The sequence below is a fragment of the Choloepus didactylus genome, chromosome 15 (assembly GCF_015220235.1).
Source record: "Choloepus didactylus isolate mChoDid1 chromosome 15, mChoDid1.pri, whole genome shotgun sequence".
NCBI lineage: Eukaryota > Metazoa > Chordata > Mammalia > Pilosa > Megalonychidae > Choloepus > Choloepus didactylus.
In genome coordinates this window covers 19,894,784-19,957,425 of record NC_051321.1, presented here as the reverse complement: position 1 = coordinate 19,957,425, position 62,642 = coordinate 19,894,784, and the positions used below count along the sequence as shown (strand labels likewise).

The 62,642-nt window shown below is 44.9% G+C and overlaps 1 protein-coding gene across 5 annotated transcripts; it reads left to right on the top strand.

Moving 5' to 3' along the window:
• The first annotated feature begins 6,323 nt into the window (after positions 1–6,323).
• On the top strand, positions 6,324–46,848 carry CASP7 (caspase 7). 5 transcript variants are annotated; one of them, XM_037805109.1, is made up of 7 exons: positions 6,324–6,393; positions 19,694–19,803; positions 38,211–38,353; positions 38,821–38,949; positions 41,286–41,461; positions 41,846–41,975; positions 45,272–46,848. In XM_037805109.1, exons 2-7 carry the CDS (start codon positions 19,694–19,696, stop codon positions 45,493–45,495), a joined length of 912 nt encoding a protein of 303 aa, XP_037661037.1. In that variant the 5' UTR covers positions 6,324–6,393; the 3' UTR covers positions 45,496–46,848. The 5 variants fall into 5 exon arrangements, with proteins under 5 accessions (XP_037661037.1, XP_037661036.1, XP_037661039.1 ...); XM_037805108.1 differs by lacking the exon at positions 6,324–6,393 and adding an exon at positions 6,981–7,048; XM_037805111.1 differs by lacking the exon at positions 6,324–6,393 and adding an exon at positions 7,165–7,206.
• The last annotated feature ends 15,794 nt before the right edge of the window (positions 46,849–62,642 follow it).

Here is a 62,642-nt window from a genome sequence, read left to right as displayed (position 1 = left end):
GGGAGGCCAGAGACAAGGTTGGGTTGTGGCCACGTGAAGGTGGCCTGTTGGGTTGTGGCCATGTGAAGGTGGCCTGTTGGGTGTGGCCATGTGAAGGTGGTCTGTTGGGTGTGGCCATGTGAAGATGGCCTGTTGGGTTGTGGCCATGTGGAGATGGCCTATTGGGTGTGGTCATGTGATGGTGGCCTGTTGGGTGTGGCCATGTGATGGTGGCCTGTTGGGTGTAGCTATGTGAAGGTGGCCTCTTGGGTTGAGGCCATGTGAAGGTGGCCTGTTGGGTGTGGCCATGTGAAGGTGGCCTGTTGGGTTGTGGCCATGTGAAGATGGCCTGTTGGGTGTGGCCATGTGATGGTGGCCTGTTGCGTGTGGCCATGTGATGGTGGACTGTTGGGTTGTGGCCAGAGCCCAAACAGAGCTAAGCACCACTGCAAAGGCGGGGCTGGAACCAGCAGGCAGAGGCCCTAAGACAAGTGAAGTCGAGCAGATCTAAAGTAGCCCCCGAGAGGTGCCCAATACACTGTCCCATCAGCAAGAGTCCAGGACTTGGGCTTGGCAGTGATGAGCCAGAGCCAGATCACGTAGAGGCTTCTTGTCCTTGATCTGGATGATTCCACCAACATAACCCCAGGTCACCTTGACTTATAAGGAGCTGGTCATCAGTGAAACACCCACAGCTTTTTGTCTCATATTAATGACTATCATATACGGTATATGGGTAATTAGTTTCCTTTTTGAACTTAAAGGTAGCATTCCTTATTTCATTCTTTAAAATTTCATCCCGTTGATGGTGACCCCATTACTTCAGCTGGCCAGATCTTTTTGTACCTTGGTTCTGTCATCCAGGTTATGAGCTAATGCTTCCCTGGTCTGAATCATTTCCAGTGCCTGCTAGGGCAGTGGATGTGAAGCAGTTTTGAAATAACATAGAGATGACAAATGACAAGTGAGAGAAAAGTTACTGATACTTCACTCTATCACTGTCACTCTGATTGATTTGGGGTTGTTCCTCCCGTGCTGGGGTTTTTGCCTACCTTAGTTTAGGTCCCCCCAAAGACAGAGCTTGCAAAAAGGACTTGAGTACAGGCACATTTTGGAGATACTGTGGGAATATGACAATAAAGCGAGTCACACGGATTTTTTTTTGGTTTCCCAGTTAATATAAAAGTTATGTTAACACTTAATATGTCTATTAAGTGTGTGTTCTAGTTTGCTAATGCTGCTGTGATGCAAAACACCAGAAATGGATTGGCTCCTATAAAGGGGGTCCATTTGGCCACACAGTTACAGTCTCAAGGCCACAAAGTGTCCAAGACAACACATCAGCAATTGGACACCTTCACTGGAGGATGGCCAGTGGTGTCCGGAAAACCTCCGTCAGCTGGGAAGGCACGTGGCTGGCGTTTGCTCCCAAGTTCTGGTTTCAAAATGGCTTTCTCCCAGGACGTTCCTTTCTAGGCTGCAGTTCCTCAAAAATGTCACTCCTAGTCGCACCTGGGGTATCCGTCCTTTCTTAGCTTCTCCGGAGCAAGAGTCTGCCCTCAAGGGCTGTCTCCAAACCGTCTCTCATCTGCGGCTCCTGTGCTTTCTTCAAAGTGTCCCCCCTGGCTATAGCTCCTCTTCAAAAGTTCACTCTCGGCTGCACTGAGTTCCTTCAGTTTGTCAGCTCATTTATATGGCTCCAGTGATGAATTTAGACCCACCCTGAATGGGTGGGGTTACACCTCCATGGAAATTATCCAATCAGAGACATCACCCACATGACTCAAAGAATTCCAATCTAACCAACACTGATAACATCTGCCCACACAAGATTACATCAAAGATAATGGCGTTTGGGGGACACAATATATTCAAACTGGCACAGTGTGCAATAGCATTATGTCCAAAAATACAAATTACACACCTTAATTAAAATGTGAAAAACAAAAACACGAAGCAAGCACATGGTGTTGGAAAATGGTTCCAATAGAATTGCTCGACGCAGGACTGTCGCAAACCTTCAATTTGTAAAAAGTACAATTTCTGCGAAGTGCAACAATAAAACGAGCTATGCCTGTACAGGTGGTTTACTTAGGAAGTGGTTCTAGAGGCAGCAGTGAGGGTTTGAGGCGAGTGAGTCAAGGAAAAAAGAAGCGTCATTAACAGGTATCTTCTGACCTAATTACTGCTGTGGGCAATTGGGGCTCAATCTTGCTGGGACCCTCTGAGGAATCACGTAGAATGTCCCACTGAAGGATGGGAGGTTGGGGCACTTGTCCACCCACTCCCCTCTGATGAGGGTTCCCCTCAGGGGCATCAACTCCCCTGCATGTGTAGGGTGCTCCTGGCTGCACAGGCTAAAGAGGCCTCTGCAGCTTTGGAGAAAGCCCAGAGATGGGGAAGGAGAGAAATACTACTGTGGGAGCTTGAGAAGGGAGTGGCGACATGCTTGGAGCTAAAATCATTCAGCCGAGGGGATGTGGCATGGGGTACCCCAAGAGTTGCTCAAAGAAACTGTGACCGTGACGATGGGGCAGGGTAAAGGAAAGTATTTGTATGAGACACACTATGACGGTATCAATCCTGTCCGATCGTCAGAGGCTCCTTCCCTCCCCCACTTTCACACATCTGGTCGGGAGACTTCACGAAGCAATGCTCCGTCTCTAGCTTTAGGCTTTCCTAGGTCAGATGGCCCCACTCGCCCTCAATCCCACTGCTTGGGGCTTGCAGGAATCCTGGGGGAAGGTTGTTGGGGAGTGTTTGCCTGGTGATGGGAAGGTCAGTGGCTTAGGGGTGAAGCTCCATGCAGCACTAAGGCCTAGATGCTGGCAATGGTTATTACACAAGTACCGACCCATCTTTCACTCCATGGAACCCCTGAATGTCGGTGAAGTTGCCTAATGCCCGCACCTCGCCCCGAGATGTTAAACAATCTGGGGATATAAATTGGGTCCAACAAGGACTCTGCCCACGAAAGTTGGAGAAATGTTTTGCCTCTCCTGAAATGGAAATCTGATTTGTGACCACCTTTTAGTTGAAAATTGCTGTTTTAGAGATGTCATTGTCCTTTTTGGCCGAAGATAGGAACTAGCAAACTTTTTCTGTAAATGGTCAGATAGCAAATACTTTAGGCTTTGCAGCCCACATACAGTCTCTGTCACACCTTATTTTTCTCTTTTTTTTTCTACCCTTTAAAAATGTAAAAACCATTCTTAGTGGGTGTTCTGTACAAAAAAAGACTCTGGGCAGATGAGCGTTTGCCCACCTCTAGTCTAAGGGATTGTTCACAGGAGCCAGAGGGATGTCCAGCCCTGGTAGATTCTTGGGGAAGGGGAAGAAAGACGGAGGCAGAGGAAAGGAATAGGAATTAGATCAGTCTGATCTAGCTGGGCTTCCACCGTCCAAAGGCGGCATTATTCAAGTCTGAATAGGTCAGAACTTGGGAGATGTAGTCTAATCACTGTGGTCGCCTTTTCCTGGGCCAGAGGACCACACCCTGTGGGTGGGATGGAGTTTTCCATCCAAGTTAAGGAATGGATATTCCCACTGCTGAAGGCCATCGAGTATGTAATGGCACGGCCTGTGGACTGGGGGTACACAGATGGACTGCATCCATCTGGGTACAGTCAGGAGAGAGAACCCACATAGGAATTTGAACAGGGAAAAGTTACTATGAAGAATTACAAACTGTTACAGGGGATTGGAATATCAAGAGATTGGCTAGTAAGAACTAAAGAGAAATCTAAAAAATACAGGAATTACAGATATATAATATAATCATAATATAGTATAATACAGCAGAGTATAATATAGCATAGTATAATATAATATAGTATAGTATAATATGGTATAGTATAATTAGTATAAGATTTGACATAATAATAGCTACTACCCCTAGAGCTGAGATAGAGGGCCCAAGGAAGACACCCCCACCCCCACCCCCGCCTGCTTGCCTGGATCTGGGCTGAGATCCAGACCTTGCTGTAGACGGCATGGCCACGTCTCACCTCATGTGATGGCTGAGAAGTCACTGTGGTGCTTTGTCAGTGGAACTTGCTACAAATCTGCCCTCTGGAACTTTCCAGATATTTGCCCTGCAGGTGCCAGAGAGAGCTATCCATGCAGAGGTGCCTCTCTGGAAGCACTCTGCTACAAAACCACCTGAGAGGGGTGCCCAGGGAAGTTGCTGGCTGCAGGGTGCTGCCAGCCACTAGGCGCAACAGGAGCTGGGCCCTGGGGAAGCCACTTGCCCTGCAGGAACTGGGCGCTGGAGAAGCCACCTGCTCTGCGTAAGCTCCATGCTGCAGGAGCAGACCGGGAAGGAAAACTCCTTCCTCCTGCAGTGTCTCTCCAGCGCCCTCTACTGATCAGGCACTGGTGAATGAAAACTCCTTAAAGGGCCCAGTTCAATTTACACAGAGCAGGCAAAAAGGATAGATTTGGAGCTGACAGGCAATAAGTAATAACAGGTACAACAGGAATTCCTCCTTTTGGGGAATAAGAGCATTCAGCCAGACCCTGAGTGGGGAAGATACCTCATTGGTGGGGCCTGAGCTTCCCATTCCCACATGGTATTACAGAGGCCTTCTGGTGACCCAACAGGGACCCAAGTTTGAATTTAGGAGTGGTATTTCTGTTGATCTTGGTGGAGTCCTGTATAAAGTAATAGTCTGGCTTGAACCGTCCTGTGGAGACTTTGCGAAGCAATCTCTGGTGGTGCCATTTGGGGGTGCTATGCCCATTAGGGCAGGGGTGAGGGGCTTACCAGGATTAAAAGCAACATCTTGGTGACCAAAAGAGATGAGGGCTGGCAGGAAGATCCAAAGGGACAGGCCCAGGAACCCCTGTGAAGCCAAGTCTTTGGAAGCCATCAGAATAGTGAGGGGAGGGGGTTTCCATGGTGAGGGAGAAGGTTTGTGCTACAATCATGTATAAAACCAAGTATAAAAAGAAAGGACAAAATAATTAATTGGTCTAAGGGCAGAGAGACACATGAGGTGCATTTAGAAGAGAATATCATTTGGATCCAAAGTTCTCAGTTCAATTATTATTAAAGGAAAAGTTCCAAATCATTTTTTCCCTTCCATGTTTCTATGATTTTACTTGATAAGGCTAAAATTCAGACTCAGAGCAATCACTTTGGAATTTCCCACCCCAGCCCACAATAAAAAACTGAAAATAGAAAGTTTTCCTTCCAACCACCTATCCATTTGAGCCAGTAATGAATTCCTGTGTACTAACACATTTTAACATTTGTATGATATAATTTATGGTACAGTCTTCTTGTGGATGGCAAATTCATTATTTTTTTTTTAAGGCAACCTGGTCCTGGTTCTGCCACTAACAAGCTGGTGACTTAGGCAACGTCTTTGAGCCTCCCTTCATTTCTTTATCTATAAAATAAGTAAGGAGATTAGTTGCTAGGGCTCCTTCCAGCTCTAACACTGTTTTTAACCATTTATCAGAAATAACCTGCAAAAAGTTAGATCTACAAATTGCATAAATTGGGAAGAAATTTATTTGCTTTATTAATAGCATTCTTCCTTTCTCAAATGATTCACAATCAAATTCCTTTGAAAAATCAAATTATCTTGGTGTCCAAAATGAATCCAAAATTTCAGGAACATGGGTATTAAATAAAAAGTAGTGCAACCTTCATTAGAAATAGCATTGCTATGTGTAAATATATTCAGGAATTTCAGGATTTTCACAGAAGTTAATTATAATTAATTATTCCCTTACAGTTGCCTAAGCCCAGTCTTTCTTTGAACCAAGAAAGTGCGCTTCACTGGTGAGATTTTAGAGACAACAGTGAAGTCTCAGGCCTAGGAGAAAGCAAGAAGAGACAAGATATGGTTTTTGCCTGATGTCACACCATGAAGGTTTCACTCCTTTGGTTCAAGGCACTGATAGTTCTTTAAAAACAAATCTCTTTGGTATGAATAAAACTATACTTTCTTCTCAGATAATTAAACCTCACTGCCTGAGTTAATTAGTTGTTTCCCTGAGGGCTCCTGGAGAGAAAGGCACTTGGAGGCCTCAGTTGAAAACCCAGGGGTGAAGAAAGACTGTGGGGGGGTGGGGGCGGGGGATGGGGGGGTTGTTGTGGGGTATAGGGGTAGGGGTGAAGTGGATTCGGTGGAAGCCACTGTCTCATTCTTGACTTACTCAGGGCCACATACCCAGTGCTTGACACATGGGGGCGCTAAATAAATATTTCGTGAATCATTCTGGCACTAGATCGCACCAAGCAGGCTGTGAAGCAAGTTTGGAACTTGCCTGGGAGAAAGCTGCGTTAACATCCTCATGCTCACGCACAAGGGAGGCACACCCGCGAGTGGAAGCAAAGTTTCGGAGGCCGGAGACCACAGCAGATTCCACGGCTGGCCGGAGGGGTCCCAGCCTTGGGCGAAAGTAAATCATGCAGATGTGGACGCGGAGCCTACCCCCTCCCCTCGGGGACAGGAGCCGCACAGGGTGGGGTCAAGGGTTTGGCTGGGGAAGAGCCTTCTGGCTACAAGAACTCCGTTCCCGAGCTGATGCAGAGGCTCAGGTAGAGGTCCTAGACAAGAGGCAGCCGTGGGAGGTGACGCTGTGTATGAGGAAGCGCGCGGCGAAGTCTGCAGGGCGTGCTCCCCAGTTTGCGTGTCCGGGGCCACTCTGCCCATGACCAGCTGTGCAGAGCGCGCTCTCCCGGGTCATTGAGCTCCGCCAGTTTTGCAGGAGGTGCTCTTCCGGGGACTCCCCGCGGCGGCGGGAACCCTGAAATCTTTGCAAACTTCGCCAGCACGGTCTCCAAGTGCGCGGCCACTTTGCAGAGCGCGCTCTTTGGGATCCGCGCCCGCGGCGGCCCGGGCGGCTTTGCGGGCGGCCAACTTTGCGGAGCGCATTCTCCCGAACCAGGGGCGGCGCCCGCAGTCCCGCCCGGTTCCTTGTCCTGCCCCGGGCGGCTCCTCCCCCTGCCGCGCCGGGGCTTTTACTTTCGTTTTTGATTAAGCGGCCCCAGACCCCTGCTCCGGAGCGACAGAGACGGCCGCGAGCTCCAGCCTCCCGGACCGCCGTGGGAACGGTAACTGCAGCCCCCGCCTCCGCCCGCGCCTCCCCGCCGCGCCCTTCCTCCCTTCCTTTCCCACCCTCCCTTCTTTCCCGCGCGGCTTCCACTTCCCCCGCCGCCCAGAGCGCGGTTATGGGGAGGGAGGCCCAGATGATAGTCGCTGAAGCTTTGGGGTAGGATTCTTCCCGCGCTCCGGCATCGCTTACTTTCTCGGTTTATCCTCCTTTCCCTCCTAGCGGGGGACTTGGCACACCCCGTGTGCTCGGGATTTGGAAGAGGAGTTCGTTATCTGTCAGGCAGGTTAACAGCAAGGGCCCCGGTGTCAGACACGCCTGGGTTCTAGTCCCCGTGTCCCTGCTTGGCAGTTGTGCGTCCTTGACCGTCTCTGTGCCTCGTCTCTAAGTAGGAGTACTGGTGATCCCGGGCTGTTACGGAAGCTGATTGTGGTGCGCCGCTAAGTACGCGCGAGCTACTGCCATTGTTGGGGTAACTTTCCTGCAAGGCTCAAGGAGGTGCCTTAAGGAGGTGAGAAAAGGCCGGCGATATGGCCCCCCAGACTGCAAGCGACCTCGCAACCCTTCACCATTGTACTCAGCAGTGCGATTTTATGAGGCAGTAAAATTGCTTCAAGTTGGTTTCCGGATAAGTCATTCCTACGCCTTTGCCTGGACTCATGAGCAGGCCATCCTGGCCCTGACCTCTGTTTACTAACGGGCGGTTTCCTCCTTCAGGGTCTCCTAGGCAGCGCAGGCCTGACCTTTGTTCTCTGTTCTTGGTGCCGCCACACCTAGGTTCATAATTCATCTTTGGGCGCCGGTGAACTGTGTGGCTTTGAGCAGGTGGCTTAACCTCTCTGAACCTCTGTGAAGAAACCTTGGGATAGAGGCTGCAGTCTCCTGGCCGAACTGAGGACCGGGTGAGACAGTGGAGCCCTTGAGTGCCCAGCAGACGCTCCCACAGTGCTCGAGGTGAGAGGTGGAGGTCTTCAGGGCCTCTATTCTCTGAGCCCTTTTAGGACGATTGCTTTCATTGTGATAGGAAACGGGTGGAGAACTGTATTATGTGACCTATCACGGGAAGCAGCTGAAATGAGCCCACCCCCCCTTCTCCATAAAAAAAATCCAACTCCAGGCAATGGCTGGGAAATGATTTCTTACCCACATGTATACCAGCTGCCCCAACATGTGGTCAATTGTTATGAAGCACGTTTAGAAATAAAGCTAGAGGAATTTCTTCCAGTCTCTACAAAAGCCATTTAAAATATGGATGTGGTTTTAAAATACTGGTGGAAGTCAACAGTCTTGAGTTCTGTGGGCGGTGGTGATAATACGGAATATTTATGGAACATTTGGAATGTTCCACAGTGTGCTTAGCATTTTACATGCATTGTTCCGTTCAGCTTCCCAGCTATCCAGGACTTCGGCACTGCTGTTTCCCCATTTTATGGATGAGGAAACTGAGGCTCAGAGAGGTTAAGTCCTTTGTCTAAAGCCCCAGATCTGACGCCCCCCCCCCCCCTTCCCCCGGGCTCTCAGCTGCCCTCCTGGGTCCCTTTAGGTCTGTTTTCTGCTCTGAGTTAGCAGTTTATTCAAGACATTGAAAGGTTTACAAAAACAACTCAGGTGTAAGATTTATAAGGCAGTATGTATTGAGAGCCTGCCGTGGATGTGGCACTTTTCTGTGACTGGGGTGGCGAGGGATGATTCAGCTAAGCTCTCAATCTGCAAATAGCTACAACCTGTGGACAAGAGTGGAGCTAATAATAGCAGCAATAACTGAGGGTCTCCTCTGTGCCTGCCACTGTTGGGGCTTTTATGGGCAATTAAATAAACAGTATTCCTCCAATGACTGCTCCTCTGGCATGGACCCTAAAGGGACAGGTACAGAAAATCACCCCAAGTGAGCCACCCTGCAACACAGTGGGGCTGAGATGGGCCTAGATTTTCTTTGTGTTTTGTGAGGAGGAACAGAAATAAGGGGTCGAAACCAGGCCATGCTTCTTGCAGCAACTTCCTTCTTGGCTTAAATGATGTGACCGAGATCAGGCACCCCACTCGGTCACCACCCTGGGCTTTGGACGTCCTTTGGATGTTTCCAGAAATCAAACCCAGTCTCATAGGAATGAGAAAGCAAATGCCAAGATTTACAAATTTAAAGGAGTAAAGTACCCCTACTGTTGACTTGTTTTAGAAATTCTCTCTGGCACGTTGTTAGAAGGAAAGCTTTCTGTCCCTCCAGACTGTGTTCAGCAGCAACCTAAAGAGAGTTGTAGGTTTGAAACAGAAGACCCTTGGGGCCTAGAGTTTGGATGGAAAGTTCTGGAAAGCCTCTTCCATTCGAGCCATAGCAATTGGCCTGAACTTTGCCTCTTTGTAGCCAAGTCCAAGTGGCTAGGAAGGATGCGTTTAAGGTGCACCCATCCTTTGATGGACTATTTCAGATGCTCAGCGTTTAATGAGCTGAGTCATGTGCAGTTCCCAGAGCCTGGAGCACCCTTTACCCTCCCCCCCCCAACCTCCCTCTGATTCTCCTTTACCCAGTGAACTTCTGTTGGTCCTTCAGATTTTAGATCGGACATTTCCCTGAGAACCTTCCCTAACTCCTCCAAGGCTCAGTCAGGTCCCCTGGTATGGCCAGGAACAGTTCTCTCATGTGGCACTCTCATAGTTGCAGTTAGACATTTACACCATCTTTTCCTCAACATCTGTCCCCCTACTTGGCTGGCCCAGATCAGTTTTGCTCACGGGTGTATCCCTACCTCCTAGCACAGGTCCTGGTACGTTAGACTTACAGTAAATATTCACTGATAGAATGAACAAATGGAGTCTCCAAAATTCTTTTGAGCCATCCCAAAATATTAAAACAAATGTTTGACTTTCTTAGGAGACCCTATGCTTAGAGGCGCCCCCCTCCCCCATTTTTTAAAAGTGGAAATCTTGTTTTATCATCATACATCCTAGATATCAGCCTTTATGACTGGCTTTAGCAAAAGGCTCAAGGCTTAAACACTACACAGTGAATGTGGTGCCTTTTTTCTGATGCTATTTGTATAACTTTAATTAGTTTGAAAACATTTAAATGAGTGCTTTGTTAATAACAGTTGGCATTGAAAGGTAACTAAGTCTACATAAAAAGGATAAAGAAAATTATTGAGCATTTCCTGAATGCCTGGTCTTCCTTATTCTTGGCTCCTCTACAGATGGGACTGTCTCTAATTTTGAGAAACATTTTGGGTCCTAATTTGAAAAATCTAACCATTTCCCTTTGGGAGTCACATTGGTAGTGATGGTGGGAAGGTTCCTTGTGTGTTGGGAAGGAAGACAGACATCTGACTTCTAGGGGTCCCTGTAGAGATCTGGCCGGGGGACTCTCCTTCCCTCCTGGTTCTACCCCACTGTGCAGCTCACCTCTCAGGTAAGCTGAAGGGTGACATGACAATACCACTTGGAGTTCAAGGCCACGAGGTCATGGCTTGGCTTCCTTGGACATCTTCCCCTCAAGCTGAATCCTTCTCCCTGCCTTGCCGGAAGCCGTCTACTTGTTTGCAGTTCTGAGGCATAAGATGTTCTGCAAAATAGGTGCCTGCATGTATTCCTTCTGAGTGAAAGCAACCTCAGCGAGTGCTCACAGGACTGCAGAACTGCGTGGAACTGGATCCGCCAACTGTGGCCGCACTCTGAAGTTGCTTGGAGGATGGGACCAGGCAGAAATTGGAGTCCCCAAAGTTTTCCCATTGCTGCCAAAAACTGATCCCTTCACAGGGAAGGAAATGGGACTTGATTTAGGAGAAATGGGCTTTCCTACTAGTTCTATTTCTGCCTGGCTGTGTCACCATTAGCTAATTCCTTTCCTTCTGGGCATGTATTTCTTTCAGCCTTTCATTCTATTAATGTTTATTTAGTAAACACCTTCTGCTTGCCAGGTATTTTGCTAAGTACTGGGAACATAGCCTCTGCCGTCAGGATCTTACATTCCCATATAGGAGCCAAGCAATGTGCTGTGAAGGGAATGGGTGTGGGGTGGGGAGGGGGGCGGGGAGGTGCCATTTAAGCTAACTTCTGAAGATTGACAAGAATTGGCCAGGTGGGCAAAGATGGCATGTCCAGCAAACATGGATGGTGACTTCCAGAAAGAGAGTGCATTGAGCCAAAACAGAGGCTGAAATGAGCATGGTTGTGCCCAGGGATGCCACGAGCTGGGTGGCTGAATGCTGTAATGGTGAGGAGTGGGCTCCGGAGTGCTCGTTGCTGGGTTCAGACTCAAACCCTACTCTTTACTAGTTATGGGGCCTGGAACAAGTTATTTAACCTTCTCTGACCTTAGCTCTCTCACCTGTCAGTGGGGTGGGGAGTCATAGAGTTGCTCTAATGTAGTAATTGGGAATATTATGAAAAATAATGCCTGTAGAACAGTAAGCACAGGAAAGGATAAGTGTGAGCTTCTATCCTTGTTATTTTTATCACATAAGACATAGGACAGTAGTTAGTCTAGCGCAGTAGTTGGCACACTTTTTTTAATACCTTAGGCTTTGTGTGTTATACAGTCCCTGTCGCAACTACTCAACTCTAATTGTAACAGGAAAGCAGACATAGTCAATTCATAAAAATGAATGGGCATGGCTGTGTTCCAATAAAACTTTACTTACCAGAACAGTCTTCAGGCCATAGTTTGCTGACTCTTGTGCTAGACTAGTGGTGCTGAACTCTTTCAGCTTTTGTTTATCTGGGAAGGGCTTAGTCTCTCCCTCCTTTTTGAAAGAAAATCTGCCGGACATAAAACTCTTGGTTGACAATTGTTTTCTTTCAGCATTTTAAATATTTTCTCTCACTGCCTTCTTGCCTCCCTGGTTTCTGATGAGAAATCGGAACTTAATCATATTGGAATTCCCTTGTACCTAACTCATTGCTTTTCTCTTGAAGCTTTCAGATCTTCTCGTTGTCCTTGGCATTGGGAAATTTGACTACTATGAGTCTGGGTGTAGTTCTTTGAGTTTATTCTGTTTGGGATTCATTGGGCTTCTTGAATGTATATATTCATATTTTCTGTTAAATTTTGGAAGTTTTTGGCCATTATTTCTTTGAGTATGCCTTCTGCCCTTTTCTTTCTTCTCCTTCTGGGACTCCCATAATACGTATTTCGTATGCTTGACGGTGTCCCACAGGTCTCTTGGGCTCTGTTCACTTTTTGTTATTGTTTTTCTTTTTCCTCCTCAGCCTGAATAATTTCAATTGTTTTGTCTTTGAGATCACTAATTCTTGCTTCTGCCAGCTCCAATCTGCCATTGAAACCCTCTAGGGAATTTTTTTTATTTCAGTAATTGGGATCTTCAACTCCAGTATTTCTATTTGGTTCCTTTTTAAAAATTCCTTTCTCTTTATTGAGATTCCCATATTGTTCATTCATTGTTTTCCTCATATCCTTTAGTTCTTTCTCTAGGTTTTCCTCTATCTCCTTGAGTGTATTGAGGGTCATTTTTTTAAAATTCAGTTTTATTGAGATATATTCACATACCATACAGTCATGCATGGTGTACAATCAGCTGTTCACAGTACCATCTTATAGGTGTACATTCATCACCCCAATCTATTTTTGAACACTTTCCTTATACCAGAAAGAATCAGATTCAGAATAAAAAATAAAAATAAAAAAGAACACCCAAATCACCCCCCCCCCATCCCACCCTATTTTTCGTTTAGGTTTTGTCCCCATTTTTCTACTCATCCATCCATACACTGGATAAAGAGAGTGTGATCTGCGGGGACTGAGCTTGTACCTCGGCTTGCCAGGCCTGGGCCAGGGGACCTGATCACCCCCTGGGGAGGGTAGTAGGTACGGGCGTGAGTGCCCTCTGCAGCCCCCCCGAGCCTGAGGAGCGAGGTCAAGGCAGCTCCCTTTTCCTCACCCAAAATGCCACTGGCAGGGGAGGCTTGCCGGAGGAAACCGCCTTTCTCCCAACTGCCCTTTCCCCACTTCCTTATCTTACCCACATACTCCCTTGTGCCAAGGCCACTTCTGCCACCGCCAGTGCGCATGCACCGTGGCCCAAACAACCCCCGCCCGCTGCAACGGCTCCTGAATCCTCTCAGAACCAATCCTAGCCCCTCTCCCTTCAATATTGCCATTTTAGGCTACTTCACCTCCTTTCCAGCCCTGCCCCTCTTACCAGCCTATATAACCTGTAATCACCCCTGAATAAATCTCTTTGGCGCATACTCCTACTGGATGAAGAATGTTTTTGTCCTTATCGCCGCCCTCCACACCTTGCACGCCTCTCGCCGAGGACTTTGGCCACGTCCTCCGCCTCGCCCTCGCCTCCGGGAAAGAGCCCCCGCCGCCGGTACCCTTTAAGCAGCCCCGAGAGCTGAGGGCTCGGCTACCGGCCGCCACTCCCCCTAGAAGCAGTAACCCCGACCGCAACTGGTGCCCCGTGTGAGGAACGTCTCCACACGACAGTTTGGCAGGTCACCCGCTCGCCCGGACGCCTCTCCAGCTTCCCGTTTCCTCGCCTGCAAGGTAGGGCCGCCTCTCCCTCGCCGCTTCCGGAGCCGTGGGAGGTTCCTTGCTCCGAAGCCGCTCCTCCCTTCCCCCACGCTCTCTTCATCCAGTAGGAACTCCTCCCTTCCCCCACGCTCTCTTCGTCCTCTTGTATGCGCACTTCTATGACCCCCGTTCTTCCTAACACTCTCCCTCTTCCCCTCCATTACTTTGCTGTAGTTCTTTGTATCTTTATTTCCTCATTTGGTGCCGTGTGCCTCTTTGCAACTGCCCCCCCTGACTGCTCTCGTTGCCAAAGGGCACTGCTTTCTGCTCTCGCCGTCTCCTTCGGCCTTGCAGCCACAGTTTATCTCATTCTCTCTGCTCAGTAAACTACTCCTCCTTCTCCTCCCTGCCAGCCGGCCGGCCCGGCTCGGGAACAACTCCCCCTCCTCTCCCCTCAGCTATGGGTAATCGTATATCTACATGTCAGGCACCTCAAGTTCGTGCTCTAGCGGGTCTCCTAGACACGCATCGCTGTAAAGTGTCTGTCCGGCAGCTGCAGATATACTGGGATCTCCTGCTGCCCTTTAACCCATGGCTCACCACTTGCCATCTTTGGGACCCTGTTACTTATGATCGCCTTATTGATCGAGTCACTAATGCCATGGAACATGAGAGCAAGCGTTTCCCTCCCGGCTTGCTCCCCACCTTAATAACCATCCGCTCCTGCCTTCAAGGCTCCCTCCCCCCTGATAGAGGCCCCGTTAAATCCAAAGAGGCCCTATCAACCCAGCCAACAGACTCAGATAGCGATACTAATTCAAATCATGACTCGGACACGGAGTCCTTAGTCGAGCAGATTAACAACGCGCTCGAGGTGACTCCCAAAAAGCAAAATAACACTGCGCCACGCCAAGATGGCGAACTTCCTCCTTCTTCTTCCATCCAGGGGAGGAAATGCTCCGGTGATGACATCAGCCCTAAGCTGGGCCGGAAACCGCATATGCTTTACCCCGCCCTTCCACAGGGCGGAGCTAGTCCACCATCTTATGCCTTGAACCCCACCCTTTCACAGGGCGGGGCTAATCCACCATCTTGTGTCTTAGCCACGCCTACCGCGCCGCCATCTTGCGACGCTTGGGGCCTCCCACTCCCGCCTCTCCCTTCGGCGAGCTCCCCCTCGGAGCCGCTACCGGCAGCTGCCGCCACTCCTTCCACCCTGCCGACTAACAACCCCTGGCTGCCTTCAGCACCTCAAGGCAACCCTTGGGGCAACGCTCCCCCTACCCCCACTCCCGCGCCAAGTCCTCTGCAAGCGTGTCCTCCTTTCTCTCGTGCTTTTCGCTGTTTTCCTCTTAACCTTGCCCCCACCCCACAGAGGCCGCATGACTGGTATCCCATTGACTTAGATACTATCAAGCAGCTTCGCAAGGCCGTCAAGGAGGACGGGTTAGGTAGCCCATATGCTTCCCAAATACTACAGGATCTCGCCATGAACTATTGCCTCCCCCAAGACTGGGCCTCGCTTGCCCGTTCAATTTTTAACCCCGGTCAGTTTGTTGACTGGCGTGCTCACTTCCAGGCAGAAGCAGCTAAGCAAAGTGAGCAAGATGCAGCCATTGGAGTCTATCACCCCCCCGAAGCCTATTTGGGCACTGGAGCATTTCTAAATGCGTCTGCTTATATTAATACACCTGCCACCTTTTGGCCTATCCTTTGGGGAATCGCCTTACGAGCATTTGCCAACTGCTCTACCTGTCGGCCTAATAAATTCACCAAGCTCTTCCAGGAGCCGAGTAAGCCTTTCACCACCTTTGTCTCCAGAGTCGAAGAAACCTGCGCTCAAAAGGTAAGTAACCCCCAGGCCCAATATTACATGTGCCCATCCTCAAATCCTGAAAAATCGTACTGTAATTCCCCCAACGAGTACTACTGTGCATACTGGGGGTATGAAACATTAGCCACTAATTGGAAGCCTCCTGTTCCTGATCATTACCTTACCCTAAAGTGGGCCCCTACAGGGTGCAAACTCCCTACTGTTAACTGGCTCGGCCAAGAAAGTAAGGGATCCTGCACACATCTTAATCTTACAGTGCAGCTCCCCACTAATCCCTCCTGGTTACTCGGTCAAACTTGAGGCTTCAGAATCTATGAAAAAGGAACCAACCGAGGATCACTTATTCTAATAAAAAAGGAGGCTGTAAACCAACCATACCAAAATACTGCATTAAGAACACCCTCTGGCATAGGTCCCAACCAAGTCATTAACCCCCTTTTTCCACAGCCTTCCAGCCGCACCTCAAGTACCAGCAGCGCATCCAAAAACTGTACCTCAGCTACAAATAACGCATCGCCAACCCCACCACCCCAGCTTCCTCTGCCCCCTTCTCGTTATTCCTCTCCCCTCCTCAGCCTCATCCAAGCCGCCTTTGCCTCAGTGAACTCCTCCAACCCCAATTTTACCTCCTCCTGCTGGCTCTGCCTCTCCACCTCTTCCTCACTGTACGAGCCCGTTGCCTCCAACCTCTCCTTTTCAGAAAGCACAGAAGACAGCCCCTCGGAATGCAGTTGGAATACCTCTGCCGTCCCCCTAACATTTCATTCAGTCTCCTATACAGGAAAGTGCGTCCGCCCTCACTCCAGTAACTCTCCCGACCTCACTGCCTGTGCCAGCTACTCATCTCCCAGCAGCTCGGCAAAATTTCTCATTCCTCATAACTCCTCCCAATGGCTCTGTTCCTCTACAGGACTTACCCCCTGTCTCAGCACGAATATCATCAGTGAATATAAAGAAACTTGCCTCCTAATTGTCCTTATCCCTAGGGTCTTATATCACAGCGAAGAAGACTTCTTCCTCCGTCTGGAAAGAACTGCAGCTCCTGCCCTTCTGCAAAAGCGAGAGCCCATCACCGTCCTTACAATTGCCTCCCTCCTAGGTCTTGCCGGCGCTGGCACCGGAATCGCTGCGTTAGCCAGTCAAGGCTCCGCCCTAACTCACCTCAGGGCGGCTGTTGACGAGGACATTCGTCACCTACAAAACGCTATTTACCATTTAAAAAATTCTGTCAATTCCCTCTCTGAAGTCGTGCTCCAAAACCGCCGAGGTCTTGACCTTCTCCTCCTCAAAGAAGGAAGCCTCTGCGCCGCCCTAGGAGAAGAGTGCTGTGTTTATGCCAATTCCACAGGTCTCGTCGAGGACAGCCTGAAAAGGGTCCGAGAGGGACTGGAAAAGCGTAAAAGAGATCGTGAAGCCACCAGTTATTGGTCCAGTTTTTTCACTCCCATCCTCCCATACATCCTTCCTTTTCTTGGCCCCCTATTAATAATTATTCTAGCTCTCATCTTAGGACCCTGCATCATACGCAAAATTGTCCAGCTTGTAAGAAAACAAACAGATGCCATTTTTTCCTCGTTCGTGCAAATCCAGTATCAGCGACTCGCCACCTCTGACGCCCCCCACTCCAAGATGACAGCCAACCCTCCGCGACCTCAACGCCACCGGTCAACCCGCCGACCGCGAGGCCCTTCTCAATCACCTGAACATCGCTCTCGCCTCGAGTTCCAGCTTCTCTGAACCCCTGAACTTTAAACCCCTGAACTTTAAACCCCTGAACTTTAAACCCCTCACCTTCGCCCAGCCCGCTGCAGCGAAGCCCTTGTCGAGCGCCCGGGCACCACACCAACACTGAGCTCCAGCCTCGCTGAGCCACCGTCAACCCCTTTTTCCCTTCCCTGACCTCCCCCTTCCCTCACCCTTAGCGGGCCTCTCCGGTAAAGCCTCTTCCTCTAATTAGAAAAGAATGGGGAATTGCGGGGACTGAGCTTGTACCTCGGCTTGCCAGGCCTGGGCCAGGGGACCTGATCACCCCCTGGGGAGGGTAGTAGGTACGGGCGTGAGTGCCCTCTGCAGCCCCCCCGAGCCTGAGGAGCGAGGTCAAGGCAGCTCCCTTTTCCTCACCCAAAATGCCACTGGCAGGGGAGGCTTGCCGGAGGAAACCGCCTTTCTCCCAACTGCCCTTTCCCCACTTCCTTATCTTACCCACATACTCCCTTGTGCCAAGGCCACTTCTGCCACCGCCAGTGCGCATGCACCGTGGCCCAAACAACCCCCGCCCGCTGCAACGGCTCCTGAATCCTCTCAGAACCAATCCTAGCCCCTCTCCCTTCAATATTGCCATTTTAGGCTACTTCACCTCCTTTCCAGCCCTGCCCCTCTTACCAGCCTATATAACCTGTAATCACCCCTGAATAAATCTCTTTGGCGCATACCCCTACTGGATGAAGAGTGTTTTTGTCCTTATCGCCGCCCTCCTTGCACGCCTCTCGCCGAGGACTTTGGCCACGTCCTCCGCCTCGCCCTCGCCTCCGGGAAAGAGCCCCCGCCGCCGGTACCCTTTAAGCAGCCCCGAGAGCTGAGGGCTCGGCTACCGGCCGCCACTCCCCCTAGAAGCAGTAACCCCGACCGCAGTGATCCACAGGGTTTTCACAATCACACTGTCACCTCTTGTAAGCTACATTGTTAAACAATTGTCTTTAAGTCAAGGCTACTGGGTAGGAGTTTGATAGTTTCAGGTATTTACTTCTAGCTATTCTGATATATTAAAACCTAAAAAGTGTTATCTATATAGTGCATAAGAATGTCCACCAGAGTGACCTCTCAACTCCACTTGAAATCTCTCAGCCACTGAAGCTTTATTTTGTTTCATTTTGCATCCCCCTTTTGGTTAAGAAAGTATTCTCAATCCCATGATGACAGGTCCAGATTCATCCCCGGGAGAGGGTCATTTTTTAAATTCTTTGTCTGGTATGTCCAAAGTCTGGTCCTCTTCATTGGTGGTTTCTGTATTTTTATCTTGTACATTTGGATGATCTGTCATTTCCCATTTCTTTGTCTTGTAATCTTTTGTTGCTACAGTGCATTTTAATATTTTAAAGTGTTAACTCTGGGATTTAGTCTCTGAGCTGTCTGTTCCTTAGGTCTGTATCCAGCTAATGATATGACAAGAGATGTCCTTGAGTGCCAGGAGGTAACAAAAACAAGCACACCAAAAACAAGCACCTTTCGCAGTCTGCAGATTGGCTTTGCTTTGACTGGTGGTCTTCTTCAGAGCTAAGTCCTTTTATCAAGATCAGCCCAAGGCAGATGTGAAGTGCAGGGTGCTCTGTCTTGTCTGAGCCTGGGTAGAACTCACTTCTTCTCCTGAGCTTGTGCTTGCTCTTGGCGTTAGGAATTCCCCCATTTACAGGAATTCAAATGCACCCTCTACTCCTTTGCAATAGACATTGACCCCTTCTGGGTGCTGTGTTGTCTGAAATAACGCAAGTAGTCCTTTGCCCCAGGCCGCTTACACTGCTGTAGCTATCTGGAAGCTGCTTCTCTGCCTTTCTGACAAATTCTTGGAGGGTAAGCCCAAAACAAGTTTCCTGATTTGATCTTTTAGGATTCTACCTGATAGATTGGCACTGACCTACAGGCACCCAGTGTGCACATAGGGGTTACTCTGTTCCCTCTGGATCAGGGCTAGGGACCCATGATGGGTGCACAGGGTGGCTCCACACTACACAGGGCATGGGTGGGAGAAGGGCTAGCATGAGCTTCACCTCCTGTTTTTCAAGTTGCTTTTTCTTGATTCAGCTCTTACCCAATTATTGCAACTCTGGAGTTTTGAGGAAGGTGCATCTGCCAGTTTTTGCTGATTGTGTAAAGATTCTGTGGGGAGACAGCACTGTGGAGCATTTTATACTGCCGTCTTGGTCGACCAGAAGGAGGTGCTGTTTTTGAACTGGATTTGGATGATGCAAGGCAAAGGATGAGACCTGATAACCTGCCAAGAATTGAGGGGGAGTGTCTTAACTGTTAGAGACCTTCCACAGTGCCTCATATACAGTGAGCATTTACCAAAATTGTGGATGCTAGATTATAAACTCCCTAAGGGCAAGAACTTTGCTTGCTTCCCTGCTAGGTATCCAGTCTCTGGAACGATGCCTGGAATATATATTTGTTGCTCAAACAGTGGAATGAGTTGATGCTGCAGGAACCCTGGGGCCTAAATATGCAACACTGTTCACCTCTCAGCTTAACTGAAAACTGTGTCACCTAATGAGTTTTATTTTAAAATATCACAATACTGAGGGCGCCACCTGATACCAATTTTCTGGGTTTTTTTTTTTTTCTACTCCAAGATGGCAGATGATCAGGGCTGTGTCATGGACCAGGGAGCTGGAGATTCCTCAGAGAATGACACAACCGATGCCAAGCCAGACCGGTCTTCCTTCATCTCATCAATCTGCAAGTGAGTTACCTTTGTGGCTGGGTTAGTCAGGGGCCACGGGCAACAGGCCTGCCAAGCCTCTGCCACCCCACCCTCAGGGAAGGGGATATTCAGGGAAGGAGGTGGATGCAATGTGATCTAAACAAATAAATTTTTCTAAATCATTCGTTTTCTTGATTAGCTATTATTAATCAAAATAATTGTTAAATAGAAATTGCATTAAACTTGCAACTTTTAATGGGATAGATGGCACTTTTAAAAAATTAATTCATGAATTCATGGACAAATGATACTGCTAGAATAAAAAGGCATTTAATATCACTACTTTTTCCTATTTTTCATTAAAGATATAAGCAGCAGAGAAACCGTGAATAAATATATAGAGATGGCAGGAGTTTTGTTTTAGTAATGCCATTCAATTCTTTTAATTCCTTCTGAGCTATGTGCCAAAAATGACAACTCAATTAGGTTCTTCTTCAATTGTATTGAAAATAAAGAATCGGAAATTACCTGACTTACAAAAGGAATTGTTACCCAGCTCTTAGAGACTTTTATTTTCTCAGTTTCTGGGAAGTACACCGGAAAGGCTTTATGAAAAGTTCTCAAACAACAGTTTAATTAAACTTGCTTGTCTTTTACTTAGAGGCAACTCGTTTAATCCAAAATACTCAAAAAAGAGATAAGGTAGTTAAAATAGTGTCAATACACATTTGCCAATATCATTTTTTTAATAGACCACATGCTTTTTTTATGTGTTTTCGTCAAGATCTTGGAACTGTAAATGTAGCTCATTCATATAGGAAAAATGTTTGCTGTATAATCTAATTGGCAAAGCCACCCCTCCTTGTCAAGCCAGTCAGCCTAACCAGACTTACTTTCTATCACTAAGGTCTGATACCTTTTTTCAATTCAGTAAATATATTATAAGGCATCTCTGTGATAATCGTCTTGTTTCTGAAACTTAATTCTAAGACAGATGGTTGGATGGGTGTATGGATAGACGGATGGAAAGAAGGAAGGAAAGAAGGAAAGCTGGGCACAAAGCTTAGCCCTTTGTTTACCTCCTGGATTCAGTATTCATCAGTTCTTTGCTTTGCTCACACAGGACTCTAGCTCAAAAGCATTATGGTTTTGGGGAATAATTGGGGGATGAAAGAGGCAAGATCACTAAACAAGATATATCATCATTCCCACCCCATTCTAGAATATAATTGAATTTGGAGCATCCCATTGAGGCCCTAAAAGCCATTTCTAATGCCATGCTCATCCTTATCCAACTCCTGTATGAGCAAGAAGCCCCACCAGAGTGGGGGACTCACGGAGACTCACGGAGACTGATCTTTCAATTGTTCCTTTGTTAGATGCCCAGGAGGTTTACACAGCATGTAAAGTTCAGGCTGGGTGCAAAGTCTGCCCCTCTTTAATGCAGTGGAAGATGAGAGACTGGGAAAGAGGAGGTGGAGTCTCAGGGAGATCAGTATTTGAAAAAAAATACAATAGAAGTTGAGGATCTGGCAGTTTATTCCCTTAAAACTGTCTGTGTTTGCACCCCTTGGAAAGTCTTTAGGTATCCCATGTGAAAACTTGTTCTTAAAGAGCCACTGATCTGCAAAAATATATGTATGTTCAGTGGTGTGATATTTCTGACCCTTGAGTTCCTTTTTTTTTAAAATTGTGAATTCCAGTATACATACATGTTGTGTGTATGTCAAAAGTGACAACTTTCAAAGTACGATCCCACAAGCAGTCAGAAAGCAAACCTTAAAGAACATCAAGGGTCACAGCTCCATAACCCCAGCCATTTCCATTACTGATGCACAGTTCAACAAGCAGTTATATAGGTAACTTAAACAATTCCTCTGGGTTACAGTTTCACAGTCTCAGTCCCTTCCCTATTATGCAGTACAAGGTAGATACAGAAAGGTGATGACTTTTAAAGCACAATCCAATGGGCAGCTATAGAGCAAATCCCCATAGGCTACAGTTCCACCATGTCATCTGTCTCCTTCCAGCCATTCCAACACTCTAGCATCCAAATATATATTTATAATTATATAAAATTTCAGCATTCATAGACCCCCGTCAAACCCCATCCTGTCCACTGCCACCACTTCCCCCACCCAATCCCCCTCTCCATCTTCAGGGGTATCTAGGTAGTGAGCACCCTACCTTGTTCATATTGAAAGGGGGTGTCAACACTGTGGAGAAGGGGGCTGCATCTGATTGTTGTTCTTAAAGAGGCTGTTGCCTCTGGGTTTTAGGACTTGTCTGACATAAGAACACTGTGGTGGATTTAAGTTTCTGAGAGAGAAAACAGTGAGTGAATCTTTTATAGAATCTCAGGTAGGGACCTAGGTATTAGGGGACTACTTTTGGTAAGGGCATGGCATACTGTGGCCATTTGGGATATCTAGCTGGAGCTTACGTTAGAGAAACCTCTCGGTTTCTCTTGACTCCATTTGGGATCGCTCAACCACTGTGACCTCAGCTTGTTACCTTTCTTTTTTACCACTTTTGGTCAAGAAGGCATTTTCAATCCCTCACTGCCAGGGCCAAGCTCATTCCTGGGAATCATGTCCCATGTCACCAGGGAGATTCATTCCCCTGGGAGTCATGTCCCTCTTGTGGGGGGGGTGGTTAATATATTTATTTGCCAAGTTGGGCTTAAAGAGAGAAAGGCCACATCTGAGCAACAAAAAGAGTTCTCTGGAGGTGCCTCTCAGACATAATTATAGGAGGGCTCAACCTCCTATTTACAACCCTAAATTTCACAAGAGAAAGTCTCAAGTCATGGGTTCCTAACTTCACTTAATATATATTCTATCTCAAGATAACCAGTTTCTTACATTATCTTCACTGAGTTGTACAGTCATCATCACTCTCAACTTAAACAATTATCATCATTTAATACACTCCAGAGCTCTTATCAGCTGCTAATTATTCATCCCTAGTATTAGTATAGAGTTGGTAAGATATTCCTATTAAATATAGTCTTTAATATATAATGGGTCATTTTTTCCATGTTGTACTCCCCACCCATGTAGCCATCTATCAGGGATGCATTCAATTTTACTAAAATTGAATTTGGATTTGTGGCATACCCTTCAAATTTAGAGTTTTCCTTCCATTTTTCACTTCAGTATGGTGGAAGGTTATTTTTTCTAGCGCAGTGTCACCAGATTTTAAATTGACCACTTGCGATGCCATTTTGGTCACTGATTTCATTTACAGAGCGACAGAGAGGTTCAGACCCTTGCACCAAGTCACACATTTGATGAGGGGCGGAGCCAGGATGTGAACCTGGACTCACCTGCCCCTCAAACCGAGCTCTCAGCCCACTGTCTCTGCAGCCACAGTTCTGTGCTGGAGCCTGCATCATACCGGGGGATGCAGTGGAGATCAAGGTCAACCTGGGCACTTCCATTCCTGCAGGGAAGGCACAGGACAGATCACTGCTGTGTGATGGTGTTAGAAACGGGCAGAACAGGGATCTGTAGATGCAAAATGAAAGAGGACCCAGCCTGGTCTTGGGGGTGAGAGAAGGTCCCCTGGAGACTTGCCATTTGTGCTGACACTGGAGAATGAGAAGGAGTCAGCGGTAGTGGGGTTTAGGAAGGCTTGTGGCAAAAGGGATCCCAGACCCTTCTTAGCTGACGGGAATTTGTGTGGAGGTGAGGCAGGAGAGGACATTGGGGAAATGAGCAGGGGCCTGATTATAGAAGGGCTTGACTACAGCTTACGTTGAAGATTCGGAATTTATCCCAAAGACAGTGGAAGTCACTTAAGGGTTTAAGTAGTAGAGTGACTTGAACAGTTATGCCTAAAATAAAAACATCTGCGCTGCAGCTGCAGAAAGGAGGACAATGGACCAGAGAGAGCCGTTGGAGTTCTCCAGATGAGGTGAGGTGGGTGGTTTAGGCCTGTGGGACCAGGGGCAGGGCAGGGCAGCAGCCAGGCTCCAGTGACGTCTGCGAGGTCAGAGCAGCAGGACTCAGTGACCTAATGGGATGAGAGGTGCAAGAAGAGAGAGACGGTGAGGCAAGGGGCAGCCCGCGGGGAACTGGGTTGACATCATCCAGTAACCACAGAGCACTTCTGCTAGAAAAAGGGGCAAGGAACCGATGTTCTGTCAGTAAGATTTATGTTGTCATAATGGCAAAGCTGTGCTAGTATTTGCTGCCTTTCATTGTTCTTTTGACCGTTCTTGCCACCAGAGTTTTATTGCCTGAGACCTCCTAAGAATTTGGATGGTGTCGGGGACTAACTGTATAATGGGGTGAGACTCTAAGGTGTGATTCAGAACAAAGCAAAGGGTGCCACATCTGGCCCAGCAACACCTTCACTTTAACCCCTGTGCCTCCAGGTTTCTAGCTGGGATGTTTCATTCTGCTAACATTTAACTAACTTGGGTGGCCTGGATATGGCACTGGGGAGGCTGGTCATAAAGGAGCATCCCTATTAATCGGGAAGGGGCTGCGGCCGTTCCGTGGCCCTCTGAGTTTGCAGGGGCACCTTGTGTCCCACACATCTGAAGTTCCAGGGTGCACCGTGTGGGAGCCGTGGCCAGGAAGCTCCTTCCTCCTTCCAACCCACCCCCAGACCCCTTCTCTAAGGTAGCCCAAACCCTGTCAGGCACGGGAGGGAGGAGGCAGTAGGCCCCCTACCACCCCTTCCCTCTGCTGACACACCTCCCCTGGAGACAGCCAGGATTCCGGGAGACTGAGAGCGGGCCCCCTTCCCACAACAGGCTGAGTGGGCTCTGGCCCCAGCTCCTTCCCAACCTCAAACTCGGCTTGGCTTTGTTGTCTCAGTGCCACTAGGTGGCAGGGCAGCATTGTTTAATTCCATTCCATGGGCCACGAGTAATCCAGACTATTCTTTATTTTTCTTTTTAAAGAAAGGTATTTGAAACATTTTTCTGATTATTGAAGGAGCAGAATAACACGAAGGAAAACTATCCAGAATATTTTTTTAAATTAGTAAAGTAATTTGACTTTTAAAAATTATTTAAAGGAAATAAATATAGGTGGATTCATTACTATTAATAAGCCACAGCTTATCAGACATGGGCCTTGTGTCATTTGTGGACGTGGAAAGGGCTCTCTCTTGATGCAAACATAACCCTTAAGCACCTGCCATTCAAGTTAACGACATGGTCCCTGCCTTGGATATAAATCCAAGTTTTTATTGAATGCTTAGGCACAAGGATAGAAAATGCCTAATTGCTGAATCATAGGGTACTAACTGGGAGCCAGAGGAGACCGGGGACGGGACAGTGGGAGAAGGCCAGAGAAGTTGGAACTTGAGTGTCAGAAGAAGCGGAGGACTGTCAGGGGACTGGAAGGGCCTGCCTGTTGGGGCCAGTGGTGGTCAGGCCAGGCGGTAGCAGGTTCTGGGAAGGTGGGAGGCCCTTGGACCGGGTGGGTTCGCTCCTGCTGGCACGGGCCATGGGGTCCATTGAAGGTGTCAGGCCCAGCCCTGCCCGGCAGCCTGAACGATGTCCTCTCCCAGGAACCCTTGGGCTGTGAAATCAGAGGCTTTTGTGGTTTAAGGTCAGAATTAAACAAAAATGAAAAACAAGGTAGCAAAGCAATTTCCCAAGAATTTCCCCAGGGCCTTCCTGGAGCCCCCTGTGCTCCTGCAGAAGGTTTTGTTCCCACGGTGAAGAGGGCAGGAGAAAAGGCTCATTTCCAAAATGTGATCAACTATTTTCAGGGCAGTGGCTCAGATCACGTGGGCTTTATCCTCTACGTCATCTTTGTCTTCCAGCTCTTGTCCCCTTGGAGGGTGTTTAATAAATGCCACTTGATTATAATTCTTCTTTCTCCTGGACTGCAGCTTGGGTTTCTCCACCAGTAAGTGTTTTATGTAAACAGGCCCCTATGAAAAATGTGTTATTTGTATAATTATAAGAAAGATTCAGGTGGCCTGCCTTTTCATTTGGGGAGAAAGTGTTTCAGAAGAAGCAGTGCTTTGCAATTGGAGAAAAGAACAAAGAAGGCAGACCTTAACTTTTTCCAAAGAAAATGTTCCAGATTCAGTGAAAGCCATTTGGTCACATTCACTGATTGAAAGAGGTCAGGTCTGGGCCCCTTAAAAGAATATGGACATTAAAGCATATCCAGGGCATTTACTTTCTGATAAAAGAAGCCTTGAAATTCAGGCTCTAGAATACTGGATCCCTCTCTCCCAAGTTTGTCTATCAAGAGTAATAAAGATTTGTTTGAAACAATTTTATTTAGGTGAAATTCACATAACATAAAATGAACCATTTTAAAGTGAATAATTCAGTGGCGTTTAGTGCCTTCTCAATGTTTTGCAATGACCACCCCTTTCTAGTCCCAAACATTTTCATCACCCCAAAAGGAAACCCCGTGCTCTTTAAGCAGTCACTCCCTATACCCCCCTCCCCACAGTCCCTGGCAACCACTAATCTGTATTCTTTTTGTGGATCTACATATTCTGAATATTTCATATAAATGGAATTGTATGTTATACAATATGTGACCTTTTGTGTCTGGCTTTTCACTTAGGATATTTTTAATGTTCCTTCACCTTGTAGCATGTATCAGCACTTCATTCATTCCTTTTTTGGCTGAATACTCTTCCATTGTATGGATATACCACATTTTGTTTATCTAGTCATCCATTGATGGAGAGTAATATTTAATGCTGTCTTTGAAGCAGTGTGACATCACTTAGCAGCACAGCAGTGGCAGAGTAGAAAGCTATTGGGTTTGGAGTTAGACCACTCACCAGTCAAGGGATTATAGCCAAGTAAGTCACTCTACGTTTCTGAGCCTCAGTTTCCTCATCTGTGTAATGGGAATAATAATATGTAGTCAAGGAATTGTAGTGAGAGTTAAATGCAGTAATTGTCAGCTTGCTAAATTACCTGAAGGCATCTGACGAGAAAAAAATGCAGAATTATAATGTTAAAACTGGAAGATTCCTTAAAAGGTAATTTATTGGTTCCCTTTGTTAGAAACAAGGAAAGTAAAACCAGAGAGGTAAAGCCCATAGTCACAAGGCAGGACAAGGCCCAAGACCCAGGTCTAACATGGGGCCCAGGGTTCCTTCCCCTTCCATCCACAGTGGCACGGAGCCATTCGAGCACATTAATCCACCTACAGTGGGGTTTTTTCTTCCACCCAAGTGGGTCAGCAAACTTAGTTCTTTATTTAAACTGCTTCCCTTCTGCTTCACTTCAGCTGAGGGATGATGAACAGAGAGCCGTTCCCCACCAGGCTGGAGGTGGATTTTCTGATTAAGAGATCCAAGTGCACATTTCAGGAGCAGACGGCCGCCCACCACGGAAACACAGCCAGAGGTTTTAGAAATACTGAAGCTACAGCTTCTGCATGTGTAGAATACCTTCAGGTTCTCAAGGGGGAGAAAATCAATCTCAAAGCTAAAAGGAAGGAAGGCAAGTAAATGATCAGGGTTTCATAGCAATTAAAAGGGATTTTGAAAAACGATTCGTCTAGAAACATTAAGTCTAGTAATAGGAAAGTACTCTGAAAACCCTATCTGTTGGTTCCCAAAAGAACATGTGATCACAAGTAAGAAACGTGCAGTATGGCATGGCATGTTCAAACCCCGAGCTTGCCAGAGCGTATGGTTTTCTGTCTGGCAAGCATCTGTGATGGCAGGTGTGTAGACTGTTCAGCTCAAAGTAGAAAAGATGGATGAAGAGTGAAGTATGTTAATTGTTGTAAATTATGGACTCTGCAGCCATAAAGTAGACGCATCAATGCCTGTATCTTCCATTAAATCTATTAGGCTAGTTAAAGAGAACTCCATTTATTTCCCTCAGATGATTTTTTTTTAAATCCTTTGTCAATTTTTATTGTCAGAGGTCTCTCTTCCTTTTGGGGAATATGGAAATATGGAAAGTGATAATTTTGGGGAAAGGGAATCTGCTCTTCTGCTTAGCCCTTTTTAAACTGAATTTGTTTCCCAAGGTTAAGTGTATTCTTGCAAGCTACATTTTACAGAAAAATGGATAGTGTGAGTTTGTCTCTAGCTTACTACACCTGAGGATGGCAAGTGATTGGAGGTTTGCCCCCGTAGCAGGTGTTATAACCTTATTTCATCCAGCTCACACCTTTCATCGACTGTGACCCTGAACCAGGAAACTGAGAAAAGCATTGCTCAAGAGTTTGTTTAATAAGTATTTTGGTTTCTGTTTGTTCACATTTTCTTAGTTGCTTTTGGAAAGCTGGATCATTCATTTTATTCAAGACCATTGAAAAATATTTCTATGCCTCATTCGAAAATTAATTGATTTGGTATGCCTCTGTGGTCTTTTATTCTATTATTTCTATTACCAACTTATGCATCTTTATAAGGAAGAAAATAACTTAATGAACTTGAACTGTCCCATGCATCATAGACTAACTTGCTGTTTTTGTCCATTTTCTTAATATATTTTTCAATTCATGTGTGTGCTGTTCTGCAGCCTTCATTGTAGACTTGGCACTTCATGGGCTGACCACATCTATATACTCATTTTAAATTCTTTTGTAATATCGTGGTCTATTGATTCTTCATCTTTTGCTTAGCCATTCCCGTATTGTTGCAAAGTTAGGGTAGTTCCAGTTTTTCATCCTTAGAGATTGTGCTACTGGCTGCATCTTTATGGAAATGTGTGTGTGTGTGTTCCGTGGATCCCACGCTCATAGGGAGCCGGGCTGGGGTTGGGAGATGCAGTGATGTGGGGCCTGAGCATTTCTGGCAGTCAGCAGAGGAGGATGATGCCAGCGTGACCTTCCCAGCTCTAGTTTGAATGGTCCTATGGAAAACTCCAGGGTACAGCTCACTGCTGATTCAGTCACAGGCCTTCAGGGCCAGCCAGGCTGTGCCAGACCTCTGTCCCCTGCTGAGCGCCGAGCATGCTGAGTTTTTATTATTACAGAGAAGAAGGAAACTCGTTCCCCATCATCGAAGGGCGAAGCCTAGCTCTGATGAAGAGAGAGATGCTCGTGGATGGAGACGCTAGGTACCACCTTCACTCTTTCTTTTCCTCTCTGCCTTGGTATATTAGGACTATGGGGATGCCCTCCGTTGAAATGTTGAACCCATGAATAAATCATCTCAAAAATATTTAGACAAAGCAGCTACAAAAACCAGAGCTCTAGTTCCGAATGAAACAGCCCTGGGGAAATGTATGCCTGGTAGTCTGTTTACTTTCATGCTGATGAATATCTGCAAACAGAATGGCTGGGAATCCTATTCATGGAGACGTTTTAAAAAATAAATCGGAGCAAGTTTGCATGCTTATATTCCCTTCCAAATTTAGAAAGGCATAATTCATGTTTCCAACAGCCCAGGGGATCTGTAAGAGGATAAAACCTCTATTTATCCTCACCAATGATGGGGAAAATTATACTTGCACCAAATGGATTGCAAAAATTCACCATGCACTTTCTGAGGTTTTTCACTTCTTTGTATAATAGGCAGAGTATTTTTATCCTGTAATGTTTTCTGGTATGAATTGCTGTAGGCTCTTCAAGGAGGCTTTTTTAATATATAAGTAACCAGCAGAGGTTAGTTGTAATTTTTTGGCCTCTTGACTTGTGGTAGTGAAAACAACTGAGTTGGTCTCACACTGTAAAATGAGGTTCCAATAAATGGCTATCTACTTAAGCAGTTAGGATAATCTTGTTCCTTCCTGATAATCAATGCTGGCATTGTCTGGTTCCTAACAGATGTGAGCTTATTTGAATGCATCTGGAAAATGAGAATGGTGATAGTCACCTGTGCTGAGGAAATACAGCATCAAGAAATATGAGGATGGTTAGGAAACACCGTATCCAGTCTGCTTCTGTGAATTAACTTCTGGTTGCGTTTTAGTGCACACAAGAGCACTTAGTAAGCCATTCTGCCAGGGTATCATAGCTGTTGCAATTTTACCTGTCTGATCCTAAACCCAGTGATTCGGTGGCCAGATTTTTTTTTTTCCCCAATAATCTGCAACCAATTTTGGAACACATGAGCTTTTAAGAGGATTTAGAACTTTTAATTCACTGGTTTGGTTTATCCTGAAACTTACCCTTAAAATAGCAGGTTCTAAAACATGAATCTTGGGTTTCATCTGAGGATACTGCTCTTAGCAAAAGCCTTCCTCCAGAATATAAAAAGGTCAAAATAAAGGCTAGATTTATCAGCAGAGATAAATAGCAAAGGCAGAAAAAAGGGGTAGAAAGGGAAGTCACAGAAGCTGGCTTAAGTAAATCCCCTGGCCGGCTTTTATTTTGTTGTGTCTTTCCATGCCTCTCATCTGTACTTTGCGGAGTAAATGGGATTTTGGTAAGGCAAAAAAAAAAAAAAAAAAATTATAAAAATATTAATGATAATTGCTCATGGTGACTTAAGAAATATCTGAAGTGGTTCCTCCCCCGTTTGTCCGGTTCATGAGAAAGGCTTGTTTACATTGATCTGTACCTAAAAGAAGCTCAACTTGCTTTTCTTTCTGTTGGGGTCTGTGTGACCAGCAGTTCTCACATGTTGCAGTTATCTTCTGCAGAAAGGGCACATGGAGCTGGGGCAACGAGGACAGCCACTTTTAGAAAATCTGGTCTCTGGGGATGATTACCAGCTGAAGAAGTTTCTAATATGGATCTTTGAAAGCTGCTTATTTCCCTTCTTATTCCCTCCCTGCTCCCCACCCCTGGAAGAACCTGTGTGCTGAGCTATGAAAAGCTGCCGTCTTTCTGCAGTTTGTTAATTAATTAGCAAAATCTCCCCGGAGCCCTTAGGCCCCTTCCTCTGTCCAACAGCAGTTGTTTATCCGATGATCTGCTTGGCTCCAGCCGTTGGTTTCCCAACAGGTAGTAACTCTTTATTAGGTGCTAGGTCTGGGGCCACAAAGCTGGGTCACCTCCCCTGACTGTGTTGATGGTGAATTTATTGCTCACAGCAGGGGGCTCCAGTTTGTTGTACCTAAGGGAGAATAATGATGATATTGCATGCGGAGAGGCCTCTCCTGGGAGCATTTTGGTTGTTGTGAAAGTAGTTTCAGTTTAATGTTCAGTTCAGTTCAGCCACCCCAGCTAGGAGACATCTGCTGACAGCACCCTCCAGAAGGCCTTGCTTCCCAAGGCATATCTTGTTCAACCTTCCAGCCAAGAGCCAATGGGCTGGAAGGCTGTGCCCTGTTGAAAGTGGAGTTTGATACAGTTGGGGGAGCTGGCGCTCTCCCTGCCCCCCATGGGAGTGGGAAGGTCTCACTGGAACCTGAGGCCACCTTCTGGGCCCTGGAAGTAACGAGGAGGTCTTAAGACAAAAGCTGAGACAGCAAAGAAGGGTGAGGGTCAACAGGTCCCATGCAGTGGACGGACAGGCTTGTGCTGTGGTCCTTGAACTTCCTGATCTGTGAGCATCTTAAGGAAAATGCCCAGGCCTGACCTGAGGTTCTGATTCAGCAGGTCTAGGACGAGGCCTGGGAATCTGAATGTTAACAAGTGCTCCAGGCGATTTTGACGTAGGTGAGAAATGCTGGAACTAGAGGGCTTCCTTAGACCTCAGAATAAACCTGGGCTCTACCACTAACTTCGTGTTCTTGGACAAGCTAATTGAATCGTTCTCTATAAAATGGGTTTAATGCCTCACAGAACTGTTGTAAAGATTAAATGAGATAATATATGTAAAGCGAAGTGATAAGAAAATGGTACTTGTTGAGGCATTGAGGAGCAGGGAGTTTAATTGGCTTGGGGGAGAGATTAAAAACACAGTGGAAGATAGAAAAGTGGGGTGTCTAGGCAGCCCCTCAACAGTTACCACAAAAAAGTATGCATTCAGTAATCTTCAAAATGGGCCAGATTGTGAAATCCATTTTCAGCAAGTTATTTTTAACTAGTAAATAATATTTTAATCGAATGTTTTGAATAATACATTCACATATCATAAAAAAGGTAAAAATTCTTCTTCCCACTCTTGCCTGTTGTTCTTCCCCTCACCCCCATCACACAGATAACCACTTTTAATGATAAAACAGTAGCAACATTAGTAATTGATAACAATCATTGATCACTTACTCTGTGCTACCTACTGTTCTAAGAGCTTTGCAAATATTAACTTATTTGCAAAACTTTGAGGTAGATATTTTCTCTTTTATATACAAATGAGGAAACTGAAGCACAGAGAGGTTAAGTAACTTGCTCAAGGTCACTCAGCCATGTGCTGGAGCAAGGAGTCAAACCCACATAGTCTCACCTGGAGTCCACTGAGCTATCCCCTGCCACCCTTCCAGAGTCTCTTTACGCAAATACAAGCACATAGTTCCCTCTCAGTTTCCCCCGGAAGTTAGCATACTGCTCTCCCTGTTTTGCACCTTTGGTTCTGTGATTCATACTTCTTGCCCGAGCTGTCCCCCTTCGGGACAGCTTCCTCATTCTTTTTTAAAGTACCCCCTTCGGGACAGCTTCCTCATTCTTTTTTAAAGTACTGCGTGATTTTGATTACAGTTACAGATGTGCGCCGGTTGTGGGTTCCTGGGTCTTCATGCCCTCTGCACCTCAGCAAGCAGTCACTGCTGGTCTGAACCTGCTCGGGGGGGACCCCTGCACCGGGGTCAGAGAAGCTGGGAGGGGTGATCGCACAGGGCCTGTGGAAACCCTGGAAAAGGGGTTCCATGGGGAGTCCGGGGGGGTGCGAGGTGTTAAGCAGGGAGTTGGGATCTGAATTATATATTTAAAGAATACGCAGGCGACAGGAACCTGGGACTCCTACATTTCCTGCTCGCCACCTCTGGCTCCCGGTCTCCCTGTCTGTTGGCACTGCCTTGCCTCCTCATTGCTGACCTGTCATCTGTGCCCTTCAGGCCACATGGTGAAACACAGCCACCGACAACTCCCGTTTTAGCCACCTCGGGCGAGACTGACCCGCTTGCGATTCAAGTTCCAAAATCCAGGCAAGAGAGCTGATTGGTCTAGCCTGGGGCGTGGGGGGGGGGGTCAGGTGCCCCTGGACCAATCATTGACGGCCCCGGGGGTGGAGGCGGGAGCAGAGTGGGAAATTACTTCTTCCCAAGATGGTGGCTCTCGGGGTGGCGGGGATGGGAGAATGGAGGTGAAAGGGAGAAAGTTCTCGGGAGAGAGAAGGCGTCGGCGGGCAAAAGTCACTTCCCCAAGGCCTCACAGCTGTTAGGGGCAGACGCGATTCTCTTGAACTCTCATTCTGGCAGAGTATATCTATATGAAGTGAACTTTAGCCTTTTTTTTTCCTGGCGCCTTCTCCTGATGTCTTCTGGATACTCATTTCCTTCTTTTATTTGTTTTCTCCAGGTACATGTCTTAAGCTGATCATTAGGATTTCCTTCCCCAATTTGAGCTGTAAATGGATTTTTTCCAAGGCTAGCTCTACCTAGGAAGAGAAATTAAGTGGGATGGAATTGATAGTTGCTCTCTGGTACACAACTCTGGTCTGGAAAGACTTGTGTTTAACAAAGAGCTATTTTGGTTAGTAGGAAAAATTAATAATGACTGACTCAGCCCCAGAAAGAGGAAGCAGTTTTAAGTTCATTTTGAAAAATAGGAGTTCAATTCAGGGACAGGATAGACAAGGGAGATTTCCCTCACCTTCCTTTTGAGATTTTTATCAGAGATAAGAATCATGTTTTGTGTTAAACTTTAAGGTACTTTTCGTAACCAAGGAAGGTGTTTTCTTTAAACTGTTTATATCTTTATTCCCCATTTGTGTTTATTTTTGACCAGATGATTATCCAAATTCTATTCTGATAGAAGTGGAACCCTTTTCTTTTTCATGTAACATATCTGAGCCTGTTTTTCTTATAAAATCAGGCTGGTTTTGTTTTGCTCATCATTCAGGATGGGTTAATGGCAGCCTAGAGGGAAAAAAATCACAGCTTGTTTATTATTCATGTATCTTTGTACAGTTTGTTTTAAAATAATCTCCAGTGCAGAAGATAGATGTAGGATTCTTTCTTCTCTTTTGGGTTGATGAGTTGAAGGGCTTTAGTATATAAACTGACCTGCAACCTGCCAGACTTAATGTGACCCCGTTAGGGTCTTTGAATAGCTTTAAATTAGCTACAGGACCCAGGAATTTTACTGTGAAAAACAGAATGGTTGACCTATTTACCTATTCAGTTTTCTTTCCTTTTATCCCCGTCTGGTATTTTCTGAAGAGCTGCAGACAATGCTGGATGAAGCTCATCCTGAAGTTGTCATTGTTAAGGGGCAGCTCCATGGAGGGCGGGGCCTGCCAGTTCAAGAAACGTCACAGATTATACCCGACTTCCTGCCTCTGAATTTTAGTGTCAAAGACAGTGTTTGTTCCAAGAACCAAGTCAGTGCAGTACAGTTGAGAAAGCACACACTGTGGGGCCAGATCACCAGGAATCACATCCCAGCTTGAAACTGAACTTTATCTCCAAAAAATGCAGCCTGGCTTTGAGGAGGGACAATGAGTCTATAAAGCTCCTGGCCCATACTTGGCAGGTATTAATAAGTGGTAGCTACATAATTATACTTTCTCTTGAATTTTATAAGTTTCAAAATACTACATACCTCATCCTAGGTGATCCTGACTGTGAAAATTAGGCCCATATTTGTAGCTGAGAAAATCTGGTTCTGAGAGGTTAAAGGTTGGCTTTCCTACTTGCACCATTTTTTTTTACCTGAGCCAGCTACTGACCCAGCCTGGGGGGCCTGACACATTCAGGTAGGTGCCTATGGTTCCCAGGATGGATCACTAAGTGGGCTTTCCCTGAACGGTCACTCAACCACTGTCCTTGGTGCCAGGAATGTGGGATGACCTCTCTGGAGGTCGGTGACCTGTCCCATGTTGTTTTTGGCCAGAAATCCATCCATCACCTGTCATTTCCACTGGAGGTCCTCATCGTCCAGTGGACAAAAGGACCACTTCTGGGGTCCGATTGCCTGGATTCAGACCTGCCATGCCCACTCATGAGCCAGTTACTCAACTGCCCTGAGCCCCCAGTGCTCGTCCGTGAAGGGGGTGAGGGTGGTGTCTGCCTCCCTCAGGCTCCAATGAGAAAACGCACATCAGTGTTCTAACAAGGTCACGGCCCTCTGTGTATTCACATGCACAGAGGACATTGTCAATTAGGGTTATGGATGGGATGGGGTAGCAATGAGTAAATAAATCCTGCTGCTCCCCAAGTGGCAAGTCCTTGAACAGTGCAGAAACTCTCTTCTGATGTTGGTCTCCTCTGAGCTTTCATCCAGGCCTGGGAGGGGGACAGGGTGATTTTAAGCCACAGAGAGGACCTGCTGCCACTGAACATCCAATCTAACGTCCTGATAATCACAAAAGCTTCCCCTTTTCTCTGTAACTAGCTGTTTACAGATGAAGTTGAAGCTCTCTGATGGGCAGTCACTTCACTGCCTGGGCAGGTGGACACGGAGCTCTGTCTGGTCTCCAGTCCAGTGCTCTTTTGTGTAGCTTTTCTTAGGAAAGAAGTGTAAAGAAAAACTGACATCACCCTTGTAAATCAGACAGAAAATAAAGGGAGGGGAAAGCCTAAAGAATGTAGGAAAACAGATTCAGGGTATTTTTCTTTTAAAAATAAAATGATATCATGGAAGTGGAGGATAAAGTTCTGTTGCAGTCTGAAAATAGTAATTAGGAATTTGAAGGTTAGACATACAGAGTTAATCTGTAATCCAGACCAAGGTAGGAGGAAAAGCTTGTGTCTTTTCAGGGATTCTGAGAAACTCCAGCAGATAAGATTTAATGGAGACAAAACTCAGAGTACCCTTGGACCCACATTGATCAGATAACAGGCTTAATTTTCACTTTCACTTTGCTTCTTCCACCTTTTGATGACAACTTTGGGAGAAGGTTAACGAAGCAGTCTTAACAAATGCTCAAGGGCATAGAGTTCTGCAACTCTGATGTGGAAGTCTGAGGTCTAGGTCCCGAATTGGCCAGTTACTCATGCCTTTCTCTGAACCTCAGTTTCTGTAGTCATAAAATGAGGGTTAAAACTCTGTTCATTCCTTCTTACAACGAATATTTATTGAGCAACTTATGTGCCAGGTTTTATTGTGGGTGTTGGGACTGAATAATTCTGAGAACAGATAAATATCTCTTCCCTTGTGGAGCTTATGTTGAAGTGGATGACTAATAAAGCCACTTCCAACTCTTATCATTCCATTTTTTTTTCTCTATAGTTTAAATGATATCTGATGTTCCAACTACAGTGCCCGAATGCCACACTTGGTAAACTGGACAGTCAGTGCCTGGAGGTTGGAAGGGACCTACCTCGTTTTAATTGCATTGTCCCCCCACCCTCCTCCCTTAATGTAAAGGAAATTGAATTATGACATCCATATGGAAAAGTGCACACATTTTTCAGTTTTCACCAACTGACACACCCGTGTAAACAGCACCCAGATCAAGAAACAGAATATGACCCACACCCAATAAAGTCACATCTCCTTCCAGTCCCCAACCCTCCCATTATAGGGAAATCACTCACCTGACTTCTAATACCATGGATTAGAATTTTTTTTAAGTACAATTTTTATTTTAAGATAATTAAGTATTTTCTCCCAATGGTAAAATCTTAAAACATTATACTACAAAACCACAACATGAAGTTCACATCAGCTGGAGACCTTGTTTGTTACCAGTACCACCACCAAGATTGTGAATCAGTTGTTTATAGATGATACCTAGGCATTGTTATGTTTTTTTTTTAAATTCAGTTTTATTGAGATATATTCACATACCATACAGTCATCCATGGTGTATAATCAGCTGTTCACAGTACCATCATATAGTTGTGCATTCATCACCCCAATCTATTTTTGAACACTTTCCTTATACCTGAAAGAATCAGAATAAGAATAAAAAATTAAAATATAAAAGAAAACCCAAATCACCTCCCCCAATCCCACCCTATTTTTCATTTAGTTTTTGTCCCTATTTTTCTACTTATCCATCTATACACTGGACAAAGGGAGTGCAATCCACAAGGCCTTCACAATCACAGTGTCACCCTCCGTAATCTAGATTGTTATACAATCATCTTCGAGAGTCAAGGCTACTGGGTTGGAGTTTAGTAGTTTCAGGTATTTACTTCTAGCTATTCCAATACATTAAAACCTAAAAAGTATTATCTATATAGTGTGTAAGAATGTCCACCAGAGTGACCTCTCGACTCCATTTGAAATCTCTCAGCCGCTGAAGCTTTATTTCATTTCATTTCGCATCCCCCTTTTGGTCAAGAAGACCAAATCACTTTCAACAACTGTTTCCCACGATGCTGGGTCCAGTTCATCCCCATGAGTCATACAGGGATTAGATTTTGAACTCTATAGAAATGGAGTCATACAATATGTACCCTTTTGTATATGTCCTCTGTCTTAGATTCCTAGGGATACCATAACAAAGTTCCACAGACTGGGTGGCTTAAAACAGTTTACTGTCACACAGTTCTGGAGGCCAGATGTCAAAAGAGTCTATAGCTGTCAGCAGGGCCATGCTGCGTGTGAATCTGTAGGACTCGGGCAGTGGCTTGCCAGCAATCCATGGCCTTCTTTGGCTTATGGCATAACTTAATATCCACCTCTATCACTTGACTGTTCTCCTGCCTGTGTTCAAATTTCCTCTCTTTGTAACACTTACATTGGATCAAGACCCACCCTAATCCAGTTTGGCCTCATCTTAACTAATAAGATGTCTTCATGGATCTAAATAGGATCACATTCATGGGACTACACGTTAAGGCTTGAATGTATGTTTTGGGGGGATACAGTTCAATTCGTATCTTCTTTCACTCAACATTCCATTGGTGAGATTTATTCATGTTGCTTCATGTTGTCATGGTTTGTTCATTCTTGTTGTTACAAGGTTTTCATTGTATATTGTATATTTCATGAATATACAACAATTTATCCATTCTACTATAAGTGGACATTTGGATTATTTCCTGTTTGGGGCTGTTTATAAATTGTTTTGCTGTGAACATGTGGACCCATCTTTTGGTAAATATGTTTGCATTTCCTTTGGGTATATACCCAGGAGTGGAGACGCTGGGTCATAGGAAATATGTAAGTTCAATTTTAGGAGATTCTGCCAGTTTTCTGAAAAGTCTGTATGAAGTAGCCTCCCACCCACAGTGTATGATATTCCAGATGCTGAACCTGATTGCCAGCACGGTTTATTCTGCGTTGTAGCCATTCTGATGTGTGTGGGCTGGAGTCTCGTTGTGATTTTGATTTGCGTCTCTTTGGCATTTAATGAAATTTAGCAAGGGACCCTGTCCTTTTTAACATGACAGTTACACAGAGCCACCTGCCCACTCAGGTCACTTTTCTTCACAAATATAATTGGCAGCTTTCTTGGGAGCCCCCTTTCATGCTAATAGTAAAACCAAAAGGCTATTACTGTTCAAACTTCTTTCATGGCCCCTAACCAGCTTTCTATTTCCACAGGATGAAGAAGAAAAATGGCACAGAGTGCTCGATCAAGACCATCCGGAACCAAGAGACTGAGCCTGAATTTCGGTATAGCATGGAGTTTGAGAAGGTGGGCAAATGCATCATAATAAACAACAAGAACTTCAGTGAAATGACAGGTAGGTGTTTGGACATGGGCTAACCTTTCCTTTTTCCTTTCATTCCCTTCAACTTGGATCAAGACTTGTATCAGATGTTCATCAAAGATACGCTTTGCCCATCTGCTGTGGCAGACACCTCCTCCACAGATGGTTTTTGTATGTCCAGGGGAAATTTTTAGGAATCGGTGCAGGGAAATCAGGAACTTTCAGCCTGAGGTCCCACCATGTGTTTTAGCTGACATGGGACTTTGATCAAAAGAACTAAGACTAAAGGGGAGATTGTAAGAGCTGTTTGACCTAGACTGGAGCTGAGAGTTATCAGAATGTGAGGCTCAACTTTTGTAGCCAGCCTGAGTTACCTGATCTTCAGGTTTGCTTCTTATTTCATTTGATCTTTTAAAATGGGGTCTTGGAAGGTGTTCTCTATACTCAGAGCATTTACATTGGTATTGCTCACCCAGGGGCTCCTTGCTTGATTCCCACAGGGATGGGCACCAGGAACGGGACGGACAGAGATGCTGAGGCCCTCTTCAAGTGCTTCCAAAGGCTGGGTTTCCAAGTGGTCGTCTATAATGACTGCTCCTGTGCGAAGATGCAGGACCTGCTTAAACAAGGTGAGTGCTTTCCCCTCCTCCCCTGCCTTATTCCTGCACCTGGGAGGAGCAGAATCCAAGCTGCTCTCTGGAGGACACCTTCGCAGGGCAGAGGAATTTCAGCATGGGAAGCCTCTCTTTTCTCCTGGCCAGTCCATAATTCTGGGGCAGGCAGGACTCTTGGAGGAAACTTAGGTATCTCCGTGAAAAGAAATCAGCTCAAATTACAGTAAGATTTTGTCTATATAGAACTATCTCAATTTCACAAAGCTAGTTCCTAGGGAAGGAGGAATTTCTTTTTGTTCTGTCCAGAACAGAATTTAAGTGTAAACTCTTCCCTGGTGGCAGATAGGGAATAATAGTTTCCCATGCTTCTGAAATACCTTATTTTTTATAATCACTTTCACCGACTGTTTCTTTAGATCTTTAACACAGCCTCTGCAGTGTTGATAGAATATTAACATGCCCATTTTATAAATGTGGGGATGGGTCTTTAGAGAAGATAAGAGACATAGGGAAGGTTACAATTAATAGGCGCAGAAGTGAAACTCGTGCACTGCCCTTCCGACTCCAAAACGATTGTGTTTTCTATGATACCCTATCCAGTGGGTTGCCATCTGGGCTGCTGCTCTGGCATCTAGGGCAAGTGTTTGAAAATAATCTCCTAGTAACTGCTTAAACAGTGACCCACTGGCAGTAGATAGAAAGAGTCCAAATCACTGCTGCTGTTCTTAGCTTTGCAACTAAAAAGTGAAAAGCCCCCACCTACACTTTATTTTTTTTTTAAGTAGGTACCTTTTCCTAATTTCTTCAAACTTGAATCTTACAGGCTGACCTCCTGGAGCCTAGTAAGCCACGTGGTAGGGCAGACTAGAGAGGGAGAGTCTGAATTCTGGTTCCAGTTGAGTTCTAACAGCTGCGTCAGCTAGGCAAAGCACCCGATCGTCTGAGGCTTTGCTCTCCTGCACTGGGGGTCACAGTGCCAGCCATTCCTGTCTCTTGGGGTTGGAGTAAAGAGTAGCTGAGTGGAGATTGTGAACATGCTTTGCAAAGTATAGTGACCCACACAGACATAAGGACTTGTCCTGATTATAGTTCTGTGCTCATGAAGACAAGTCATTCCAACCGAGATGAAAGCACATCATGATCGTAGAATGTTCGTGCACTGTCCCATCAAAGCAGCAAAGCAGTTATGTTTCCTTCACTGCATGTGTAATAGGTGCCAGTAAGGGCAAAACTCCATTTTCCAACTCGTGTCTCAATTCATCTAATCTTAACATAAACCAAAGGGGAGAAGGAATTTCAATTTTCACTGCCCTTGTCCTGTGCCGTTGATGCCACAATTAATCCAGAACCACTGTGCAGGGGCAAAAGCATCACAAAGATTAGATAGGAGAGACCACAGCTGCTCTGCCTGGAAGCAAAGAGGCTGCAGGGTCTTGTAGCACCCCAGAATAGAGTGAGGCTCAAACAGGTGGAGTCACCTTGGGCCAAGGTTAGAGAACCTTTCTGAGACTCCATTTTCTTCTCAATAAAATAAATTTTGCCTACTTCAAGGGATTTTTGTAAGGATTAAATAAGATAACTCATAGAGAGTACCTCAACCATTGCCTGCACATAGTAGATGCTCAAGAAATTCTAAATCGTATTCTTTCCCCGTCATTAATACTAGCGAAGAAGAAAGGATATATTAGTTACTTCAGTTTAGTGATTAGTTTAGAATCACAGAACCTTAGATGAGTTCAGTCTGGGCCAGCTAGCTATACAGTTTATGATTCTTCTCCACAGTATCATAGCTTGAGAGCAAATCTAGCATTTCTATCTTATTTTTTTTAACAAAGAGTTATATGATGCTTATTCTGTACACTGCTTTGCAAATACTAAATAAGATTTAGAATTTCTTGAGCATCTATTACATGCAGACAATGGTTGAGGTACTCTCTGTGAGTTATCTTATTTAATCCTTACAAAAATTTAATGGGTACTATTAATATCACCATTTTGCAGATGAGGAAACCCAAGCTCAAAAAGGTTGAGTGACTTGCCCAGAGTCACAGAACTAGCAAACAGGAGGGCCATGCTCTCTCTGCCCCAGGACACTGCCTGGACCTTCCACCACTCAGAGCTCACTTCCTCTTGACCAATGAGAATTCTAGAATTCTCCCTCTCTCTAACTTCTCTCCACTGGTCCTGGATGGACTCTAATTGTAGACGGCCCAGTTTCCTGCTGCACCCTCCCCCTCCCTGGTGCCTCTCCAGCAATAACTGGCAGCTGCAAGGCTGGAAGGGAATACTAGGTCTAAGGTCCTACAGGACTTACGGTTTGACTTTTCAGTATTAACATTGTTTGCTTGCAGCTGCTGAAGAGGACCATACAAAATCAGCCTGCTTCGCCTGCATCTTACTGAGCCACGGAGAAGAAAACTTAATTTATGGAACAGATGGAATAACACCAATAAAGGATTTGACTGCCTGTTTTAGGGGTGATAGATGCAAAACCCTTTTAGAGAAACCCAAACTCTTCTTCATTCAGGTAATCACTCTTCAAGGCCAATACAACTTAAAATGGGAGAAGATTAGACAATTACTTGAACTGCTTCATTTTCACAAATCCACACATATTTCAGTTGGGCTATGCAGATTCGGGGTTTTGTTTTTCTACGTTTTAAACGGTTGGCATATGTATTAGCATGATCACAAATTGTGAAGGTTTCTGTAAGACACTGCACTGCTTTTATGTGCTTTGCTTAGTAATTTCGCACAATAGTCATTTCATTCATTCATTCTTTCACTCATCAAATTATCATGGAGCTCCTAGTACATGCCAAGCACAGTTCTAGGCACTGGGACACAGCAGTAGACAGTGCACACGGTTCTATTCCCAACTCCATGGGGTGATCTCTGCTTTGATTTTTAGGCTTGCCGCGGGACAGAGTTAGATGATGGGATCCAGGCTGACTCAGGGTCTGTCAATGACATGGATGCTAACCCCCGATACAAGATTCCCGTTGAAGCTGACTTTCTCTTCGCTTATTCCACGGTTCCAGGTATCAAGTCAAGTCCATTGTCTGCAGAGATACCATTCCATTCTACTATCGAAATGCAGCCTTGGAGACCTGTATTAGTTTTCTGTTGCTGCTGTAACAGCTTACCACAAATATGGTGACTTTAATACTACACATTTATCCTGGGGCTCTGTGGGTCAGAAGTCTGACACGATCTCACTGGGGCTAAAACTCAAGGTGTTGGTACAGCTGCATTCCTCCCTGGAGTCCTAGGGGAAGATCTCTTTCCTCGCCCTTTCCAGCTTCTAGGGGTCACCCACATTCCTTGCCTCAAGGCCCCTTCCTTCGTCTTCAAAGCCAACAACCTCACGTTTTTATGACCCTTCGTTCATCATCGTTTCTTTCTCTCTGACCACAGCTGGGAGAGCTTTTCCATTTTGAGTGCTGTGATTAAATTGGGCCCACCTGAAAATACAGGAGATTCTCCCCATCTCAAGGTCCATTACTTTAATCACATCTGCAGAGTCCTCTCTGTGTTTGAGGTAACATACAAGTTCCAGGATTAGGTCATGGACAATGGACATCTTTAGGGAAGGGTGTTATTCTGCCTGCCACTGGGATGTGTGCACTTTTCTCTCCAGGGAAGCTGAGTTCTCTCATTTATTATTACTATTCTTGCTGTTAATTACAAGAACAAACTTTCCTATAGCGCTTTACAGTTTAAAGAATGTTTTTCATGACTTTAACCTCATATCATCCTTAGAATAATGGTGTAGATGGCTAGAAAATGTATTATTGCTATCTTAATTTTATAGATTAAAAAAAATTGAGTTCAGGTGAAGGTAAGTGATGTGCTCAAGGTCACATACCATCTATTTTGGTACCTGATAGAGCTGTAGCTCAGACCAGGGGTCCTGACTTAGTCTCGGCCACTTCATACGGCAGCCTGTAAATAGGTACCAGGTATCAGTAATCAACAGGCCTACTCATCGTTTGCCAAGCACCATGTTTGCCTGAGCCTGTTCAATGAAAGTCCTTCCTTTGTTTCGGGTAAAAACTATCACTAACTTAGAATTCTTCCAGCTGTAATAGTGGTTTGTCAAGTGCTTGAAACAATGGTGTTGGCCACAGTCAGCAAGTCAGTGTGGTTGGAAAACCGGCTCTGGCAGAATCTGCAGATGGGATTTTGTGACACTGATAACTTCACACCTTTTAAGGATCTTTTAAGATAGAGAATAATTTGGTCTTACTGTAAATAAAAGGGGGGCAGTGTAATGGGAGTGTATATTTGTGCAAACAAACCCAGTGGAAGATTATACAAGCTCTGAGCAAGGTCCGGCAGAACTAAAGAAGGAGATGTGAACTCTTCTGGAGGGGCAAGCATGAGAAGCTTTCCTAAAGAGGAGGAGCTGTAACTGAATCCTGAAATTATCAGACAGCAGGGTCAAGGGCAGAGTGCCGAGAGGTCCAAAGGCCCAGGGCTCTTGGTAAAGCTCAGGAACATCCTTAAAGCTGAATCACAGGGTGTGGCAGGGCATGGCAAGGGTTGAAACTGGACAGGAAGGCAAGGGAACCCATCGTGGTGGGCCATGTGGGCCCTGCTAAGCAGTTTGAACTTCACATTGATGAAAAGGTAGAAGGGAACCATTTTAGGCAAGAGAGTCACAGGATGAGATTTGCAATTTAGAATGGTCACTTTGGAGACCCTGTAGGAATGGGATTGGAGGGCACAAGCCTGGAGGCAATAATGAAAGAGACGTAACACTTGCCAAGCTCACTATGTTATTATACTGAATGAGGTAATTTATGTGCGCACACTCTACAATGAATTCATTGTAAGCTGCTAGCTCCCCTGAGCTGGAATGCTCCAGCTGCAGAAAAGAATTTTAAGTGCGCGTCAGTCACTTCACACAGATAGGTTATTTCTGTTTATTGTACATTTCTGAAATAACTGATTGCTATAAATAATGATGATCCATGTCTTATCAAACTAGTTTAATTAGTTGGCAGTAGAAGGAAGAAGTACAGCTCATCATGTAAACCAAATACAACTTGACTTTGTTTCACAAAGTTCTTTTAAATTCGGGGCAGAGGCAGAATCTTTTCCTATCCTTGGATGACAACTCCAGCAGGTCTTCTGGCTTTTCTGTTTATTTTAAGATATTAGACAATATTATGGTCACTTTTTAAGTCACATTACAGTTGCAAAACTGCAACCAGAAAGCTCAGTCTGAGATAATAACTAAAACTCTGACCCCGACTTGGCTTGAAATCTCTTCCCACTTCTAGGTCAGATCTGCTTTAGGCTGGAGACCTTCAAGTGGCTAAGAAGGAGGCTTTGATCCTTCTGCTTTCCCACCTCCTCTCCCCTTTGCCAGATCCCTTTTTAGATTCTCCCAGGGTCAGAGATGTGAGGAAGAAGTAGGGCATAAGACACGAGGACCATGGTCATATGGCTTCTTGTACTCTGGGCCAGCTGGGTGCTTTCCTCTTGGGTGCTTTCAGGCGTTCCTGGGTTCCCTGGGCCCTTGCTCCTGCAGTTCCTGGTTACACATTGTGATTCCTTCCTCAACTCCTGTACATCCTCCTACATACATGGTTACTCTCTTTATGCTGAGGCCTCCTTGCCCCTCAGAAAGTCCTGTAAGACAGGGCCCAGGACAGCCAAGAGCCAGTTTTCTCTCCTGCTGCCATCCTGTGTCCTTACAGTGCTGGCCATCCCAGGACAGTAGGCTCTCCTGGCTCTGCCTTTAGGATAGTTGGTCATTCAGCCGTCTCTGGCCTCTAGATTTTTTTTCAGCAAGAGCCAGGTTTTAGTTATCCATGTCCCCCAAATAGCAGGAACACATCTCAAAATTCTCCACGTGGTTCCCTGCATATCCCCGTCTAGGCTCGGGTTAGAAAATAGCCAAGAGGGTGGTGAGGAGTTCCAGAGTTACGGAGTAGGTTCTCCAGCACTTCCTTTGGAAATCTCCATGTGCATGGACTTGTCTCACACTCACTGAGGTATCTGATATGTATCTTGTGGGTGCCTCCATCAGAACTGATGCAGGAGGTGTTCTGTGGCATCTAGCAACACTGGTCCTTACCAGTGTTGTCTGTTACACGATTTCCAGGCTGTGATACCAACACATCTGTGCAACCCTCTAAATCTAGGAGATTTGCTCCCTGAGCACACCAGCATAATTCTCATTAATGACTCACATGCAAAGTAGGATGAAATCATTTCAGAAAAGCAGGGGCAAAGGCCCCAAACACTGAGAGCTCATTCTCAGTTGTGAGTTGGAGCAGCTACCAGAGTCAGCTGGTTTCATCTTCTCCTTTCTGTCCTCTTGAAGGCTATTATTCATGGCGGAACCCAGGAAGAGGCTCCTGGTTTGTGCAGGCCCTCTGCTCCATCCTGAACGAGCACGGGAAGCGCCTGGAGATCATGCAGATCCTCACCAGGGTGAACTGCATGGTGGCCAGGCACTTTGAATCGCAGTCTGATGACCCACACTTCCATGAGAAGAAGCAGATCCCATGTGTGGTCTCAATGCTCACCAAGGAACTCTACTTCTGAAAAAGAACCATCCCGTTGGTGCCTCCTAGCTGGGAAGCTATGAATCATTTGCCAATGAATCTTTTTTTTTTTTCCTGAGGCTCTTGAAATATCTGGGACTTCTAGAGGATTTTAATTTCAGGAAAATTCATTGATCCAGCAGGGAAGGAACTTTCTGGTGCTGTCTCATGTTGCTCTGAATTTTGAATATTTTTTTTTTTTACAATGTTATTCATTTGACAACTTTGTAACTTTCTCTTAAGATTAATTTCCTGTTTGTGTTTCTTTCATTTTGTTATTGCACTTAGTATGTACAACAAAAACAACCTCCTGAGCTGACTCTTGACTGTGTCTGCTGCGATTGGTGGTGACATTGGTAGAAAGTCCGAGTCATATTTGCACCTGGCAAAGAGGATCCCAGTGCTTGGCAAAACCAACAGTTGAGAGAATATTCATTCACCAGTACTGCAGAAAATGGGTATTGGGTGTGGTTTGAATGATTTTTTATTGGCTTAGGACAGATTCTCATGCAAAAATGCCCTGATGCATTAGAAGAAAAAAAAGTCAGTGCATCTAATGTATATCAGTCAGGATCCAGTTAGGAAAACAAACCATTCTAGGTATTTCAACAGAGGGAAAGTACTACAGGAATTGGTTTACAAAGGTGGTGAAAGAGAAGCCAAGCAGCAAGAAGCTGTTACCACACCTTCAGCTATAAAGATAATGGGAGGAGGTATGACTCCCAGAGTCCAAAGCTGGGCTGTCCGCAGAAACTAGAATTATGGTGGGAGCTGGGACCATGAATGGAGTGTGGCACATGGTGCCATGGCAAGGGCAGAGCCACTGCCTGAGATGGAGGCAATGCCAGAAGCCAAGTCAGATATAGAAAGACCTCCTGGCTTTCTGGCTTTGTCTCTCTTCTGCCCTCTAATCTTGCACCAGTACCTTACCATTCCAACCCTATCTGGAAACCAGCTGGCATGCCTCTAGATATGTGAGTTCCTGCAGTACAGAGCAGAGCAAGCAATAGCAAGGCAAGGGAAGAGCAAGAAATGGATGTAAGCCTGGCATATAATGTGAATATAAGTAATCATACATCCTAATGTTCAGCAATTCATCCTTTCAATCATTTACTCAATGAATTGTCAGGTATCTATGTATTGCTCACTATATACAAAATCTGTTTTAGCATTAAAATTTACCTTGGGATTTTTTAGATGACTCCAAGCCTTATTCTGAGTAAATTTTTGTTACCTCTGATTCTATAAGTGGGGAACAGTTAATGGCAAAAATTTTTGCACTTTGTTTCCAAGGTGGTGTTATATTTTGAATTATTGATAAATTACTATTTTATTCTACCTAATAATTGGTTAATAAGCAAATGTTCATATTTATTGAATAAAATATGTTGGTTAATTCCTAACCTTCCTGGTTTGCTTTCTTCTGCAGTTATTTATGGCACTGGAAAAATGAGAAAGCAGAATAAGTACTGATCCTCTTGTGACACATAGTGTTTCTTTTGAAGCTTGAACTCAAAATAATAAGTAAATAATCACTTAGAAAAAGCAACACTCTTCACATAAGGGGCTAATCAACTTATAAAGCGTCTTATGATGGTCTGCCATTTATTCATTTGACAACAAAATCACATGGTGTAAAAGTATCTTGTTTCAATAAGAAAACTAATTTAGGGCCAGTTTATTAGAATTTTCCCTGGTTTCCTGCCATCTAAAATACACCAAATGTTCAGAATTTAAGTGGAGACATGAATTAAGAATCAACAGGCATGTACTCTACCAGTCCCAGAATACATAGGCTGTTCTTTGGAAAATAGACTATCCGATTAAATGTCCCTATCATAGAAATAAATGTGCATACATGTTTTGTAATTGGAAGTAAAATAATAGCTCTTTAGTTATTTTCATGATAAACTTCATTAAAAGAAAAGAAATGATTCCAAGTGTCAGGGTTATTTATAAGGTTTTAATTCTCTGAGCAGTTATAGGCATTGAGCTCACAGATAATATCATTTTTATATCACTTTAGACCAGAGATATAAATTCCCATTAGACAGAGCCTTCATCCTCGAATACTGGCCATTGACCTTGCTTATTATCAAGATCAGAAATCCTCTTCCAAGTTGGATATGTGTTTAGCTCACATGTCCAATCTTAAACTCTCCAGTCTTTTTAACCAGAAATTCTGACCACGAGTTACCTAAATGAGAACCCGGTCCTGAGTGAATGTGGATTCCGAGTTCTCGTTATTTAGAACCCAAGTTCCCCCTTGCCAGAGTATTGTGCTTGAGGAAGACAGCACATGTCTGTGGGGTCCTCAAGCCTGGTTTTCTGTTTAATCATTTTTTTCTGCAGGTGCCGCTAGTGCCTGTTAAGCATTAGCTGTTAATACACTCACGGTCAGCTTTAGGCTGTGTCCCTCAGTTTTTTCCTCTGAACAAATGTTCATGAACCACCACAAGCCCATTATGTTTATGAATTGCCCAAAATAGGTCTCAAAATAAAGTGTTGGGGTTCAGGGTATTCACATGGTTTAAAACCTCGAGGAAACCAAGGTCTCTCTGTGAGGAAGAAAATGACATCTACAGAAAGGGCGTAGACGCCAGTTGACGAGTCCTTGTACAGACAGCCTTGTCTTTCACACAGTGCCTCACCTAAAATCTTTGTTACCAGCTACTCTAGTGCCCAAGGATTGCGTTTGACTTCCTAGGAGCACACCCTGCCGTCCAGCTTTTCATCTTTCAGGCCCTTTTCCAGACAACAGCTGGCCAGGTGAGACGCTCTGGTTGCCAGTGGCAATGACCTTATGTTCATCAGCCAGGGACAGACAGCAGTAGTCTAGGTATCAATTTCTGGAGAAATGTAATCCTTTAGGGTTCTCCAAAGATATTCAGAAATCAAAAGTTTCTTTTAGACTGGTTGTCTTGTAAATGTTTTAATATCTTCCTCTACCAAGTATGTGTAAGGATGAGCAGCAGCAACCTGGGAGCTTGTCAGAAATGTGGAATCTCAGGCCCCGCCCCAAACCTGCTGTACAAGCATCTGCATGTTAACCGGAACCCTGGGTGATTCAAATGTACACAACAGTCTGAGAAACTCCATTTTGAGGGCAAGTCCACATGCTTACATGTTTTTGTTTTCCCTCTGCATTGAATACAGAGTCAATAGTATAGTTCTGCCCAAAAAGAATTAGTGAAAGAACATATATATATATATTGGAGCTTTCAAAAAAGGCATGTTTTCAAGCATCTAAACTCTCAGCATAACCATCTTTTTTTTCTTTGTTTTAACTTCTAATTTTGAAATAATTTCAAACTTACAGGACAGTTGCAATAATAAAATAAACCCCATACAGGGAAATCCAACGTACCTCCCTACCCCCCAGATACCCGGATCCACCAATTTTAACATTTTGCCACCTTTGCCATATCATTCTATCTATCTATCTATCTATCTATCTATCTATCTATCTATCTATCTATCTCTGTCTGTCTTCATCCATCCATCCATCCATCCATCCATCCATCCATTTTCTGAACATTTGAGAGCAGGTTGCACACATCATATGTCTTGAACACATAATACTTCCATGTACATTTCCTACTAACAAGGATGTTCACTTATGTGATCACCTTAAGCAGTTATCACGTTCAAGAAATTTAACATTGATATAAAGCTTATATTCTATATTCCAATTTTTTCATACGTCCTAATAATGTTCTTTTGTGTCCTTTCTCTGTCATTCTTAGATCCCATCCGGTATCATTTATTGCATTTAATTGTCATTATCTCTTTAGTTTCCTTTTTTTTTTACTTATGGAAACTTATGTACAACTTAAGTCTTCCCAACCCCACCCCCCAAGTACACCATTTGGTGGGATTAATCACATTCACAATGTTGCTGTACCCTCACCACCATCCATTGCTATAATTTTCCCTTCACCCTTACACTGATTTTGCATTAACTTCCCATTGCCCCTGCTCCCCACCCATAGTAACTCGTACTTTCTGTCTCTAAGAGTTTGCATATTCTTTGATATTTTCTTTCTGGTTACCATAGTGCTTAAATTTAACATCTGAAATCTATAACAATCTTGTTTGCTTTGATACCAACTTAACTTCAACAGCATATGTAAACTATGTTCTTATACCACTCTGTCCCCCCACTTTTATGTAGTTGTCACAAGTTACGTAGTTATACATTTTGAGTCCAAAACCATCAATTTATCATTCATTACATTTTATGCATTTGCCTTTTAGATCCCGTAAAAAGTAAAAAGTGTAGTTAACAACTCAAAATTCAATAGTACTGGTATTTACATTTACCCATGTCATTATCGTTACTGAAGATCTTTATTTCATCATGTGGCTTCAGTCAATTTCTAGTGTGCTTTCCATTCAACCTGCAGAACCCCCTTTAGCATTTCTTATAGGGCTACCCACTGCCTTCTTGCCTCCATGGTTTCTGATGAAAAATTGTCACTTAAACTTATTGAGGCTCCCTTGTGGGTGATATATTGCTTCTCTTTTGCAGCTTTCAGAATTCTTTCTTTATCTTTGGTATTTGACAGTTTGATTGTAACATGGTACAGTGTGGGTCTTTTTGGATGTATCATATTCAGAGTTCATTGAGCATCTTGGATTCATGTCTTTCATTAAATTTGGAAAGTTTTCAGCCACTATTTCTTTGACTGCTCTCTCTTTCTCTCTTTCTTCTCCTTCTGGGACTCCCAGAATGCATTTATTGGTAGCTTGATGGTGTCCCACAGGTTCCTCAGGCTCCATTCACTTTTATTCATTCCTTCCTCCTCCTCCTCCTCAGACTGGGTGATTTCAATTGTCCTACCTTCACGTTCACTGATTCTTTCTTCTGCTAGCTCCAATATTCTGTTGAACTACTCTAGGGAATTTAAAATTTCTGTTAACTGTGGTCTTCAGCTCTGTTTCCTTTTCATTATTTCCATCTCTGGATTGATATTCTCTTTGTGTTCATCTTTCATTTTCCTGATTTCCTTTAGTTGCTTGTTTATCTTTGGGTCTATGTTTCCCTTTGCTCTTTGAGCATATTTAGGACCATTTCTTTTTTTTTAAGACTTTCTCTGGAATGTCTCTTGTCTGATCCTCCTCATGAATGGTTTTTAATGCTTTAATTTTCTACTTTGCCTGGACCATAACTTCCTGTTTCTTTGTATGTTTTATAATCTTTTATTGAAACCTGGAATTTTTGCTATGTTAGTGTTATTGCTGGAATTTAGACTTTGAGGTGTCTCTTTCTTAAGAGCACCTCTTTATCCAGCTACTGTTAGGACAGAGCTTTCCTTAATGCCAGGAGCTAACAAAAAAAAAAAAGAAGAAGAAGAAGAAGAAGGAAAAAAAGAAAGCACCTTTCTCTGTCTTTTCAGACTGACCTGTGAGAATGCTTTTCTTGAGGGCTTATCCATAAAATGATTTTGGAAAATAGCCCCAGGCCACAGCATAGGGGCCTCATTGATATTTTCTGTGCATGCCTCATGTCTTGGCACTCACAGGTGGCCCTGGAAATTCCCCCATTTACACAGCGGGGAATGTCCCTTCTTCCCTGGGAAACAATTTCCTCATGGTCCCGGACACTGCGCGGTATGTCCCACAGCCCGAGTCTCTTGCCCCCGGGGAGCACAACTCGCCTGCTCTCCCAGGGGCTCTGTAGAAGAGCTCTCTGAGCTGCCTTCCTCATGCAGGCCAAGTTCTGGGGTGACGAGTCCCTGGGGCCACCACCAGAAAGATTCAGCTAGACGTACATGCTCCGTGTATGGGCACAAGAATTACTCTGCTCCCTCTGGAACCGGGATGTGGGATCCGCACTGAGCCTGTGAGGAGGTGAGGGCGCAGACAACCAGGGCACCATGAGTCCCTACTGATTTTCAGTGGCCTTTTTTGTGATTCAGAGCTCACTGTCTTGCTGCAAAACCTTTAACTGTTTCCTGGAGCTTTCAGAAAGCCAGTTCTTGCCGGTTGTTCAAAGCTTCTGTGGGATATGGCATCCTGAAAGCATCTCACTCTGCTTTCTTGATTGGGGTGGGACCAAAACCCTCTTTTAAAGTATATGATGTCCCTCATTTACATGGTATACTTTCTACTTTCTGTGCCCTTCTCCATTTTAAATGAACCTTCTTCTGAGGAATATAATAGAATTGTTTATAATATTCTTAAAGTGTCTGAGAATGTGAATTGCAGCCTTTAAAGGGTCTTGATAAACAGAACGGGATTAAGGGAACCATTCCTTGCATGTTTCTCTTGGCAGCAGGAGCTGTTGTGCATTGAAGCCTTGGAGCATGTCTTTTCCCACCTGTCCTGACAGCTCAGTGGACACCGGGAGAATTCTCTCTCCCTGCCAGTGGCCCTCCAGCCTGTTGATAGACCTCAAGCCTTTATCTTGGATCAGATGACAAATAATTCTTTTCACTCATAAATCATTAACACAAACACACCAACGACCTATTTGGAGGGCCGCGGCCTCCACCACAATACTGATGTGGAAACAGAAACTCCACTAGCTTGTAGATTAACAGATGGACAGCCCTCTAAAAGTATGTGACCCACATTTGAAAATGCAAAAGCCAAATATGATGAATTGGCTTTAGGGTGAGTTTTGATTTATATGGCACTGTAAATATTTATGACATAACAGTTTTCTAACAAATCTGTTTTAAGCATTTAAAGCCAAACTATGTCAAAGTATTTAAATTTGGAAGGCACATGGGGTTATGGCTGCAGATATACAAGGCTGAGCATTTCTTGAGCTTCTGATGGTCTGAGCCAGGAAGATGGCGTGAGGCTGGGGGAGGATTTAGGACAGAGAAGGAAGTGTAAACAGCCTGATAGGTGTAGTCTAAACTACTCTGCCAGCTTAAGTTGTTTAAGGTCTGTCTTAATCAGCACAGCACCAAACTTTCATCTAAGGCTGCAGGGTTAGCAGAGGTGCTTTTAACAGTTAGTATTTAAAAATTAGGCTCTGAATCCGATCTGAGTTCTAATCTCAAGCTCTGCCATTTGACCATTTAACACTAGCAACCTTAGACAGTCCTTCAGTTTGCTCATCTACACACAAGCATAGTAATGTTATGAAGAACGAATGAAATAATGCATATGAAGTTCTTGTCACAATGCCTAGCATAAAACGCTCAATAAATGGTAGCTATCAAAGATGCAACTGCTTTTACTGCTGCTGCTACTGCTGATGATCATAAGCTCATGGAAAGGTAGGATAGGAAGATGCTCCACTGGACTCTTCACTTGCTCTTTCTGTCTCAAGGACTGTTTTCTTGATCATGCCTTTCAAAGTGAAGTCTCCCAAAAGTCCAAGGATGACACCAAAGATTGATTTGTACAGCAAGCACTTGAAGAGTCCTATTAAATGACAAGCGTTGGGTTAAGGGTGGTGCTAAAAAGATGACTAAAAATGGTGCTTGCCCTGGAGGAGGTAAACAAACCATTTTGGTAAAATAGTGGTTGTAACAGAGCTGTGCGTACACGGCTCTGAAATAACAGAAGAGGGAGCATGCCTCTGCCTGCAGATTCAAAGCGGGTTTCCCAGAGGAAACAGCGAGTCCTCTTCCATTTCAGCATCCCATCAAGGCTGAGCGGAAGGCGGCAGAGAAGAGGAAATTAAGGTTAGCAAGTAGAAGATGGTCCCTTTAATGGTTCTCAAGCTTTAGGGTGCCTGAGACTCCCTGGCGGACCTGGTTATGAAGCAAATGCCTGTGCCCCACCCACCCCTCTTGTGATTCAGTAGTAATGGGGTGGAGACCAGGAATCTTCATGTTTCACAAATCTGCCTGGAGAGTCTGGTGGTTGTAGGACAACCCTTTATACTGATACCAAAAGGGTCCCTAACAGACTAGCACGAGAAGCAGCAGAGTGAATTAAGCTGCCAGAAAAGGCCACCAAAGAACCAGCCATGTATTTTCTGTTCATAGACATGGTTAGACATCCCCTCAGAGCAAATGGCAAAGGACCAGAGCATACTCCCCCAGGAACTTCCAGCAGTGGAACAGGGACTTCAAGCCCAGAGCATGTCTTTGAGGAAGCCTGTGGAGTGTAAGGGATGAGTGGAGCAACAGACAGCTTTCAGTGAGCGGGGCCAGGTGCATTGGCATCTCCTCCAGCTGGTGGCAGCAGGCACCGCTTCACTCTTCCTCTTCAATCACTTAGGCAATCGTTTCTAGCCAGGATGGGCCACTCGTGCTTTGCCTCTCCTGCAGCCCTATCACCTCTTGGGTACTACAATGCAAAACACCCCCTATAACAATGTGACTGGTGTTTTAAAAGAACTTTTCTCTACAACACCCTTCGTAATTAATATTAATTAGATTAATGTTGTTAAATAGGAGAGGGGAAAAATAATTCACAAGTGAATGTTTTTTAAACTAGGGTATGGAAAAACCCTTAAAAGCTTAGGAAAATCAGCTTTTGCAAATTATCCTTTCTGAAGCTTCCAGCTGTATTAAGTACTGACACTTTTTAAGAATGATGAAAGAGACAAATTCTTTTTCTTTTGTGTTGCTAATTACAATTTTGCTTGGCATTATGAAGCCTGCTTTCCTCTTGAGACATTTGCCAGCATACATTAATTGCACAAACATTTACAGACTGCTAAAGCATAGGGGAAGCTTATACCAAAAAAAGATATGGAACACTTGAAAAAAATCTTCTTTGACACATTATATTTGTGGCCAGTTATCCAGAATCAGCATAAACTATTTGCCCCTTAGCCTCAGCAAATGTGTTTAAAGAACATTGTCTCTGGGCTGATTTAGTGTTTGCTTTACTGGCAGCAGCTGCTGAAGTCTTTCTTCAAGAGCTTTGTGGGTGACACTTTTTTTTTCAACATGAAAAATAAGGTTTCCAAGAATATGTATGCATCATATGGATTGCTGTGTTGTCAACGTTTTTAATCTCCCAACCCACCCACATGGAATGGAGGAGGTTTATCCAGTGGTAGTTCCAGATCCCCGGAGCTTTGGAAAGTAAAATCGAACAAGCTGGAAAACTTGAGTAGCAAAGCCACAGGGATCTTAGTACCATCTCCTTGTTTTCATAGCATGCTAGTTAAGAACCAAGGCTCCAGAATCAAAGAGCCCCAGAATCCAATCCCAGCTTTGTCCCTTCCAAGTTGTATGACCTTGAGGAGTCACTTAACCTCTTAAAAACCTCTGTGTTTGTAAAGATAAAGAGAATGTTAAAATGGAAATATAGTTCCATATAATATAGCTCCATTGACCAATATAACATTGATTTAGTTATTCAGAAACTTTATTCTCTTACTTTGTGTATCACCTCTGAGTTCTGGATGGTTGAATTTCCCAGATAGCTTAATTTTGAATAAATGAAATATTTCTGATAAAAAATAAAATGCGAATAGTCACGCCACCTACCTCCGAAGGGCTTGTGAAGAATAAGTGAAATAATGAGTGCTGAGCGCTCAGCACAATGTCTGGTGCACAGAAAGTACTCAATAAATGTTTGTGTTTTTTAAAGCCAGTCTGACCTTATGAATAATTTAGGCTGCTGAAATAAGATCAGGCAGAAGAAAAAAAAGGAGGCGCTCTTTCTGAGGATAAGGGTTACCCACTTAGAGCTGAGGAAAGATACGGACCAGGAGCTGAAGTTAAGGACTTGGGAGACCCAGGAAGACAAGAGAATGGCATAATCTGGCATGAACTTCAAACGAGGAATGGGCATTGGATGCTGGGTTGCCAAATAAAATAGTGGATGCCCTGAAACTGGAATTTCAGATAAACCAATGATTTTTTTTTTTTTAGTATAAGAATGTTCCACTGCAATATTTGGGATATACTTATACTAAAAACCTATGCATTGTTTATCTGAAATTCCAGTTTAACTGGCCATCCTGCTTTGGTGTGGGCTTTTGTTTTGTTATTGTTTGGTTTTTGCTTGAGTGTGTGTGTGTTTTGCTAAGTCTGGCAGCCCTTGCTGAGTGAATGCTGTGGCCCATTTCTCCAGCTGCCACTTGCTCATCTGGGCCTTGAATGTTCACCTCATGGGGACATTCAAAGGAGCCAGAGAAATAACATGTGAAAAAAGGCTTTGCTAACTCCAAAGAGCTATAAAATCAACTAAGAAGTTTCCTTTGGTGGGTGGTATTAGGAAAGCTCTGAGTCATCTAGTAAAAGCTAGGTCTTTACTAATTTAAGGAGATGTAAGGAAAATTGCAAGGATTCTGGAAGAGCTTATTCATCAGAGGGGTTCTAAAGACCCTAATGAGAGGGACTAGAGGCTGTGGTTCTCTGCCGTGGCTACACATTAGAATCACCTGGAGAGCTTGTACAATCCCAATGCCCAGGCTGTTCCCCAGCCCAATTAAGTTAGAATCTCAGAAGGCGGGATCCAGGAATCCATAGGGTTGAATCTCCCCAGCTGGTTCCAATTTGCAGCCAAGGTTGTCAGCCAGTGGTAGAATACAGCTGGGAAAGGGGGAGTTCAGAAACTTTGGAGCCCGGGGAGGGTCATAGGGGTAGATATAATTTTGGTGAGGCTGGGTTGTAAGAAGGGGAGGAGACAGAAAAAAGAAAAAAGGAAAACAGGAGAAGAAGGAATTTGTAAAGATAAAATTAGTCTATCTGCTTAAAAAAAGAAAACTTATATTTGAAAACATTTAAAAATAACATAAGTACCAAGGGCAAATAGCATGGCCATTTTAAAAATCAGGAAATTTGGGTGTGAGCTAGAAGCAGTGGGTTAGATAAGAATATCAGGTAAGAATTAGCTGTATTTAATCAACCAGCACCGAACAGCCAATTCCCAGATAGGGATGGTCCATGGGAATGATCCACTGGGATTGGAAAGGCTGTGTTGGAGGATTTGTACTTTCACGAAATCACAGGTGGTTTATAATTTCTCTTCCAGCTTATGACAGGACTTGTAGGAGCTGAAGACCAATTTCTCTTTCAGGCATAAAGATATAGAAAGTGTGGATGATTATGTAAAAATGCACTAATCCATGATCTGAGTAGACTGTACCTACATGGGAAACCTGTCTCTTCAGACCATGGCCACATACAACACTTGTCCTTGACTACCCATCACACCTAAAAGGAAATAACAGTATATATTTTTTCAAAAAAAATATTTAATGAACTATGTGCCAAGCACTATTCTCCTGAACTTCCATCTTCAAAGGCTAGAGCAGGGAACAAAATAGTATTAGCCCCCATAGAACTTATATTTTGGTGGGAAAGAAAAATATTTACTATAATTTCGTATAGTGAGAAGTGTTATGAAGAAAGAAAAAGCAGGATAAGGAGCTCAGGAACAGCAGGCTGGGAAAATCACTCTAAGGAGACTACATCTGAGCAGAAACCTGAGTGGAGTGAGGGAGTGGGCCATGTGGGTGTCTGAAGCAGGAGGGTTCTAGGCAGAGCAAGCAGCAAATGCGAAGGCCATGAGGTAGCCACCGTCTCAGCCTGTTTGAGAAACATTAAGAAGGCCAGTATGGCAGAGGTGACTGCTGGGAAATCTGGGTGAAAGGCAGACAGAGCTGGATCATGCAGGGCTTTCAGGCACGGTGAGCTCTTGCATTTCATTCTAGTGCAATGGGAAGCCATTGGAGAGCTTTGAGCAGGGGAGTGATGGGATCCAATGTACTATCTTATAAACTACTCTGGAGAATGGAATAAAGAGGGAGAGTGGAAGCTAGAAATCCAGGATGATTCCTGGGTTTATAGCCTCAGCAGATGGATGAAATGATCGTGTTGTTTCCAGAGACTGGGAGCAGGTATGGGGAGAGGGGTGGGAATGGTGAAAATCAAGATTTCTGTTCTGCACAAGTTGCTTGAGAATCCTACTAGACATCTATGGCAGACTCCCTTCAACCCACCCAATATCCATTCTCCAATTGCTCTGTAACAAATTTCCACAATGTGGTGGCTTAAAACAACACAAATAAATTCTCTTAGAGTTCCGGAAGTCAGAGGTCTAAAATCAAGGTATCAGCAGGACCATGTTTCTTCTGGAGGCTTCCAGGGAGAATCCTTTTCTTGCTTTCTCCAGCTTCTAGAGGCTGCCCACATTCCTTGGCTTGTGGCTCCCTCCTTTATCTTCAAAGCCAGCACAACAGCATCTTCCCTTGCCTCTGACCTTCCTCCCTCTTATCAGGATCCTTGTGACTACATCAGGCCCACCTAGATAACCCAGGATCATCTTCCCATGTCAATATCCTTAACTAAATCATACCTGCAAAGTCCCTTTTGCCACATAAGGCATAGTCACAGGTTCCAAGGATTAGGGTGTGGCTATCTTTGAGGGGCTGTTATTTAGCCTACCACACTTCCCTTCTTCCTTATCACCAGAACCCTGATTGAGTTCAGACTAGCAGTGTGCCCACATAGAAACATTGCACAGACTTACTTGCAGGTGAAGGTGTCCAGGAGCACCTTGCCCAGGAGACTGTATTAGATGCCAGCAGCGTCTGCCCACATTCCCCAATCCTTTTCAGGTCAGAGCATTCATACTCCCAACTGCTAGCACCTAAGTCTGAGGGATTCCTCTGGCATCCTGAGACTGCTTTGCTCATGTGGGACAGGAAATTAATGTCCCCAGATGATTGGCAAGGTATAAATACCCAAACTCCCTTGCACCCTGGATGGACTATCTCTGAAGTGGGTGCTTTACACCGGCTCTCAGAGTTTGCCAGTGGGTTCGGCTGCAGTTTCGCTCAGCTCTATCTTACCTGATAGCAAACAGAGTGTATCTGCTCCCCAAGAGTCACATGGTTTCCCTGGGCAACTGGGAAGTGGAGGTGTTGGGGTAGGGAAAATGGAAAGTGTCCTCTATACCAGCCTTTAAAGCCCAGCTAAGGTGCCGCCTTCTCCATTAGACCTCCCTGGGTCTCTTCCTCTTTCCCCTTTGGAAGAACAACTCTTCCCATGACTCTTGATCTGCACAGTTCTGACAGCACGTGTCATGTAATAGTCCTTATATCACACCCCTGGATCATCTCCCTTGCCCCTCCAGAGCCACCCTCCACTCTTCTCCACACTTCTCTGCCCTGCTCTGTGCCCCGGGGGATAGACCCTTTCTCTTTTAAACCCATTCCAATCAGACTTCCCACTCCACACCACTCCACCAAGGCTGCTCTTGCCAAGGCCATGATGACCTCCGTCTTGCCAATGTCCCACTCATTCTCCTGGCAGCATTTGACATGGCTGACCTCTCCCTCCTCCTGACATACTTGCTTCCATGTCCAGACACCACACGAACCTGGGTTTTCTCCAACTCCACTGACTGTTCCTCTTTAATCTCCTTTGCTGACTTCTCCTCATCCTACCCCATTCCCACCCACTCCTGCTCTCTCCGTGCAGGGCCAAGGTTTTGGCAGTGGCCCTGCTCCCCTTCTTACAACCCCAGCTCCTATCGCATGGTAGTAATACTGCTCCCTCCTCTTATCCCAGCAGACCTAGGTGGTAAAGGCTTTCCACTATTGCTAGACCCTGGGGGCTTCAGCATTCCTTGTTGGTTCCCTCTACCCAGCCCACCCTTCTGTAGACAGTCCCTTCAATAACTCTTTTCCATAATTCCTTTGAGCATGCTGTTTCCCCTAGGATCATGACCGATGACAATGCTTATTTACGTTCATAACTCATCTACCATATTAGCTTATAAGGTCATTAAGAGAAAGATATGTGTTTTAATTCTTTTTTTTTTATTTCACAACAGTATCTATTATGCAATTAATACCAATAAATGATGAAATAAATGTTCTTTCTTATGAACTGCCTTCAACTGAAAAAGGGACAAAAACCTTAAAAATATATATGTATTTCTTCCAGAACAAAAGGCAGAAGAATGAAACACAATGCTAACTGGGGTATGCAATCTGATTTTATGAGCTTTGTCTGCTTAATCAAATTCACAATTCATATCAAATCCATAGGGGACGTGCTTTTTCTTCTCCAGATTCCAGAAATGAAGGATGCTTATTCTAATATAAAAGTTGAAGCACAAATGAATTGGGCAGCTCTGAATCCAGAGCTGCAGGGAGGCTCCCTTGCTCACCAATGGTGGGATCTAGGAAATTTACAGTGCCAGCAGTTGCAACCATATCTTATACGTGTGACAGGATTTGGTGAAAGAGCCACTGCCTGGGGTCACCATAGTAGGGGTCCCTCCTAGTATGCTCGTCTCTCCCTCTTCAATATTGTGAACTGCATTGCCACCCCTTCCCTACCAACCCTGATCCCTCTGCTTCAGTGCCAGCCAACTTGGCAGTATTAGTGTGCCAGTTTGGATGTATCATGTCCCCCAAAACGCCATGTTCTTTCATGACATCTTGTGGGGGCAGATGTATTAGTGTTGAGTAGGTTGGACTCTTTGGATTAGGTTGTTTTGGAGACGGCCATTGAAAGCAGACTTTGCTAACGCTTCAGAGATGCTAGCCCAGAGTTTGCTCTGGAGAAGCTAAGAGAGGACACAATGACCCAAGAGCAACATTTTGAAGAATGCACAGAAGCTCAGAGAAGAGCTGGAACACAACTCAGGATCAGCAGATGCCAGGCACATGCCTTCCCAGCTAACAGAGATTTTCTGGACGCCATTGGCCTTCCTTCACTGAAGGTATACTTGTGTTTATGCCCTAACTGGGACATTTTCATGGCCTTCAGACTGTAAATTTGTAACCAGATAAAACCCCTTTATAAAAGCCAGTCCATTTCTTGTGTTTTGCTTAATGGCAGCATTAGCAAACCAGAACAGATTTTGGTACCAGGAATGGGGTGCTGCTGAGTTTTCAAATACCAAACATGTTGGAATGCTTTTGAAATGGATGAGGGGAAGATTCTGGAAGAATTGTGAGGAGCTTGATAGAAAAGGCCTAGATTGCTTTGAAGAGACTATTGGTAGAAATGTGGACTCTAAAGATACTTCTGATGAGGCCTTGAGCAGAAATGATGAATGTGTCATTGCAAACTGGAAGAAAGGTGATCCTTGTTTTAAGTGGCAGAGAATTTGGTAAAATTGTGTCCTGGTGTCAGATGGAAGACAGAATTTGAAAGTGATGAGCTGGGATATTTAGCTGAGGAGGTCTCCAGGCTCTGTGTGAGAATGTAGCCTGGCTTCTCCTTGAAACTTACAGTAAAATGTGACAGGACAGAGATAAGGTGAAAATTGAACTCCTGGGTACAATGAAACCAGAAATTGATGGTTTGGAAGATTCTGGGCTTCCAGAAAGCGAGACCCCAGAGACTGGTGCCCCACATGAGGATTTAACCAACATGGAACCCAACTGACATTTCACTACAAGCTAGGATTGAAGATGGAGTTATCCAGAAAGGATTTGTGGAAAGTCCTATTGTCTGATGGTTTTGACCCCTGTAAACTGCATACCAAGCCTAAAAAATTTTTGTGAGATCTGTATAGACAGAACCACTGCCAGTCTGAACTGGAGGGCACAGAGAAGGGACAAATTGAAGGAAAAATTTCTTTAAAGACAGAACCATGGAAACTGAGGTCTGGAGTCAAGAAATCTCTGACAAGGAGAGCAGAGCAACCCATGCACGTGGTAAGGGTGAGTTTTTCCCAGAGGCAGAGGGTGAGCCTTCCATCTCCATGCTCAGGAAGAGTGCTGCCACCCCAGGTCTCAGAGAGGGTGGAACACATTCCCCATGGATTGGGGAGAGCCTGGCCACCACCCCACTGTTCTAAAGGGGTTGAGCATGTGCCCCAGAGATGGAAAAGAGTCTGGGTGCTGCCCTGATGCTTGAGGAGGGTGGGGCCGAGCAGAAGGTGGTCTCCCTAATGTGTGGATGTGTTGGAGCACTCACCCCAGCATTTGGAGAGAAAAGGGCTGTGGCATAAGCCTTTGGAAAGTGTGGGACTGCCGCTCTCTCAAGCCCCGAAGATAAAACATCATTGTATAAATGACTCTCGGACTTTGAAATCTAATGGAGTTTGCCCTGCAGGCTTGTTTTGGTCCTGTGAACCCTGTTTTCCTTTCAATTTCTCCTTATGGCAATGGGAACGTTTATCCTATGACTGTCCCTCCTGTGTGTATTGGCGGCAGATAACTTGTTCTAGGTTTCACAGGCCCACAGCCAGAGGGGAATTTTGCATTAGGAGAGACCATGTCTGTAACTGATTTTGATAAGATCTTGTACTTACCTATTGTTACTGAAATGATTTTTAAGTTTTTGTAATATTGTGATGGAATGAATGTATTTTGTATATGGAAAAATCATGTCATTTTGGGATCCAAGAGGTAGAATGTACCAGTTTGGATTTATTAGGTCCCCCAAAATGCCATAAAATGAAATCTGGTGGGGGCAGATGTATTAGTGTTAACTAGGGTTGGAATCTTTGGATTAGGTGTGTCCATGGAGATGTGGCCCACCCAACTGTGGGTAATACCTTTGATTAGATTATAATCAAAGGGCGTGGAAGTGGGGCACACCCATCACTGGAGCCCTATGAAAGCTCAGACAGGAGCTCAGAGAGACATTTTGGAGACGGCTGTTGAAAGCAGACTTTTGCTAACACTTCAGAGATGCTAGCCAAGAGTTTGCCCTGGAGAAGCTAAGAGAGAACAAAATACCCTAAGAGCAGCATTTTGAAGAACGCGCAGGAGTTCAGAGAGGAGCTGGAACACAACCCAGGATCAGCAGACACCAACCACGTGCCTTCCCAGCTAACAGAGGTTTTCTGGACATCATTGGCCATCCTTCGCTAAAAGTATACTTGTGTTGATGCCCTAATTTGGACATTTTCATGGCCTTCAGACTGTAAATTTGTAACCAAATAAATGCCCTTTTTAAAAGCCAGTCCATTTCTGGTGTTTTGCATAATGGCAGCATTAGCAAACTGGAACAAATAGGGTTCAGGGAAACAAGGGGAAAGGAAGGGAAGAAAGGAGAGGATGCTCCATCATCCCACCCCTGGCTCCAGTGGTGGTCTTGTGGGCTGTCTTCCCAGCCGGCAATCTCTGCACCATCCTCCATCACTTGTACATATTCCCTAAATGCAGAGGATTCTGGCTTAATCCTCTGTGGATGCAGAGGTCCTTCTTTGGCATCTTTGTCTGCCTTTGCTTTTACAAAGGAATCTCCAAACAAAAATAGGCACTGCAGTGTTTGTGTGTTGGAGGAAGTGGCAGGGGGTGGTTAT

What these genes read in the sequence shown, in the direction of transcription:
- CASP7 (XM_037805109.1), top strand. Translation starts at nt 19,694, where the DNA reads ATGGCAGATGATCAGGGCTGTGTCATGGACCAGGGAGCTGGAGATTCC. An exon ending in GAACTTCAGTGAAATGACAG is followed by an intron (nt 38,354 to 38,820) that starts GTAGGTGTTTGG and finishes TGATTCCCACAG; the next exon opens with GGATGGGCACCAGGAACGGG. An exon ending in GCAGGACCTGCTTAAACAAG is followed by an intron (nt 38,950 to 41,285) that starts GTGAGTGCTTTC and finishes GTTTGCTTGCAG; the next exon opens with CTGCTGAAGAGGACCATACA.